Source organism: Eleginops maclovinus, chromosome 17 (genome assembly GCF_036324505.1).
Source record: "Eleginops maclovinus isolate JMC-PN-2008 ecotype Puerto Natales chromosome 17, JC_Emac_rtc_rv5, whole genome shotgun sequence".
Classification (NCBI taxonomy): Eukaryota; Metazoa; Chordata; class Actinopteri; order Perciformes; family Eleginopidae; genus Eleginops; species Eleginops maclovinus.
Genome location: NC_086365.1, coordinates 15,251,308 through 15,321,926, shown reverse-complemented (window position 1 = coordinate 15,321,926; position 70,619 = coordinate 15,251,308). Strand labels below are relative to the sequence as shown.

Sequence of the window (70,619 nt, the reverse complement as noted above, 5' to 3'; positions counted from 1 at the left end):
TACCTCGACCAAACACAACTAGTTTTTGATCTGCTGTTATGTTAATGCAACCATTTCAACGTCCTTGTGTGACTACAGTATAAGAATAGCCCAGATGACAGTTTGAACTTTAATTACATTGCTGATGACACGATAAAGAAGGGCTTTTTGTGTTTTGTTGAAGGGCTTGAGAGAGACACTCATACTAGTGCTGGGCGGTGTAGCGCTTCATACTGAATACCGTGAACTTTATACCATATGATACAAAGTTTTCATGTACTGTAAAACCGTTGAAAAAGTGGCGAAGGGTGCTTGATCAGTGCGGCAGTGAAAGGAGTCCCCTATTCAATCATAAAGGAAGTATTTAAATAAAGTTTTGGGGACGCTGGGATTTGTTTGAGTTTTCAAACAGTGCTTTTGTTGTTCGTTGTTATGTGGTACAATAGAACGGTTTATATTTTGCAGTTGTTTCGTGCATTCTGACTCATGAGGCCCACCAATGATCAGGTGTTTTTTGTGGGGCTAAAACGTGTAAATAAATCATTGAAAAATAAATAAAGACCGTTATAATTTGTAAAACGTCCTTTACATTCTCAGGATTTAATACGTGAAACGGTTCACTTAAAACTGTTCAATTGTAGGAACTATGGCAGCTGTGTCTCTAAATATTCACATTTTTCCTGCTCTGTTAATCGTGTGTGCTACTCGAGTGAATCTGAACTATTTTAACTTATTATTTTACACATTTTTCAGCTTGCATGGCCCAAAAATGTTGTGAGTTTGCAGTAAATCTCCTTTTTTCTATTGAATTCTGCCATGTGAGTTATTGTGCTCATCAGAACCTGATATAACGTCTTCCTCTTGGCCAAAAAAAAGCCCATTTTATTCCCTAAAAATATTGAAAACACATGAGCCCCCTACTTTATCAGCATGATCACAGCAGTTTATTTTGACTCAAATACACACCGTCCTGCTGCTCGAAACACTCAGTAATTCTGTGTATTGATCCGTCCTGTCAGCATCACAGGAAAACAACCAGGGTTTGTTTTATCTTTCTGTCTCTGACTGAACGATCAGCAGCAGCATGTGTTCCCAGTATGAAACATGTGGAAAGCAGGCGTCCACACACACACACACACACCACCAACACTGCGCCACACACTACAGGAAGCAGAGGCAGCGACACTTCCAAACATGTGTGTGTTGTGCAAATGATTAATAGCCATATGATATAAAAAATGCAAGCTCTGGGGGGTAACAGATTAAGTGTAACGAGATAAAGTATATTGTTTTAAACGTGTCTCTGCAGTGCTGACTGTTTTAATGAGCTCCTCCCAAATGGAAAACTCCCGACTGTGTGAGGACGAAGGCTCCCTCTGACTCACAGATCAGTCATGCAGCGCTGCTTTGATCACTCAGGAAGTATGAAGGCCTGCAGTTACTTTTATCGCCCTCACCCCCTCCCCATTCATTTCTTATCGGACACACAAAAAAATCCCCAGTTTTTTCCCGTACAGGCGATGACTTGCGAGGATGTGGTCCCCGCTGTCCTCGTGTGGCAAATTCCTGTGGAGAGTTTTGAAGGGAAACTTTGAGAGGGTGAGTCAGGGGCGAGGACTTGCTGTCCACCACCTGGACGGCCGTCTCACGGCTCTTATTTCTGTGGTTGTTGGAGGAGGAATCGTGAGGAGTCTTGAGGGGGGAGACACCAAAGCAGGCTTCGAGCCGACGTCAATTACTCTGTCCCCTTTGAAATATGACATCAATGCAACATGTGTGCTTTAACCACAACCCGTTGAGTTACGTTTAAAACTGCAACCTCCAGCTTGTGAATTCAAATCAATCAATTAATTAATCATTCATTCAATTAATCAACCAACCAATCAAGACTTGGATGCAATTTCCACTAACATTTATTCGTATTTCTTTATAGTTTTTAATATTCTAGCTCCTGCTCCTTTATCCTACTCCTACACACTTTCAACATCTTCCTTTTTACTTTGTTGTTTTTGTATATTTATTCATCTTCATCCTTTATATATCGAAGTCTACTCTCTCTCCTTTTGCTTTTTATCTTGCACCGCACCTCTGCTGCTGTGACACCGTAAATCTCCCCGCTGCAGGACGAATAGTTTTTGGAAACTTAATATTTTTGTGAGACCAGGCTTGTGTCTCGCAGATCCCGAAGTTATCTGTTATCTGTGTGTCAGGAAACATCACCAAGCAGTGACACACAGAGCGGTGGAAGAGTTTGAACAGAAGGTTTTGTGTTTCTAATATACCAAATGAGTCCGAGACAACATGCTATACATGTGTTAGTGAGACTGAAAGAATATTCAAGTACAGTATTACTTCAAACTTCTACTCTATGTTGTATTAGGATACTTGAGACCGACTGTTGCATTAAGCACACGCATTTAAAAGCATGTACTGTATGTGCGTGCAATACACACGTCAACCCCCAAAGGAGCTTAGTCCTCTAAAAAGAAAAATGCTAACCTCTAAATAAATGTGACTATTTTCAATGCTTTCAATGACGTCATATCGCTCCTTCAACATCTTCCCTTTAAAGTCTATTTATTCCATTTGCTTTTCTCTCATGCCCTGCCAGCCTTCAATTTTGCTGTCATATTTTGGTGTGTGTGTGTGTGTGATGTTGCTCTCAGCAAAAAAGCAGGAAACAAAGAGCCGTCATTGTGTGTCTTGCTCTCCCAGAATTCAGTGCAGCAGCTGCTCTTCTGTTTCCAGTTTTTCAGACCCTCTCTACTTTGTGAGCAGTTTCCCAGGTGGTCGCTCTGTGGGGTTCGTACAGTTGTTTCTCACTTTGGACATAAGAAGTGATGCATGGAGGTGGATATGATACGCTAGGGGGGTAACGCTTATTCCTCCCTAATTGCAAATAATATGAAATCAATAACTTCCAGGTCACCGCTGTTTGACCTGCCATGTTTGTTTGATTTTAGCCAGAGACTTTAATCTGTTTCTCATCACAGATTATGTTCTTATCATCCTGTCAACTGAGAGGATTGTTACTCATCCTCCAATCTGGCAGCGTAAGACATCTTTCCCTCCAGTGACGAAGGGAATCGTTCCTTATTTTAGAGAATTTCAAGACGATTGTTGATGGTAATATATCAGCTTTTTGCTCATAGTCAAAGTCAATTTCAGAGCGCTTATGGTTACTCACTCGCTCACTCACTCACTCACTCACTCACTCACTCACTCACTCACTCACTCTATTTCATAGCGATTATGAGGCTCAATATTGACAGAGCTTATTAATCAATGAATTATTTGGAAGTTGCGCTGATTTCTGATTAAACTGTGTCATTATCACATCATTCAATCTGGTGGTGGATTCAGATAACCCAACGCTTCCACCCACTCTCCGTCTCCCTCCTACTCACATATGCAGCCAACAAAGAGGAAGAAGAAGACTGAAATACCCGTGGTGCATTGGAGACACTCAAAGGAAAAATGGAGCTAAGGTGATTTAAATCATTCTATATCTTCTATATCTACAAAGCGACATATTTGGAACCGAGAGGCTCAGCTCGGGATTTGGGGACAAAGTCCTGCTAGATATCCCGCATGATTATCCACTCCCAATTCATCCTCTGAGCTTTTTTTTAAATAAACTGGGACGCTGCCTCATCCAAAAAAAGGCCCCTAAAAAAAAGTCCATCCGTCTCCTCCGGGGCGTCGCTGATGCGCTATCGTGCATCTCTGATTGGCTGCGGGGACGGAGCTGTCCGGGGACCACCCATTTGTTTCACTGTTGTTTACGATCAATGCCATCCCACACACACACACACACACACACACACACACACACACACACACACACACACACACACACACAGCTTCAGGCACACTACACTGTGGATGTAATGTGTGTGTGTTCAGCCCACGTGTAATTATAATCCATTTGTCTGCATGGGGTTTTGCTCCAAATTGAAGAGGATGTTGTCAAGAGGAAGTGGATTTTTTTGTCAATATTGTTTGTAAACACAGATAGGCAAGTGTGTGTAGGTGTGTGTGCAAATGTAGCTCCTTTTTTGTGTGCTAGAGTCCATATATTTGCAGGCGTAGGTTTTCACCATATGGAGATGTGAAGGGTCTGTGTGTGTATCCGTGACACGTATTCATATTGATTTGCTGTGTGTGTGTGTGTGTGTGTGTGTGTGTGTGTGTGTGTGTCTCAGAGGACTGAGGGGAGAGCCAGGAGTGAATTTAAATGCGGGTCATTGTGCAGCTTGGAGATTGTCTGCCGCTCTGCGCTCAGGATAGAAATCCCTCCAACACGCCACGCATACTGAGCGATAAAACCAATAGCCTCCTCCCTCTCACTGCCATCGAAGGCCGACAGACCTGAGGAGGGGAGGGGAAGTGGGGGGGGGGTGGGGGCGGTGCTGGCAATGGCGGACATTGCAGGTGATCTGCAAAGCGCCATTCCCCACTCTTTGATGTGTTTCCCAGGCAGAGGACCGGGGACAAACCTGACAAGGACACTGGGATGATTAGATTGATGCAGGAATGTGTGTGTGTGTCCGCTTCTTATTTAATTCCTCTGACTCACTCATTAGACTGGGAAGCAGGTCTTTAATTATCTTTCATCACGGGCTAATTAAAGATGGAAGTGTGAAGGAATAGGTGCTTCTTGGCGTCGTTCATTTTCCATTTCAAAAAGAACATATTTTAATTGCGAAGTAGAAACGAGAGGTGATATTATTCATGATTTTTGGGTTTGTTTTCTTGTGGGCCTAAAGGATCCCAATGCCAATTTGGTTTTCTACTCAAGCCCCAAGCGTTGTGATAACAGATTCCCCCAAAAACGGGAGATCAGTTGAGAAAATAGGGATTTATTTACCGAAATCATAACCAATTTTCAGGATTGAAGTGATAAAAACAACAAGGATGAAGAAGAAGTTATTTATATATAATCCAAACAAAGTCCTCAGTTGAATTCTGGAGAGAAGACTCCGTACTGAAAGAATTGTTACCTTGCGAACACCCCCCTGATTTCCCGCTAATGGTACAGTCCAATTATCTTGTCACATCCACTTAACAGGTGTCATTCAGCCACTCAGCCTTTAGCCAGGAAGAGGTGAGCTAAAAGACACCAAAGGAGTTGGAAAAGAATAGTTCGTTCATGTCTTAAAGCTCATAAAAACTCAATAATGTTTTTATGTGTAGTCTTTGGTTGAGTGTAGTTCCTCCTCATGTTTCCCGGTGAGTTGTGATCTCAGGTTTTGAGAAATCTCCTTTTCTTACCAACACAAAGTCACCCAGCTGCAGACGTCCTGCCCTTTTCTCCCACAGCGCATTAATCCCCCGCCGCCTCACACTCTCTAATCCCCTTTGATGTGATATTCACATCTGCTAAGAGTAATCCTCCAAAGAGTATCTTCTCCACAGCTCTGCCTTAATCCAATTGGCTGTTTATACCAAAAACCTCTGCATCGAACCCCCCATTAGGCGGCTTAGCTGGGCGAACAAATTACCAGCCATGCTTTAAATGGATTTTAATTTATGACTGCAACCATTAAGGAGATTTCACCGGTGTAGGAGCTTAATGATCGAGATTTGCTGCATTAAAATGATAAATAACGAAGGTTTTTATCAAACAGTTTGTATTCCTTCGCTCTGTCAATCTATTGTGCGGTGTCTTTATGATCCAGCAGTCAGCTTAGTCAGACATTATGTATAAACGCTTTGTAAAAACAAAGGTAATGTAGTATAAGCGGTACTGTAAATACTATAGTTACAAGCATATATATCTTATTTCTACTCTAGCTCAAGTAAAACCACAACAGCATTAGGAACATATGATAACATATGTGTATAAATACTGAATAAAATGCAAAAAAAAAGAAATGTGGTTTAGTTTTTAAGATTTACATACAAATATAAAGATTGTGTTTTATTTCCCAGGTTCAATTATGGAAAATGTGTCCCAGTGATATTGGTTTAATGTCCCATACCAGCATCCTGTGTAGACATCATGCCATGAGGGAATCACAGGCCAAAAGAAGCACATTATATCTACTGATGAGAACTGTCCAATTAGCTAGTCATCACTCTGAAGAGCTGCACTAATTCCTGTGCTTTTTGGAAACGCTCAGAGGTGGGATAAAGGTCACATGATGGAAATCAGTTCCCCCTCCGGCAGACACACTGTCCTCTAGTGATGCTCTCCAAACCAGCGGGGGAATTTCTGCTGATACCTCCTCTATCTGGCGCTGTGACGTCACACTGATCCGGTGCGACCCCTGGGATAAACACCTAGCCTGAAGGTAGCCGGGATAAAGGACCCCCCCCCCACCTTCAAAACACTGAGCAAAACTCACCTTTTCAGAGCAGTTTGAACGTGATAAATGGGGTTTTATTGCTCGACAGGCGGCTTTCAAGTCCAGATCTAATTCATTAGGGCTGTTAACGGTTTAATAAAAGTAGCATTCGGCCAAAGAGGTAAACACGTTTGATTGAATTGAATAAATATAACCATTCATCTCATCCTGACTTCCTCATGCTCTTTGCTTCATTGCTTTCCCCTTAAGTTTCAGGCTGATTAAACGGGGTGTCTTTAGATCAAATTAGATATACTTTATTCATCAAAACATTTGGGTTTTCTTTTGCCACAGCAGCAGAAAGATATCAGCTATTACACGTAAGGTAAATGTGTGTGTGTGGGTGTGTGTGTGGGTGTTAAGTGAGCAGTGAGGACAGAATCTACGAGACCCATTTTAAGCATCCTTTCCCCCGTGTAGTGCACTCTGTGAATAATCTTATTTTGTATTTATATTTATGTTATACAGGAGGTGCATGTTATATGTTTCTGCAGATTTGGGAGCAGAAGTCGGCATTGGGGGTGATCTGTAGATGTTTTTCCCATTTATTTGAAGGGATGGACATTGTTAAGTCTGCAGTAGAAATTAGTTTATATATTTTATACCTTTTTTATATTTAAAATAAACATACTTAAAGTACCAAAAGTACTCGTAGTACTCATAAATATGCTGGTAAACGTGGCGCTTTTTAATCTGTGTATTGCTGCTGGATGACTTCAACCTTAATTGTTTAGTTTTTTAATAATTGATTTATGTTTTATATCATCTAATCGTCTGAATCTAAAAAGTAACCACTGATTAAAGCCTTCAAATAAATAGCAGTGGAGTAAAAGGTACAGTATTTGCTTCCAAATTGTACTGGAGAGAAGGTATAAAGTACAAGTACCTTCAAATTGTACTTAGTAAATGTACTTTGTAACTTTGCACCACTGGTTTTACATCAAAACCATCATCCTCTACTAAACCTAACCAGTAGTTTACAGCTTTAACTACGTGTACCTTTCCAATTCAACACTCAATATGCCTCCTCATATACATCTTAGTTTAAGCACATCAAACAACAGAGGAGCCACTTTCATACTTTAAATATAAAGGAGCAAAACCCAGCCTGCTAATTTTACTGAGAGCAAATTGTTCCTCCCTATTGTGCGTAATATTTAATCCCCTGCTTATTAAAAGACTTCAGCGCCGCTCAATTATGGGACTGTGTCCTCTTCCCACAGACTGACAGCGCTGACAGCTTGTTGATTGAGCCTCCGAGACGTCTCTTGAGGACGAGGCTTAATTATAACTCCTTTTGATCCGCAAACTCTGGCAGAGTCTGGTTTTACTTTCAAGCCTCTGGGATGGTTTTTTCAATGGGAAACAGTGAAGGTTCTGGACGCTGTTTCTGCAGTACGTTAGTTTATTAAACGGATTAAAACGCTTTTCATGAACGATCTCCTTGATTCTGATTGGTCAGTTCAGACATTCTGCAGTCTGTTATTGCACAACAAGTCCCTGTAATTTATCGCTCATTTATTCATTTACACAACAGGGATAAGTGACAGCTGAACTATCCCCCAGTAAAGACAACAAAAAGAGTGTTAAAAGCGAGATGAAATACAGATAATATAGGAATATATATTTGGATTTAGGACAAACCGTACAAGAGTTCCCCTTTCTCAGCAATTCAAACACCAACTTTGACAGGTTTGGTGATAAAAACTAACCCTTTGTGTTAGCAACCTGTGAGTCTCATCAAAGCAATGGAAACTAACGGCTAAACCTTTGCCGTTTGCTTTTGCATGATGAATTAGTTCCAGTGAAACTGAGGGGTTTTCAGTGCTGTGATGGAGAGTGTGCTGCAGAGACTTCTCTCTCCTCTCACTCTCTGGTTTGCTCTCAGAGTTTGAGGCCCTTAGCTTCTCGCCCCGCCATCTCCCGTGAACACGAGCAGCACCGGTGCGTGAAATTGTAAAACTCGCTAATGACATTTCCCCTTGCATAATGGCACCCCCTTAAAAGGATGCTTACAGCTGCCTGTGCTCTGACTGTGTAGCAGTGTGTGTGTGTGTGTGTGTTGTGTGTGTGTGTGTGTGTGTGTGTGTGTGTGTGTGTGTGTGTGTGTGTGTGTGTGTGTGTGTGTGTGTGTGTGTGTGTGTGTGTGTGTGTGTGTGTGTGTGTGTGTGTGTGTGTGTGTGTGTGTGTGTGTGTGTGTGTGTGTGTTCCCCATATTTCAATTGCAACCCTGATGTGCTTAATGCAGGTTATAGATGTAATTGATTTATTACTGTGGCCTTATTTAACTCCACCTTTCGCTGTGTGCCCTTGGATTTTTCCTACACTGCGCTCAAAACGTGTGTGAGTGTGCGTGTGTGTGTGTGTGTGTGTGTGTGCTGATATTTTACTTACGACCTAGCACAGACTCCACAATACTCCCTCGTATTCCAGATTCATTCAGTCGTGCGTTTGGACATTTTCAACAAAACTTTTTGTCCTTTTTGGACTACAGAACCCTCGTCACGATCTGTTTATTGTCTCTTCGTCTCGTTGGGTTCTCCTCCCCTCCCCAGCAGTGTCTTGTCTTGTGAGTACCCTTGTGTGTATTTACTCTTGCTCTCCTTGTATTCTTTCTGAGTTCTTCGTCATTTCCCCCCCATGGTTTGTCATGTATCCGATTTTCCTCGTCCTCCTGGATTGTTTTAGATTTGTTTGTTACTTTTCCTTTTGTCCAACCTCGCCCGTTGTTGAGTTGTATTAGCTTTTAATTTAATAAAAGCTTGCCTTTTGTTTATATTCCCATACCTGCCTCCCCTATTAAGACCGCCCTCTTTAAAATGTGCATTATTCCTTTAGTGTAGAGCGAGTATTTCTGCTGCCGATTGCTTATACTTTACACTTACAGTCTTTTTCATCATTTTGTTTTCACGATTTTATCTTTTTTCTTGAAACATTAAGTGTCACCCGACAAATAAGAATAATAAGTAAGAATAAGAATGACTTTATTAGTCCCTCACAGGGAAATGTTTGTGTTGCTGCAGCATAAAACAACACAAGGCAAAGAAATAAATAAAAAGAAGGAATAACTCAAAATAAACGGGCATTAGAGAAAAGATATATACAGTAGACTATGAAGGTAAATAACCTATAAGCTGTATTGAAACTAACAAAATATAAAGCATGAGATGAAAACACTTGACACGGCTCCTTGTGTTCTTTCATTATCGAAGTTTCTGTGTTGAGGAACTTTGAGGCGATTATCAGAAGTGTTTAAAGATGTGAATTAACTGAAAAAAAGTCCACCATTGTTACTCGATCGAAGATGAAACCGAGCCGGCCAGAAGACAAACGACATGTATAAATTGAGAAGACATCGGCGCATAATTACACGATGCACAGTGTGTGTGCCTCCCGTCTCACACACTGTGTTCATTGTAGGCTAAACTGTGTTTTGCGTCGTGTTCGGGAACAAAGAGCAGCGCAGTCAACACCATAAAAAGACACTGGACTATAAAAGTTTCTTTCACTGACATGATTAAACGCTGCTATTTCAGTCCCAGTGTGTGTGTGTGTGTCACGTGTGTGTGTCACGTGTGCTTAAGTGTTGAAGTGTGTGTGTGTGTTGCTGCTTTTGTGTCTTAAGAATATTGGAGTGGTGTTTACGTGAGAAGCCATAACCCGTTGTATTCCAGCTTTTGAATTTAATTAAAATAATCCATCAGGCAGGAGTGTGTGTGTGTGTGTGTGTGTGTGTGTGTGTGTGTGTGTGTGTGTGTGTGTGTGTGTCGAGCATGGAGAATAGCTCTGTTGTTTTTCAGTGTTTTTCGAGGGTCAGTCTTGGCCTTGCCTCGGGCCATGTCAGCCATCGCTACCAGACTCAAAGAGGAGCCTCTCTTCACACGAATAATAATTAGCATACTCACAAAGAGACGCACCATCTGGGTCGGAGCTGTCCAGCCCCACACACTCCCTGCTGCCCAGTGTGTGTGTGTCTGATGATGTGCCGCTGTGTATGGCCATGTGGCAGAGTTTTTATAAACAGAGGAGCTCGCGTTCAGTGGTGGAAGTACTGTGCTTCAGTTCATTTTGAGATATTTGTACTTGACTTGAGTATTTCCATTTCATGCTTTGGAGGATCGTATTATTAACACAATGATGAAATATGACGTACTATTAAGGATTAGGACACCATCCAAACATCAGTCCATCTTCTACTGCTTCTCTTCGTCGGGTCACGGAGGTAGCAGTTCCAGTAGAGGGCCCTGAAAGTCCCTTTCCCTGTCAACATCAACCAGCTCCATTTTCCAGACTTTTTATCTTGTATTTTTGATCATATTTCAAGCTTCTCACTCTGACCCTCGTTTCTCTTGGTTGTTGAAAAAGACGATGAAATCTGGCATGAATGCTTTTATTGTGAAGCAGCAGCAATAGAAGAAACCCAATAAAACTCTGACACAGTGGAAAGGCTTTTAGGGCTATTAATGGCCCTATTAACCCTCCTTACTGTTTTATTGTGTTTATGGATGGGCATCGCTAGTATCTTCCCGATACCGATACTGCTTATTGATACTTCTCTCCATCATTTGGTGGAAAAACTGAAGGAATGATGTGACAAGATGTGAAATTATTCAATGAAAGTTATTTCGCTGTTACTTGTTTTGCAGAAACTAGTATTGTTGAGGTTTTCAGAAGCTAAAGAAAATATGACGGGAGGAGGCTGCACTACCGAGGTGCAGCGCTAACGTTAGCAGCCGCTTTGCTATAGCAGAAAAACACACAGCACTGCTAAACATACAAAGCATGTTGGATGTGTCCGCCTTCACACAAACTGCTCGTTTCTCACCAATCATAATGCAATGTACCGATAGAAGCATCGGTACTAACCAATCTAGTACTGGTACTAATTTAGTACCAGTTGTTGATACCCATCCCTTATTCAGTGAAGCTGTTTCTGGAGAAGGCTTTTCCAACACACTGCATGTTGAACCTGATGTATCGCACTGCATCCCCCCCGATAGATGAAGCTCGATGTGGATTTACTTATTTAAATCATCCTCTCGGTGTGAAGACCTTCAGAGGGTAATCTCAGACTGAGAGAATGAGAATGAGATGCATCACTGAGATGATGCCACGCAGTCAGAGTGGATAAGACATACTGCTCTGGACTGCAGGGAATAAATAGAGATGATCTCAACAGCCTTTTTATTGCCCTACCAGCACCTAGTAGATATTTTACTTCCTGTCTGTCTTCTTCTGCTGTTCCCTTTAGTGTTTACTTCCTGTCTGTCTTCTTCTGCTGTTCCCTTTAGTGTTTACTTCCTGTCTGTCTTCTTCCGCTGTTCCCTTTAGTGTTTACTTCCTGTCTGTCTTCTTCTGCTGTTCCCTTTAGTGTTTACTTCCTGTCTGTCTTCTTCTGCTGTTCCCTTTAGTGTTTACTTCCTGTCTGTCTTCTTCCGCTGTTCCCTTTAGTGTTTACTTCCTGTCTGTCTTCTTCCGCTGTTCCCTTTAGTGTTTACTTCCTGTCTGTCTTCTTCTGCTGTTCCCTTTAGTGTTTACTTCCTGTCTGTCTTCTTCTGCTGTTCCCTTTAGTGTTTACTTCCTGTCTGTCTTCTTCTGCTGTTCCCTTTAGTGTTTACTTCCCGTCTGTCTTCTTCCGCTGTTCCCTTTAGTGTTTACTTCCTGTCTGTCTTCTTCTGCTGTTCCCTTTAGTGTTTACTTCCTGTCTGTCTTCTTCTGCTGTTCCCTTTAGTCTTTACTTCCTGTCTGTCTTCTTCTGATGATTTATCTGACGTCCAATGCTCTGTCTTTTAGCCTCTTTCCTTCCCTCCCTTCATCTTCCTTAGCAATGGTCATTATTATCCTTAATGGTCTCTTATCGAGTATAATTAACCTCTGAAGTGTCCAAATTGACCAATCAGAATCAAGTATTCAACTAAGCTGTGTAGTAAATGAAGGTAATGAGCAGGTTTGAAACGGGGTTGAATCCCTGCAGCAGGCGTAAAAAAGGGAAGATGCTCTCTGTTGAAATGCTTGTTGACGGCTAAACTGAAACTGCACCAGTCTGTGTGCAGCTCCCAGCAAGGCTGAGAAAAGAGCATACATAATCAGTGAGCCTTCAGTGGATACATGCATATTAGAAAAATTCTCTTTGACCATCTGCCGCCTAGAGCAGCAGTCTCTTATCTTGGAAAATGGAAAGTGAAAACCCTTTGAATGTGTCTGTGGTCGTGACCTCGTCTCTGATTGATAGAGGCTGCTGCTGCTGCCCAGGCCAGGTCCAGCAGTGGATAAAACCAGATCAATGTGACAGTGATGGTGTTTTATGGTGCCAATAAGATGCTTCCTCCGTCTGCAATAAACTTAGAAACTCAGACACTGGTTGATAGACTGCTCTGGTACTTGTAAAGCCAGAAAGCTTCACATGTGTGAGAATGGATCTCACATGCTAACATAAAAATACAGCCCTTCTTTTAGACGTTATAAATAATGGATCGCATTTGTATCGCGCTTGAATTCCAACCCCCCCCCTAGTGTGTGTGTGAAGTGTTTTTCTCCTATGTGCACGCAGTTTAAAAAGCCATGCAAATTACCTTGTACTTCCATCCTCTGAAGCACGAGTACATTAGCAAACCCTTGGTGATGCGGGCCATCGAACTTCAGGCTTCCTTTTTGGATGAGAGGTGTTATTTGCATTAATTTACCCATCCGTGCAGGAAACATACAGCCTCTTCTTTTGAACATGATGTCCTGTACCTCCTCAAAACCCTTCACAGACGCACTTTATCCTCCGGTAACCTGGACTCAGCAGTAACCTATTCCAGGATCCTTTTTGTGGACCTCAGCTTTTCCTTCATTGCATGATGCAGGACTATCTTTCTTAGCTGCACGTGCCCGGATAACAGATTTTCTGCTTCAAACATGCTTCAAACTCCCAGACCAAAGGCACTGGTTCCCCCCCAAGGGTGCTTTATTTCGCTTTTCATTTCCCCTAAAACTAGTACTCATACTTTCCGGATATCTCAAGAAAGACTAGAGACTGGAGCGTTCAATTAGTGTTTACTTGCAAGAAAACCACAGCAGTCTTCCAATACAGTGTCTTTTAAAGTCACGGATATGATATTATGTTAGGCATGTTTTTGCAGCTCTTGAAAATCCTGCAGGGGTTTCATGGAAACAACCGTCCATGTGCTAAAGTTAAGTCCATCGAGAGGACACTTCATGCAGACCCAGTTTACCTATGTAACACCAATCAATACAAGGTATACGGTCTACGTTCATATACTATACAAGCTGCTGGAGTCTACACAACACCAGCCTCATTGGAGTTATCTTTCTTTGTTTGTGTCAACAGATGGGAGATCAACTAACTGATGGTTCAATACAGGAAACGGCTAATTTGGTCTTTTCTTTTCTGCTGACGTGCTTACACTAACTCTGACCCTTCTTAACTTCTGCATCTTGAGGATCCGTTGGGTCATTTCTGAAGACGTGCTCCACTAACGCTTCAAACACAAGCTGGATACCTGAGGAATCCATCGGGTGTACGTACTTAGAGTAAAGTATATTTCCTGCTTTGAGCAAACTTCTACCTGCACTCAATCGTGTCCCTGAACCCGCTGACACTAATGCTGTCCTGCTAACAAGCTGCTCATGCTATCAACAAATTAGCCGGATTCATAATCTATTATCGGTCTCCCAGGTAGCTCAGCTTGTCACATGTCCTTTTTGCTGAAACACAGGGTTGATATTTTCCCTTTAGGAGCACTTTATCCCCCTGTCTCTCTATCCACTAATAGCATAATTATCTAAACATGCGGCACGCTATTCACACTGATAGTCTGCTGTAAGTAATCCATTTTATTCGCCGTGTGAAGGGAGATCTCTCTCTGTTCAACCACCGATACACCAGAGCAAGGAGAGGAAACTCAAACTGACAATGGCAGGATCGTTTCTCCTGCTTTTGGAGAAAGCTCGTTATCTCAGAGCAGCCGAGGAGGACTATTCCCCCGCTACCAGCTGACTGTCTTTGGAAATCAAATATTCTCTTTGTGTGAAAGAAAGAACTTCAATCATAGCTTCCCAGACAGTTTTTCAGGCAGCGTTTGTGATTAAAGATCCCAAAAAAGAAATGGCAGACACACAAGCTTTCATTCGCTCTAATGAACCTGGTCCTTCGCTTCACATTTCCCTTACACACACACACACACACGTCATCCCTCCGAGGTTGTAGGTCAGCAGAGCATCTCCATGTCAGGAGGTATCGGTGTTGTCAAAAGACCTCCAGTCACAGAGCTGCAGAGAACAGTGAGAGCGCCTCGGGGGAAATAACACACATCATCTACAAATCCCACGTGATGTCAATGACTCCAAACCACTACTCTCATTGAAGCTGTGAAGCAAGCACACGTCAAAACATCCCGTCAAGGTAATGGAAGTACTCAGCATGCTAACTTTCTCGGCAATAATTAGACACTTAACTGATGGAGGGGATTAGCAGGCACTCAGGGTATGTAACCGGCCTACTGGCGGCCATATTGGAAGTCAATGGCTATGCTGCTGTATTGTGCTACAATCTACGGGCAGATGTGGGTGACAGATGTCTGATCTGCTGGTTTTTTAGCAATATACTTCCCTATTTTGACATTGAAGCTGCCATTACATGTTGTATGTGGGTAATAAATGGGATCTGAAGAAGCAAAAGTAACATTTTCCCACTTCTCAAGTCATATTAAGCCATGTTGACATATTAGTCTCTGAGATTTCCGAGGTGCAGAGGTAAAAGCAGCATGAAGAAATGACATTTTAGGAATTATGGGATAAAAGACCTTGATTTGGGGTTTAATCTTCAATATTGAAGCCATTTTGTCTTCATGAGCCACTGAGGATCTTTCATAGGAATGAATCCTCCAACGCTGTATCCGAAATCAATTGGATTGGAAACGTAATGGCTGTGAACAAATGCATCTTCTTCACGTCCTTAAGCTAGGCAAATGTATTCGTTTATTGGATCAATGGATCATTACAACAGCAATTTGACAAGAAACCCAGATCAATATGTTGATGCATCCAGAAGCTTTTGTAATCGTTTCATAATCACATCGTACCTCTTTCATCTGACAGGAGATTGGAGATTCACTCACCTAGAAGAGTTTCGAAACAGCCAGGGAAACACATGGAGTCAAAAAATGGAGTCAATTGGGAATATGGACAGGTTTAAGGGCGGAAAACCATTCAAACCAGCTGCTCGTACCTGCAGAGGAGGCCTTGGTGCAGTTTGTAGAGAAACTCTTGGGTGGAAACCAGCCATCGATGTTTGCTTCTGCCTGCCTCTCTCTGTGGAGTGCAAAGACTAAACAGACTAAACAGGATCCTAAAAACCTTATAACGGAAGTGAAATTACACTTTGAAATAAATCAGATGTGCGCTGTTTGTAAAGTGGCTTTAACTGATGATAGCGATGTCTTCTATAGACTTCTCCCAGAGAGTCTTCCCAGCACAAAGAGAGACCCCACCCGTGGCACATTACTTTATATTATTTCCTCAAAGAGAACACAGATCAGTGCGTCTTGCACGGGGTAAGCCATCGTTGTTAGGTAAGCTTTCAGTGCAGCGTCTAATTCATGCATTATCTGTCCTCCTCTAATTCTGTCCTTGGGTCCTGAATCGTCCCCGCTGGGTAACGAGAAGTAAAACACGGGTTAGATGTTTCTTAATTCTGCGGATTGTGCTTTTATTGTATTTGATAATCTCAATCAAACCCATGCTTACATTGGAGCTGCTCTTATAAACAGTGCAACACATTTTTTAGACTATAACCGTTTACAACTGGGATATTTCTATTTGGTAGTGTGCACATAACAACCACGGCCCCTGGTAGACCCCCCACACAATGCAGACTGTGAGATAGTGTGCAATACATCTATAATGTGCAATATATAGGCCTTTTTCTGGGCGATTCCACCAGGTTCTTCTAGATAAATGTAGAGGGAGGACGTCCCTTCCTGTCTAAATTAAGCCACGCCCACTTTCCGATGTAAATACTGCATTTAAATAACAGTGTCTTCATGTCTTAAAGCTGCTGAGTCATATATCGCACCTCAACAACAAATAAATCCAGAGCTCCGGTTTCTTTACTTCCTCTCCAGAAAAAAGGAGAGTAAAATAAAGGATCAGAAATCTCAGTCTCAGTGTCAGCCTGCTGCCTGCCACTCGTCCCCCGCAGACCCACCGGACATCATCCCCTATTTATTCTCGTAAGCTGTCTCTGCCGTCTGACCAGACATCTGACCCCATCTCCATATCTCTGGACTCAGTAAACCCTTTCTGACCAACAGAGAGATTGTTTTCTGGCATCACTGCAACATTTCACGGGGAAATCTGCATTTTGGTTTGACGGGGGACGCCGACATTAAATAAAGACTAACCTCTAATAGCCTTTTATGTCTTTTATGAAATGAATTCTCAGCTCTGAACGCTAAGCTAAGGATATATAATTAAGTCTCTTTTTGCTTTGCTCACATGCCCAAGTTTCTCTTTGAAATTCCTCTCATCCTCCGCCGTTGAAATATTAAATCGTTGTTTTTCTTTTTTTTTTCTACGCGTGCCCTCCTCAGCTCCACTTCAGCTTGACCCTCGATGAAATCTGGGCCGCGTTCGGAAACCTTATGGCCACCGTACGTGTGGTTGCCATGGAAATCGCATTACTCTCAAAGGTTGCAGAGGAAGCCTTTTGTTTTATTAAATGGCTGCAGGGAATGACAAAATGCACGTGGGCGTCTGGGCACGAAAGACGCTTCGATCAGGTCTTTGATTTATTCACTCCGCCTCCTGTTGAGGTTTCTGTAATAGATAAATTGTTCAAAGTTGTTCTGAGTCCTTTTCCGAGACTCTGCTGGGCTTTCATCACCATGCTTAGATGGAGAGGCAGATGGCATGCTCTCCAGTCTGCACATTAAAGAGTAAAACCCGGACGTTTGTCTCTGCCTGTCAGTAACTCTTTGTCTCCCTCGCTGAAAATAAAAAAAGAGAGCCTTTTTCTTTTTGTTCAGCAGCTATGCTTTTGTCTTCCCCCTTATCTGCTCTGTGGCAGAGAAAGACTTTCTGAAGAATATTCCCGGGGAGAAAAGGAGCAGCCAGTTACAAGGTCTCTTTGATAATTGGTATTGATGTTGAATGGTGTCTCCTCCACGGCAGACTCCTTAGCTCTCAGACACAGAGAGGAGAACACTGTGAACACAAAGGGAGTGGAGGTAACAGCTACTGTCTTCTGTTGGATAAAAGGTCTCTTTATGTAAATCTGATCGGTGTTCATAGGCGATACGTTGCAGGAAATCTGTCTATAATGCAAGAAAAGCTATCTCATGTCGCTAAGAAAATACAATCAATGCAAATCCACTCATTAAAACACAACTGGGGGTCGAAAAATCCTCAGGGTACGTTCCATTTACACACTGATATCCATCCATTATTTAAACACACCGACCCTGTGGAGGCTCATGGGATATTTAAAAATCCATATTATTGAGCATGGGTGACTTCATGTAGGTCTAAGGTTAAATCAGTGGTCTGTTTTAATCAGAAACAATAAGGAATACACAGGATTTAAAGGGGGCCCGATTGGCCTTTCCTGTAGGTTTTAGTGCATGTAAATGGTCTGCAAAGGCTTAAATCCCCAAGGCATTTGCACACACAACCACCCAGATGTTTTGCACCCTTAATTGTGCAGAAATGCCTTGATTTTGATGGCGATTTGCTCCGTACGCTCTGACTGTTCTCACAGTGGAGTGATCCAGACAGTTAAGTGAACAATGAGGTTAACCATGCATGTAAAAATCACTGAAGTGCATCGAACAGATAATATGTCTTGATCAATACAAGGATCAATGTCCTCCTCCCATTCCATGCAGATTTTACTTGCTGTACCCAGAGGACGATGCTCAAATGAATAAGTAAACCTTCCCAATGTTTCATTTTTTTAATGACAATTTCGTTTTGGAAAGTGTAATTAAAGATTGGTTTCTGGGTCACAGTTCTTCTTCCTCTCTTCAAAAGGTCACAAACATCCATGTGTGTTTTACGATAGTCGCACAGTGGGAGGATGTTGGGAATGAATGCAGTGTCTGGGCATGGAATAGAGGTGAAAATATGGCAGAGAGGAAAGTTAACAGCCCATTGAAACCCCTCATGCGGTAGACTTTAGCTAAAGGCCGGAGCAGAGGTGACACACATTGCTATGCAAACAGCGGCCCGTTGGTTTTTAATTAAGTGAAACTGCATCCGAGCGCGCCGTGCATTCAAGCCCCCCTCTATCATCGTAGCAAGAATGATGCAATCCGTGCAATTTTATGATCCACTGAATGCAGTTACTGGACCTGTCAGTGCGGCTGTCTGTGATGTACGCACTGTGCAGACTCAGCCCATAAAGGACTGTTTACACACTCTGTCGCTGCGCCACACACTCAGACACACAGTGAAGCATGCACTGCAGGTGATTAGGCGTGAATACAAGCGATGCAGCTGAGATGAGTGGGACGGCACACAGCTTCTGTTTGGTGTTTTCTGTTAGTGGTGATGGTGCTGGTTTGTAGAGCTGGAAACACCTTTTATTTGGAACCACTGAATGATTTTATGAAGGTTCTGTAGGCTGATACTCTAAGTGTGAATCTATACGCTACTGCCTGAATCTGCTTTATTAACTGCTGCTATTTTTTGGTTTTTAAAGATTTGTTTGGGGCAGTGTCTTCAATATAGCGCAGTTGAGAAGTAGGGAGACCGGTGGGGAGATGCGCGGCAAAGGGACCCGGGCCGGATTCGAACCTGGGTCCAACTATTTCTTCAAATTCTGACATTTTCCCCAAAAATCTGAATTTTCAACAAAAAAATCCAACTTAAAAATGTCTGGTTTTTTTCAACATTTTTCCTAAAAATTCGGACTTTTTTTTTTTCTAATTTCCGACTTTAAAATGTCCCACTATTTTCTCATTATTCTAACTCCTTCTTCATGTGGCCCTAATCATCTTCTTTTTTTAAATTCACACTTTTTGTTTCCCAATTTTTTATTCGTTTTTAAAATTACATTCAAATTGCTGAGTATGCAAATTAGGCGATGACATCATTTAGCGACTTCTAGCAACTTCTTCTTCTTCTAGGAGAGCCAAAAGCTACTGTCCTTACTATACAGTTGGCAACAGTGAGTGTAAAGAGTGAATGAAACTGTGTGAGAGCTGCAGAGGGTTTAGGCTCCTTCAACAACATCAAAAATCCTGATGTCAGTCAGCATGACACACATCGGCCGGTCCTCATCCTAAAAGGGCCTTTTTCTCTTGATACATTGGAACTGAAATGTGTAAAATACCCCAAAAATTCAGACCCTAAACGTTCGTTCATCAGTCTTTCTTATTGCCTGTCAGTCTTCCAATAGGCCTCCGTCAAACCTCCAGCAGTGTTCATTAAAGCCAGCCAGCGGTGGACGGAGAAACAGAGCTCCTCTGAGCCTCGACATCCCCCAACCTGCTGAACGGTTCACAGATGTTGCTATGGAAACTGTTTGATCGGCGGGAGCATTTTAGACCTCTCTAACACACACACACACACACACACACACACAGCACGCCACTCAAGCCCAGGAGGGGAGCGACAAGATCAAATGTGGGAGCAAACTTTCAGAGCTTTATCCAGAAACTGCAGGCAGAGCAGAGGGAGGGAGGGAGGGAGGGATGGAGGGGGGGGGAGGTTTCTTTTCTCACCTTCGGAGGTGTGAATGCACTTGGAAACAGAGCGGCTGCTCAGGGCGCTCGACAGTTATAAAGACACCTCTCTTTAACTCTCTTTGGGAGAGAAACAGGTGAGAGGTAAAAATGGTGTAACGAGCAGGGGTGGGAGGGGATGTTTTGGTATCCTGATTACATAATCCCTCAGGGGTCGATGCGGTGGACATGTTGGGTATATTTATCGTCCATCTGTGGGTCTGGGAATGCTTTACGACGGCCGAGACAGTTCAAGGTGCATCTCCTTAGGCCAGACACAGTCCCATTGCCCAGGGGGGGTTTATGGTCCCTGATATAAAGTACGCTTATGTGAGATAATGGTGTCAGTAAGCACTCAGAGCAGCAGAAGGATTTTAATACGTTGTCTCGACTCTCGACAGCTCGTTGAGGTTGAATGAAAATGACATTCAAATTCTCCTTTCTGTCAGAAAGCATCAGCTTATCATCCTGATTCTTACCATTCCTTCCAGGCCAGAGGAGTGAACTGCAGTGGGAGTAAACCACTGGTGGTCAGGTTTTACTGTAGGTGGATCGCTTACGTGTTCACGCTTTGATAGGGCCCACATATGTCAAGTAGTCCCAAGAAACCCCAAAATAAACCAAGGAAAACTTCCAAAGAAACCTTACAATGAACCGAGAAACACTCCCAAGAAGCTTTTCAGTTAACGAGGGAAAAACTCCCAAAGAAATCCCACAATTAACTGGGAAAAATGTGATAAACCTCGAGGAGAGCAACCGAGGAGGATCTCTCTCCCAAGACAGACGGACTCACATGACAGAGAGCCAAGCAGACATCTTCTCCCCTAAAACTAGCCAACTAACTCAGTGTTTGCAGTGTTACACACACACACACACACACACACACACACACACACACACACACACACACACACACACACACACACACACACACACACTCACTGCTTGCCTTTACTTCCTGTTTGGCCCTGAGCGTCTATCAGAACACATTACCCTCTCCTGTCTCCAGAAGTCTGAAGCTCCGGCGTGAGTGAGTGTGTGTTTCCTCGGGGTGAGTCCGAGTTTGTTCATACTCTTGAGCAGCGGCTGCAACCAGCAGACCTCGAGGGCTGTCGACATCACACACTCACACACACACACGGTTTATACTACTGGACTGGCACACATTTTAAGGAGGATGGTCCGTCAGCATCCATCTCCCTTTCCATAATCCTCCACTGAGCAAACATGACAGAGCTGACAGGCAGAAGCATGTTATTCGGGTCCATCTCTTACGCACACACACCACACACACACACACACACACACACACACACACTGGACTGTCCACACAGACAGCAGTAACAGAGAGGCAGTGGAACAGGGCGTTGCTTTGAGCCTAAACTCAGTCAAGTTCAATAAAGATGAAACCACAGCAGCAGATAAAGTATAAAGTTCCCTCGCCTTTCATCTCAACAATAGTCTCTCCTTTCTCCGTGTCCTGAATCCCTGCCCCCCCCCCCCACCCCGAGGGTAACTGCAGGCTGCACTTCTTCACATCCCTGCCACCTGATCGCCTCTTAATGTAAAGCTCTTCACTGTAACTCAGACCCTTTCTTCGCTCACACAAATGAACACCAACACAGTGCTTCACTCTCATTTATCCCACAAAACTGGTGCATTTCTCAAGCTCTAAATCACGTCTTAGCCACAGCAGCCATGTAGCTATTTCTTTACTAAGATATATACAGTAAACATCACACACACACACACACACACACACACACACACACACACACACACACACACACACACACACACACACACACACACAAACCAGTAAGCCTGCATTAGAGTACAACGGATGCAACGGATGCAAAGTGGCATCACCATGAGAGTTATATAAACAGTGACATTTTAACCACCAGTAGCGAAAAAGCAACCAGTAATAACAGTATTAAACCCCAGGCTGGTGGTGGGAAAGTCACTGGAAGTTCACCAGTTCAAGTCCCGGAAGTGGTACCGAGGTGTCCCTGAGCAAGTCACCATTCCCTACACTGCTTCTGTGCGTACACACGGTGACCGGGCGGATTTAAAGGCTGTACGCGAGGGAAATCTCCAGTGCTATCGTCGGTGTTTGACTCAGCACAATCAGCTGTTAATGTTCCAGTATCTCTACTGACTTCCACACTTTCCTCCCAACATAAACCTGGGCTTGAATTCCTGCAATTCCTTTTTGATTTATGAGCAATTTGGGCTTTGGTTTTCCGTCTGACTTCCCGCTGAAAGCTCCCGCTCCTCGGTGAATCTCCAGGGATCGAGTCTGAGGTGAGGAGAGTCAGCAGAAACACAGATCTCCTAAAAGCAGCAATTTATATGCACACTGGTTTTTCTGTATCATAAAGGAATAAAACAGCTGATTAAGTGATTTTTGGCTTTTAATTAACACTCGAATCTGCCCAGAAGGAAGGAACTTACCATGCACTGTACTCTAGACCATATGGAGGGGCTAAGAGGGGAGAGTTATGGGCAAACTGTGGATAGAAGAATCAATATGTCACTATTATTGGAGATAAATTATACAATACCAACGTTTTATTTCCCTTTAGCTGCAAATCATGGGGCAAACATCAACCAAACGATTGAAACTGGAAGGCAAATAACAAGGTTTTGCTGAAAAACGAGCAAAAAAAAGTCCTGTTTTGAGGAATTTCCACCGGGTTTGAAGAGTAAAATGCAATCAATTACTCCACAGATTTTACCGTTATCTTCTATTAAATGTGCTGCCTGTGCTAATTCCAATAAATTGACTGCAAAACTGGACTGTTAACGTCCATCCTGAAAAGAAATCAACATTAACATTGAAGTTAGTTTTTAGCAGACCTGGTAAACCCTCCTGGCTTCCTACAACCCAAAGCATCCACTTCAAAATCTTCCTGTTGGAGCGATACATGTATTCATTTATATTATGAATCATTTATTGACCTGCTGTTAATGTTTATAGTTAATTCATTGTTATTAATAAGTCTTGGTATTGAAGTGAGTTTCTATGCTTTTATTTTGAAAGCACCTGGTGTCATTGTGTATATTGGAGACAGGTGGTGGTGGGAGTTTGTTTTGTTGCTAATTATTAAGTGTTAATTGCTTTTGTGACTTCCAATACGTACATACAAATGAACTAAACTTCCCCTTAAAGCCTCGGGGTGTTAAAAGGCTGCTTCCTTCATACAAGTAAAGAGATTTCCGGCTAAATTGGTGCAGAAAATGAACTGTTTGATCCTCAGACCAAACCAATATTATAAACCTTATATTGAAGGATAATTCTCTTGTGTTATTTATTGTTGTTTCTGTTAACGTTAGCACAAACATTCACGCTGTAGCTTTGGGTATTTTTTATTTGACAGACACGTTGGACAGAGTGACTAACAGACGTCGAAAACTGGGCCTGAACACCAATGAGATCTTTTGATAGACTTATCGGAACACTGTCACAAAGTTCAAGCACAAAGTACAGCTGATCACTAACAGCTTTTATCACAGCATTCATTAGATGTTCTGCCCACAGTTTGATTTAACTACAACAAGTGCAGGATCTTTTCCAGGCATACAAATCAAGGTTGCGCTCACATCTGGTTCTTTTTGTGAAGCCTGGACCTGACTCCGGGTCCACTACTTTCTGCAAAATGTTCTATTGACAGAGATATTGTTCTCAAAACTGAGGCTCCGTTCTCCTTGCCTCCATACTTTCAGGAAAGGCACGTATACATTTACAACCTTCAAACCTATCTTTACCCTGATGGACCCCCCACAGAGTGGCGCAGGGATGACGTATTTGTGTAGGCCGACCCGGAAGTAAGCTGCATGGGTTCCGTCGGGAAAAAAACGATGCGATGTCTCCAGAGGATTTTGGAATATTGTAAAAAATAAGATCTGTGGAAAACGAACCTGCAGCCGGATAATCTCCACGTCTACCTACTTTGATCCTTTTCGGTCATAAATGTAATCTCCAGAAGCAAAATGCTAACTTTATGCTATAAACCAGGGGTGTCCAAACTACGGCCCGGGGGCCAAATACGGCGCGCAGGCCATTTTGAATCGGCCCCCTGCCATTTCTAAAAGTATAATGGAACATGGCCCACAAATGAAACAAATGAGCTCGTCTTATTTTGTACTTCTCAAATATATATGTTCAGATATATCAATGAGCCCAATTTTCAAATAAAATCAGTCATTTCAAATGTTAAACATTTTCTAACACATCTGAGTTGATAATAAAAATCCCAATAACTTATTTCTATAACAAACTTGAAATTGAACCTCCATATTTACTCTTATTATCAGCAATCTGGGGCTTCTGTTTTAAGGAATGAGCTGCCAACAGAATAAATGAAGCCCTAAAGACAGAACGCTTTTTTCTGAAAGCGTTTTCAAGTATTGCGCATTATTCACCTACATTTGATTTGTTTTGCTAACTTATAACTTAAGTTTTGAGACAATATTCACCTCTATAAGTGGCCCAGCTGTCCGTATATTTTTCTGTATGTGGCCCTCTGTGAAAAAAGTTTGGACACCCCTGCTCTATACGAATTACAGACGAGTACAGCGGGGTCGCACGACTTCAACGTCACGCCAATTTAAGATCCTTTCAACTGACTTTCAGAAATACAGATTCAGGATTGTACATGTTGAAGCATTTGTTTTAAGAGTTTGCAAGAGCGCAGGTACTTGCTTTCAATCAGAACAGGGCAACCAAACTTAGTGTTTGCGTGTTAACTTCTGTAGTCCTATTCAGCCACTTGTGAACAACCGTCGTTTTTCAGACACGTACACTCTTCACCAGAATCGTGGAACAAAACGTGACCCGTCTCTTGAATTTGTGTCAGCCACAGACCTCGTTTTTAAGCTAATTTCCAAAATCCTACGGAGAAATCCCACTGACTGAGACGAGGGAACCGGAAGGGGTCAAATGCTAACTCACTCCCGGGTTTTAGGACTCGTTCCTGCACCGCTCTATAAAAGCACACGTGTGTAAAGTAGAAAGGGTTAGACTTTAGAGAGAAATGCATTCCTTCTGGTGACCTAAAGAAACTTCGCTAATAGATGCCCAGATGGTCCCAGAAGTCACAGATATGATTCCTGGTTCCCACTTGTGCATGTGAGCGCACCGTTAGGTTCATGACCAGCCAGCTGCTGGTGTCGGAGTACCGCGGCCAAACGGGCAGACGCTGCTCCCTGCAGAAGGCCGTCTGATGAGCCCGAGAGGAGGGGTCGCCGACGTGAGCGAAAGCCCCCCAGTAGCACAGCATGCGATTGGACAGCAGCTTCTCCGGTATGGAGAGAGTAAGTTGGCGACCGAGGCGGAGTCGAAGAGGAAGGGCAGCTCGGCGCCGTGGCAGGCGTGATCGTAGCAGAAGGTCAGACCCGACCACACTCGATGGTCCGAGGCCACGTGGTCGAACACGTACATCCAGACCGCGCTACCCGCCGCAGCACCGGCTCGTGCTGACCGCCGGGACGGACACAGGAACACGTAGTCTGTGACGATCTGAGGAGGGAAGACGGACAGCTGATCAGACACAAGAGGCCAAATCTGCATTTACGGCTATCAAGTAGTGATATGCTTCCATCTGAGCTGAAAACCTGCACAGACTTTCACTGTGTTTGTGCAGAAATACTGATATGGAGCAACCAGTGGTGCCAACAAATTGGTTTGACAGTTACTCATGGTCCCCAGAGGACAAATCCTACAGATTTTGGGAACCTCTGACCTCTGATTTTACAACTAGCAGCTTCAGCAGGTCCAACACTTTGGGAAATGACGGGAAAGAAAGACAGACAGCTGCTCAGACAAAAGATTAGCAAGCCTAACATTGAATAAATCATGGTCCCCGGATGACAAATCCTAATGATGGGATCCTCTAGGATTGGTTTTGCACCATGAAAGCTGGTAAGTAGGGAATAAACGAGCTGCTTTGGAGAGTCTTGTTTAAGGGTTACGTCTTCTAGTGTTTACAATGTTTTCGTAGAGAGGAAAATGAATAAGACAAATTAAAGTGACATCATCTCACACAGAAAATTGTCTGGGACCCGAGCATTATCAGAAGCTATTGTTCCCTCTCAGCTAAAGAAAACAAAAAGAGGAAGAAGGCAGACCGTAGTCTTATTCTTCTGCCTGTTACCTGGAAACCAGAGGGTCCTTTCGGCAGCATACACACACGCAAACACACACACACACACACACACACACACACACACACACACACACACACACACACACACACACACACACACACACACACACACACACACACACACTGATGTTCATGGCTCAGACACACCCTTCTCTCCACTTTTTTATTTCCTCTGCCTCCTGTTTTAACAAGTGAAAGAAAACCTCATCTCTAATCAGCTTGATCAATCACAACAGAGCCGGCCAGCTAACCAATCAGAGCAGACTGGGCTCTGGTTTCAGACAGAGGGTGAAAAGAGGAGCTGCAGCACAGGCAGTATGAGAAAAATAAAGAGCTTTTTGAACATTATAGCATGGAGACCTCCTCTCTGTGACATCTGTTGACCCTCCAGTCCTCTAGAGAAGTGCCCTTTATGGAGACATGCAGGAGGTGTGTGTGTGTGTCTCCACTGACTCCTCACTGCACTGTGATTGAATACTAAATAAGTCCAGCTGTGTCACCTCCTGACCCCCCGCGGCTCCCCCAGGCCAAGCCTCAGAGAAAACTGCTGGAGGTGTTTCCATCTATGTCTTCGTGACACACCTTTCATTGAATTTAAATTGATTATATTGAGATGTTATTATTGTAAAGGAGGGTCTGAGTCCAGCGCTGAATGTAGAACAGAATTAACAAATCGATCTAATCTGAAGGAGCAGCTTGGATTTAATGCAACATGTTCAGATTTTAGTCAGAGAGACTTCAGATCTTTGAATGCGTAACCCTAAATCTTTGAGCCTGCATTTACTAAGTCTGCCTACAAACCCAGCAGATTAGGAGATTAGGAATTATATTTCTGACAACAGCTCTTGTTTACCTGTCGTTCGGTCAACACAAACTTTAGAGGTTAATGTGTGACTTAAATGCCAAATGCTACACCGATCCAGTCCACAGGCTTCTCTCTTTATGGTGAAATGAAGTGTTTTGGAGTTATGGTGCCCTCTGTAGGAGAATCACGAGAAGTGTTTTGTGTGTTATATCTATTTATCTTATTATTTTATAGGAAAAACATCAACTTAGGGTTGTTTCCGTTAGCAAAGAGCAGGAAAAAGTAGTAAACTAACCGACAGATTGACATTCAACCCATTAGAACATTACCATCTGTGAGCATGGCTAAAAACAATCTGTAGAGGTCAAATATCTGGTCCAATGTGCATCAAAGGATTCTTTTTTAGGTGTTATTTACGTGGCATTAACGTGTGTCAATGATTGATTGATTGATTGATTGCAACTTCAGAAACTGCAGAGTTGAGATGATCCTTTGTCCTTGAGCTCTTCTTACTTTTAAGATCTGTTTTGTCATCCCTTCTCACCTGAGCCAGCATGTCCCTGCGGTCGGCAGTCCGGTACAGCGGCAGGTATTTGTGCAGGATGCGCAGGGCGTGCTGTTTGAAGATGGCCGTGACGTAAACGGTGCTCTCCAACGCAGACACCGGCTTGTTGAAGACACCGTAGGCGAAGATCACGCCTTCCTCTGAGGTCGTTCCTGCAGGAGACACATCGGCTCTGCATGTCAAATCTCAATCGAGTATTCAGTGTGTGTGTGTGTGTGTGTGTGTGTGTGTGTGTGTGTGTGTGTGTGTGTGTGTGTGTGTGTGTGTGTGTGTGTGTGTGTGTGTGTGTGTGTGTGTGTGTGTGTGTGTGTGTGTGTGTGTGTGTGTGTGTGTGTGTGTGTGTGTGTGTGCGTTACCCAGTAGAACGGGCTTCTCTTTCTGCCAGTGGCCCTTCAGGAAGGCGGTGACAGCCTGCTCTTTTATCAACTCCCCATCGATGTACGGACCCCACGTCTCAAACACCTCGAGGAACCTGAACGGGTTCACGATCTTGGAGCCTGGGATCACAAACACGTCGGTAAGATACGACATACATTTAGTTTTTACCCTTTCCTTTGCCCAATATCCGAGGATGAAAAATGTGTATTAGTCTTATATTCAGGTTTATCAGGTACTTATGAACTTCTACTACATTTTAGAAATTAAAGTAAATGTTGTACTTTTTACAGATTAATTTGCTTTCTACTTTTAGATTTTGACCCACAAGATTTGGGTCAAATATGAGTATTTGGTAGACATTAATAAGCCATCCAACTGTCCTGATGTTCTCTGAGTGACTTCCTGTGATGGCCTTTTATCAACACCAACTGAAATGAGTCACCCAGTGGATTCACTCAGTTATAATGTGGTAGTCAAGTATAATTTATTTAATTATTTGGTACATATTTCTTAATTCAAGCTCTAATATATATGAATATTTTAGGTATGTTTAAGGTATATTTTTAATTGACAAGTAAGAGTCAGCGCTTTTATTTTGAAGGCGGTTCAGATAGCTCGTGCATTTAGTTTTTATCATTTCGTTTGCCCTATATCCCAGGATAGAGAATCCAGTCTCTTGCATAAAGACAGACTGTATCCGGCCTCCTTATGTAAGTGTGTATGTGGGCTGCGCTTGGATCTAAATGTGTGGAGCGTAGGATGTAGTCTGCGGCGCCCTACTTGTCTTCATCTGGGCGGCGAGGACGGCCTGTGGACTGAGAGACAGCAGGCAGATGACGTCGCTCACAGAGCAGTTTGTCTGTTTGGCAAAGTCCTTCCCCAGCTTCAGGGCGTCATGTCTGAGGGGAGAGAAGATGCAGCTTGATGTTCACACTGATTTTATGTTAGAAAAACCCCATCCTGCTTCCTCACCTGGTCTTCAGAGGGATGGAGAAGGGCAGGCTCTGCAGGACGGCCTGTTTGAACAGAGTCCTGCTGCTCTGGATCATCAGGTGGAGGCTGACGGACTGAGCTCCGGCACTCTCCCCGAACACCGTCACCTGACAGAAACACCACGCAGACGCTCGGGATTAAAACTCCCTTCCCTTCAGTGTGTTATAGGTTTTAGTGCATGTAAATGGTCTCCAAAGGCTGAAATCCCGGCTATATTTTAAGATGATTAGACGTTGTGTGTGTGCACGCTTCCCTGCCTTGCTGGAATCCCCTCCAAACACTGCGATGTTGCGTTGGACCCAGAGTAAAGCCGCCTGCTGGTCCAGTATCCCATAATTCCCTGCTGCTGCAGAGTGAGGGTTTTTGCCGGAAACGAGGAACCCGAAAGCACCTTAAAGACAAGCAGAAATTCACATAATTGACACCAGCAGGAGATTAATTACCTCTGAGCTCCACATATATATATATATATATATATATATGTATCTGCTCCTTCACAGGACAGCAGAGTCATTACACACTGGGTTATTTAATACGTCTCACACACAGAAGCTAATTATTTACACCTATGTTTACCACGAGTTGCTGTTAGAAAGATAGCCCTACCTTTTCCCGGCATATACAGTAGAAACGAGCCATTTGAGGACAGAATAGTTGCTAAAACACCAAGATTATTGTCTATTGTGCACATTTCTTTTTAATTATATTATATTCTGTACTGATTAAGCATCCAACCAGAAGTGCAAAGAAGCAGTAAAGTGCTTTTTTCATTAGTATAATATAAGAAAATGCATGTGTCAGATATAAAGAAGCTTAAGTATATACAGTTTGAACAGTAAAAAAGGGTAAAAGCAGCATAAACTGGGATTTAGAAGCACTGCTCAATACGTTAGGGTGTATAGTACATGAAGGTATATTCATTTATGAATGAATATGAAGTAAACATACTGTATATCTGTCTATTTAAGGTTTTGCAAAATGTCTTAATCCTGGTTTTTAGATCTCAGAAGCTCTTCATGTCTCTTAAAGTTATCCAGAATTGAACGAACAGAACAGGTGTTAAAAATAAAAAGGAAACAGCACGTCACGTCCGTACCCAGCCGGTAGTCCAGGCTCACCACCACCGTGTGCGTGAAGTTGCTGATGAAGCGGCCGTCGTACAACGGCTTGGAGGCCGAGCCGGCGATGAAATCCCCCCCGTGGATCCACACCAGGATGGGCAGGGGGACCTCCAGAGGGGAGAGGAAGTCCACATCCAGGGGGACGAAGATGTTCAGGTGCAGACAGTCCTCGCTCACCTTTCGTGGAGCAAAAGTTTATTCAGTTTTTCTTCCAAATGCAATATTTTTTCACTACAATTCGTAGGAAAATTCACACAAAGGGAGTTTATTCCATTGCTAGTCTTATAGTCAGACCATTTTAATTGTAGATGAGCTTAAACCAGATACAAACAGAGGACAATGTAGTCTTTACACAGCTGGACATTTTCTCACACAGCCGCTTATAATTAAATGCTATCATGACATGACTGCGGCTTCACTGTGTTCCTGTCCTAGTGTTCATCTGCAGCTCTGCACCATTGAGAAGATACTCAATAAACATGGCAAAGACTAAATACAAGATTCAGTATTTCCTGCACAATAAACCTCACTGCAATCATAGAGAAGCGTCTGGTGTTTTAAGGAGACTTGACCTACTTTAATTGGACACTAGTATGGATCAGAGGTTTGCCTCCACATGATCATTGTCTTTGGGAAAAGTACATCTGTTTTCCGGCCCTTTTTCTGTCCACACTTTTACGACAAGATGTGAGAAGTTGTGTCGCTCCTTTGACATAATTAGGTCCGGACACACACAAATGGTGACTGTCTTTCCTTACAGTTACATAAGAAATAGATCACTGTTGCATTTCTAAAACCTTTGTGAAGTAGCAAAAGACGAAGAGGCGTTCTGGGTTCAATCTAGCCGTAGCTCAGGCCCTTTTCTGTCAAATTTGAAGACAGGATGTGTGTCGTTTCTTACTTTCCTCGGACACTCCTCAGTGATGGGTCCGCTGCAGGCCTGCATGCATGCATCCCTGGGGAATGAGGCATCATAAACCCCCAGCCAGGGACTCGCAGGTCTGGGTGGCTTCCAGCGGTACGCCCCAACAGGGGGGTCTGCGTACGGGACCCCATAGAAAATATGCGCCTTGTCCACCGTAATCCCCTTGATCTGGCCATCTTTTGTCTTCACCACGGGTCCAGGAGCCCCGTTAACCCCCCGACTGACCTCTCTGACCTTGTGTTGGACCTCAGGGCGTCCCAGATCTTTCAGGGAGTTTATCTCAAGGTTGATTGACTCGTCTCTCACAAGCAGCCTGGGGTAGAGACTCCTCAGAAAGCTGACACGGTCGATGTCATCATTGTTTTCGGTGGCCTCCACAGTGGTTAAACTCAGCAGCAGCAGCAAACAGTGCCAGCTCTCCATGATGCGATGCAATACTCTTATACTTCCCTGCTGCTCATTTGACTTGAATAGAAGAGGTAGAAGGAAGTTGCATCCCCCCCAAACCCTGCACAGATTCTTCCATATACTTGTGACTCCAATTTATTAGTTTTATCAGACAAAAGCTGCTCTGTCTGAGTGCTGAGTGGAGTCCGGTGGAGAGGATGATGAAGGAACGCTAATAGAGGACGAGTCGTCTTCCCTTTGCTTAATAAAATAATCAAACACAGGAGGTAAATGAGGATGCTGCAGAAAAATGTGTATAAATCAGTCTTACATTCAGGTTTATCAGGTTCTATTTATGAACTTCAACTACATTTTGAAAGCCAGTTTTGTACTTTTTACTCCACTACTTTATACATTTAGATTTTGCCCCACACAATCATTGGGTAAACCTTTTGTTTGTTTGTTCATAAATATTTCACAGTTCCAGCTTCGTAAATGTGAAGATGTGCTGCTTTTGTTTTAAAATATTAAAAATATTTAGAGTATTTAAAGCAATGAGTACTATATGAGTAGTACTAGAAGTGGAATGAGTCTTTGATTATGGCCAGATTTATATTTATTCGTATCTAAAAAGAGAGGGGCGATAGCTCATAGGGATTTCAAAGGTCTTTTATTTTGAAATAACATCTCATATATGAGGGATTTCAAAGGTATTTTATTTTGAAATAACATCTCATATATGAGGGATTTCTAAGGTATTTTATTTTTGAAATAATATCTCATATATGAGGGATTTCAAAGGTCTCTTATTTTGAAATAACATCTCATATATGAGGGATTTCAAAGGTCTCTTATTTTGAAATAACATCTCATATATGAGGGATTTCAAAGGTCTTTTATTTTGAAATAACATCTCATATATGAGGGATTTCAAAGGTCTCTTATTTTGAAATAACATCTCATATATGATGGATTTCAAAGGTCTTTTATTTTGAAACTGTACATCAGAATGTCCTGATGTTCTCTGAGTGACTTCCTGTGATGGCCTTTTATCAACACCAATTTAAATGAGTCACCCAGTGGAAATGGAAAGTTCAATTTTATGATCAGATATGTCTTCATATATGTCTCGTTACGTTGAATAGTAACAGTGACAACAGTCTGTAATTGCATTAAACACCCAAATGTACGACACACGAGCAGGTGCGTGAACGCAGCGCACACCTGTCACTTATTAGGAGTCCAGCCGGGACCCAGGTCTGATAAACACAACATGCTCTCCTTTGCTGGAATAACACAGAAAAAGTAAGGAAATATTCGTTGATTTTCAGTATTATCTGACTCAGAATCAGAGGATTAATCCGCTTTTGTATTTCCAGGAACTCTTTAGAGTTTTCCTTCATCTTTTTCATTCTGGTGCCTCACACCATTTCGCTCGGTGAGTAGCACACATGTTACAGAGTGGAAAATAGTACAGGAATTGTTGCATTTTGGAGACAGTTTGAGTGGTTTTCCCGCAGGACGATGCGATGATATTTCCTTCTCCATCTGCTGGATGAACAACAACCATGTCCTGGAAAGGTGAGCGCGAGAAGCTAGTATTTTTTTTGTCGCGTGCACGTGCAGTCTTCGTTACAGATGAAGCAGAATGGATGCTAATCGACAAATCTGCATATATAGTTCAACCCTAAGAGATCTGATTATATATTCCTGCTTAATTCGGTATGCATAACTGCTGAAGTTGAGTAAATGGTACTTTATACTTCTACTCCACTTTTCAGTTTTGTACATAAAAACCAGAGGTGGAAGAAGTAGTTGATTATATTTCAGATCTTTAATCCAAATCTGCCTAGCAACTAAAGGTATTAAATAAGTGAAGTGGAGTAAAAGTACACCATTTACCTCTGAATTGTAGTGGAGTGGAAGTACAACGTAGTTTAAAATGGAAATACTCAAGTCAAGTACAAGTACCTCAAAATTGTACTTACGAAGTTACTTTACAACACTGCTGAAAGTAAAGTACTCGCTCTGCACAATCACACATTTCAGAATAATATAAGTACAGAAGTATAAATATACTTCAAGTATCCAAAATAAAAGTACTTATGCTAAATGGATACTTTCACAGTATTATTGTTATCATCCTGTTTTTACACACAAGAGCATTTGAGTATTGTTTGTCAATGTGGAATCAAATTTAGATATGAGAAATAGTAATAATGTCTCTTTATATGTTTAAAGTAGATGTAATGGAGTAAAAAGCACGATATTTGCCTCTGGAATGTAGTTCAGTGGATGTGTAAAGAAGCTTTAAATGGAAATACTCCGTTACAGTACAGAAGTGTCCAAAAACAGAACAAAACAACTGTCTTTTTTCCATCTTTTCAGGCAGGAAGTGAGCATATGGCTGAACGACACCGCACTGGGAAACCTCAGGAAGGGGGGGAAAGTCACCTCCCTGACGGTGTCCCCAGGTGTTGAAAACAAGCTCACCCTTCAGTATGGACTCGATGTTGAGGCGTGGACTTTTAGAATCAACCCTCGTAAGTATGTTTTTAAATATCCTTACCGTGTGAAAATCAAAAGCACTTAAATGTGTTTTAACTTTAGGGACAAAGTTCATGAAGATCAGAGGCCGGCAGAAACCCCAAGAGCGACCGACAAGTGGCACCAAGGTCCTCTTTTGTATGTCATATATCAAACTACTACATGTTAGATTCAGTCCATCTCACCCTTGCTTACTGGTTCTGTGTCCAGGGGGTCTTGGAGTTGCTGGGCACCACTGAGGTGTTTGCCTGTGAGAACGGCACGTTGTTCTTACACCAGGACGACAACTTCTTCATTGCAATTGGTGAGATATGTTTGTTTATTCAGTTATTAGTCATCCTTACCTCAGTTTGTTTTCCCTATTCTGCTCATTTTCAGATCTATATTAGTATTTCTGTGACTTGATTAGCCTTTTATAGACCATTTACATGCACAAAAACCTATATAACACACTACAGAAAAAGGGAAAGACCCCCAAAAGCATAATAGGGCCTCTTTGAAGGGGACTATTTGGTTGGGGTTCAGGTTTTTGGATAATGACTTTGGTTGTCTTAATCCTACTGTTTCTAGCTTTTATGCTAAGCTAACCAAACATCAGCAAACACAAGATATGTAAACATATGTTGAATGAAATATGGGTTTTTGTGTCCAAATCCTAATGTTTTAGAGACCTTTAAACTTGGCTCATTGTGAGTCGTCCCCATAAGCAGTCCGTACTACTATGTCTCTATTCGTCTTAAATCCTGCTCATCCCCAGGCCACACAATGCGTCTCCCCGTCAAGCTGGAGTCCAGGAGTCCCTCCATGTTGCTGGTCTCCTGGGTGGAGAACCGTCCATCATCAACCAGCAGCACCAGTCACACTGTGAACCTGTTCCACAGTGAGCTGGGCTCCTACAGCACTCTGAGCATGGACACCACCTCCGACTACCACTACCGCTTCACAGCTCTGGAGTCCTGCACCAGCTACGTGGCCTGTGTGGAGACTGCAGGCGCTCACACCCTCACCTGCCTGTCTACTCTTACTGGTATGCACTGGGGGAAGTACTTTAGTACAAGTATCAGAGTGTATGAATACTCTGTTTCAAGTAAAAGTACAAAAGTATTGGCATCAAAACATACTTGAAGTACCATTCAAAGTACTTATTGCACATATTTGCATAATTAGCATTAACGCTAATTAGCATTATAGCATATGCTGACAATGCAGTTCCAAAATGTCTTTTCCATGATGACAATTTTGTAGTAGTTTTGGGGGTGATTGAGGATGCTGAATCCATTTTCAGGATCAAAAATGGGAGTATTAACCAGAAAATGGCAATATTTGGAGTGATTTTGTTGAATTTTGGGTCGATTTTGAAGTTTTAAAGGACGCTGGATGACTTGTAATGGACGGATATCTTATATTTTTGGAATAATATCTGTTCAGACCCAGGCACGCCCAAAGACTTTGAGGTGACGTCGTTCAACAGCAGCAGCATGTCGTTGGCCTGGGACTGCCCGGAAAACAACAAGTACTCCTTCTACCTCCTCACCACCTTCCACCTGGACGGTAGGAACCACGTCACGGAGGAGGTGCTATCGCTGCACAATGGGAACGACTTTGTGTTCGCGTTGTCCGACCTGGAGCCGTGCGGGAGGGTCCGGTTCGGCCTGCAGACTGTTTGCCAGGCGGGGATCGAGTCGCGCTACAGCAAGATGGTCCTGAACGAGGGGAACTCTGGTGAGACCCTCTCTCTGGTAGGTCCTGTTTCAGAAAGACCATAATGCTCAACGTAACCCCGCCTCTGCTCCTCAGCTCACTCCAGCATCGTGGCGCTCCGTCAGACGGCGTTCGGCCCCGACAACTACACCCTGAGGTGGGAGGTGAGGAACATGTCGTCCGTCGCCTCCTTCAGAGTGTACCACCAGGGGGCGCTGCAGGGCACCACGCTGCTCACCAGCCACACGGTGGGGGGGCTCCTGCCGTGCCAGCTGTATGAAGCCAGCGTTGAGGCGCTGTGTGGGGACGGGGTTCTCCTGAGCACCAAGACCATCACAGCACACACAGGTACTGAAGAGGAGAAAACACACACACACACACACACGCTACTGTTAATACACACTTCCTCTAGCCAGTTTTAGTCCTTTAATAACCGTGTAATAATGGTGGTGTAACATCGGTTTATAGTGGATCAAAATGGGCGTAATAATGGTGAAGCATAGGTGTAATTACAGTTTCATACTGGTGTAAAATGGGGCTAAATACTGTGTAATATGGGTGTAAAACAGGTGTTACTGTGATGTATCATGGGTGTAATAATGGTGATTTAATATGGATTAAAATAGGTGTAATAATGGTGTAGTGGGGGTGTATTACAGTGTAATATGGGTGGGATGATTGTAGAAAAAAGCAATCAATTAATTTCCCCAAATATTTATCTGTGATTAAAGTTCAAACGATAGTGATATTTTCACTTCCTGGCTTCTCAATGCAAGTTTTCCCTTCTCACTGTGTCTTATGCAGCATCTATCCTTGTTTGTCTCCAGGACCTCACGGCGTTACCGAGCTCACGTATCGCTCCAACGACTCCACGGCCCAATGGACCCCGAGCGGCGGCCACCGTCCAGCCGTGGCCTTCTTGTACGAGCTGTCTCTGGAGAACGGTACCGCCATCCAGAGCAGCAGCGTTGCCGACCCTGAGCTGAGCCTCCTTGGGCTGGAGGAGGGGAAGACCTACTTGCTGGACGTGTGGGAGGAGTGTGGCCTTCAGTGGCAGTCGGAGCGTTCCCGTTTGTTTTTTGAGGGAAGCAATGCGTCCTTCGAGATCCTCGGGAGGGCGGCTGCTCCGTCGTCTCTGGACCACGGTCAGCCTGAGGTCCCATCAGCTTCTTTAATTTGATTTAGTAATCATGTTTATTTTCCTCAACGTCCCGCTGTGTTTCCCCCCTGTAGAGCTGATGTTGGATTTCTCCATCACGGTGCTCAAATTGGTCTTACCCTGGTCGCTGCCTGAGGATCTCCAGGATTACGAATCAGAGCCGAGGGCGAAAATGGGAAACATCTTGAAAGATAAGGTGGGAGGATAACTCCAGTCTGCAGATCCAGAAGAAAATACATTTCAAACTGAGCATATCTTCCTCTCAATAGCAACAGCATTAGCGACATAAGCCCACTTCCCTCCTCCTCTCCCTCCTATTCCCCCCACTTCTTCCTCCCTCCTCCTCTTTCGTTAACTCATCATCCTCCTCTTTTCCACTTCCTCACACCTCCTCTTCATTGCCCTTCATCACCTTTTGTCTCCTTTTCTTATTTCTCCTCTTTTTTTCCCTCACTTCCTCTTTCCTCCTCTTCCTTTTCTGCTTCCTCTTCCCTTGGTCATTTCTTCTTCTTCTTCTCTCCATCTGTCCTTCAGCTGGAGGAGCTGTTGAGCGGCTTGGATCCGCCGGCCCGTGTCGAGGTGGCCACCTTTGACCCTGCGGACGACCCGGACAAAACAGAGGTTCTCTTCATGTCTTTTGATGCATCCACAACTGACAAAGACATCCCCCTGCCTGTGGAGGATCAGCTGGACTACATCCGCTCTCTGAACAGAAGTGACTGGACGGTTACAGACGGCGTCCTCCACTGGGACGGTGTGTGTGGAAACCACTCATAGAATTCAAACTCTTAACCTTCTGCTTCATCTTCTGGGCTTTGACTTGCTTTTCAGGTCCGGATCTGTGTGCTTCCTTCCAGGGATACGTGTGTCCTTCTGGTTCGCTGTGCATCAACACGTTCGGCTCGTACACCTGTGTGTGCAAACATGGCCACTACGACGTGAGCTCCGTGTCCGAGCCACTCGCCGCTTCACATCCAGTCTGCACGGGTAAAAGTTTTACAGTCACTTCCTGTCAGAGGGTTTCGAAGTGAAATTGTTCTCAATCTAAAGTCCCTTTCTCTAATGTAACTGTAAGGGCAATAGAGGAACAAGTACTTGGATGCTCTACTAATGCCACATTTAAAGTATGAGGCACTAACGTGACTTCCTGTCAAAATTAAGCCCCGCCCACTCTCCGGTGAAAATCCTTTATCAGAGCGAAGCTGACAATAACAGTGTCTTCATGTCTTAAAGCTGCTGAGTCATATATTGCACCTCAAAACAACAAATAGATCCAGAGGTTCTTTACTTCCTCTCCAGAAAAAAGGAGAGTAAAAGAAAGGATCAGAAATCTCAGTCTCAGTGTCAGCCTGCTGCCTGCCACTCGTCCCCCGCAGACCCACTGAACATCCATCCCCTATTTATTCTCTGTAAGCTGTCTCTGCCGTCTGACCAGACATCTGACCCCATCTCCATATCTCTGGACTCATTAAACCCTTTCTGACCCACAGAGAGATTGTTTTCTGGCATCTCTTTAACATGGGCATTTTGGTTTGAGGGCAGTAAGAGGGAGCAGAGACCCTGTACTCTGTTACAAGTTAAAAAGTCCAAAATGCTGCTCAAGTCAAAAGACAGAAGTATTATCAGCCACACCTACTTAAATATAAACACTCATTCTGCAGAATGGCTCTTTAAAAGGGTTTTATTATTATAAAAAAGTATATTTTCTAACCTCTTTATCATCACAAAATACATGTACGTTTGTCAATATGGAGCCCATTTTAGATAGTACTGAGGAAATGAGTAGTACATACTAGGTTGTTAGTTATAAGACCTTAAAATACAAAATAATAACAATAAATAATCCTTCATTTCTGATCTGTCATTCTTTTTTCTGTATGATTCGTCTGCAACAAATACTCTGACCCTTGTTCCGAAACAGAGAAGGGCCTTTTCAGCCAGTGTCTGGATAGATTGGTGATTGGCGCGATAGCAAAACCCTACCTGAGGTCCTCCATCGGGGGGAAGGTAGACGTGAGGCTGAACGACGGCCGCTGCGACGTGAAAGAGAATGAAATGTTCTACTACTTCCGCTTCTCACGCAGCGCCTGTGGAACCGAGAGGAGGGTGAGCGAGTGATTGGACGGGATTGCATAACCGTTAAAAAATGTTGCTTTCGTTAAGCGTGTGTTTGTGATCCTTTTCAGGTGAACAAATCCCACATCGAAATAAAAAACACTCTGTATGTGACTTTGACCAAAGAGGAGACCATCAGCAGGCGAGATCTGAGGGTCGTGTGGACGTGCCTCTACCCCCGACACTATGTTCGCAACGCTCAAGTCAGGGTGGACAAGGAGTGGTGAGAAGAACATCTTTTTATTTTGCCTCTTTGGCTTATTTAGAAGAGAAGGCATTGCTAAAGAGGCTGTGATTGCACAGCTTAGAGAGCACAAGTGCTACAAAGTGATGTAAACAAAGGGGTCCAATGGAGGCGTTTACATGCACAAAATCCTATACAACACAACAGGGCCTCTTTTAAAAAATGCAGGAAACGTTTTCAAACATTACCTCTTCTGTTTTAGGGTCTCCTCTGTCTCCCTGGTGGAGTTCAACTCCTCCCTGCAGCTGGGTCTGACCATGACCCTGTTCACCGACGAGTCCTACACCTCCAGACACAGCGACGCAGTCACCATTGGTCCGGAAGAGAGCCTGTTCCTCCAGGTGGCGCTGCAGACCAACAACTCCTTTGCTGCAGACGTGCTCCTGCAGGTGGAGTCGTGCTGGGCCACCGAGAGCACCGACCCTCAGGAAATTGTGCAGGGGGTTCTCCTGCAGGACGGGTGGGTTTTATGTTGTGGTGCAGTGGCATGAGAGATATATAAGTGTTTGTTGCTTTGTAGACTTTTAACTGAGCTTTCAGTCAGTTACTTGTGGTGAAATGTACCTGAAAGCCCACAGGACGAGCACCAGCTGTTGAAGCGTATTGTCCTAGTGGCCAAATGGTGTTACTACAACTATCATATCAGTCTGTGATGTCATTTGGCCTGAAAAATAGACAGCGTACACGCTTTTTAAGTTAAATAAACTGGTAAAAAGCTGAATGCGGAGTTATACTGTATCGTTGTCCTCTGTGGTCCCCAGCTGTGCTGTAGACGACACGTTCCACTGGCTGTCTGTCAACGGCCTGGCACAGAGAAGCAGATTCTCCATCCAGATGTTCACCATGCCTAGAGGACTGCCGCTCTACATCCACTGCCTGGCCAACATATGTGGACACCATGAAGAGTGTGCGAAGGTAATCGCTACCCAGAAAGTTCCACCACTACTGTAGTGTGTGTATAAGTGTGTGAGGAAGACTCTCTCATTGAACATCACCAGCTGAGCCAGAGGTGCAGCGGCCAGCAGCGGCCCAAGAGGTCAGCGAGTCAGGTGGGCAGAGCCAAGAATCGAGCCGCCGTCGTGTCTGCCGGTCCTCTGATGGTCAACCAGAAGGGGACGTCAGGAGTCCCGCCGTCCTACTGTGAGTCTAGAGCATGCAGCCGAGCAGAGGATCTGTCACAAATACTTTTACACCCTGATCAGTGGACGCATAGACTGAAGCGTTAGCGTACTTTGTCATCTTTTTGTGATTTCTCTGCGCCGTTTTTCCTTTCTTTACACAGATTAGCCGTCATAAATCCAAAGTGTTGTGCTCTCCACAAATATGAGTTGTTAGCGGCGGTCTGTCCTCGTTAGCGGCGGTCTGTGCTCGTTAGCAGCGGTCTGTTAGCGAAAAATAGCAGACCTCTGCAATGCCCAAATCGACCAATCAGAATCTAGCACTCAACTAAGCCATGTAAAACATTTTGACACAATATTTTAAAATGTGTAATCCTTGTATTTTCATCATTTTTTCAGTACATTTTAATGATTGAATGAATGTATACTGATGGATTGGATCATGATACGACTTCATCTCTCTGCAGGGGCCGACCACATGACGATGATCACCATCGTTGCCGGATCAATCGGCTTTTTGGGAGTTACTGTCCTCACAGTGAGCGCAAGCAAAGCAGTCATGAGCTACTTTGAGCGACTACGGAGGCAATAAAGTGTTTGTAAAAGCGTCTGTGAGTGTGTTAATCATGAAGACTGAGAACTGTACTGATGCAGGACAGCATGACAGGGGGATTCCCTTTCCTGTAGTATAGGTGTTAATGCATTTAAATGATCTGCAAAGGCTCAAATCCCTGTGTACCCTCCAGAGGGAGTCCTGAAACGCCTCCATTGGACTCCTTTGTTTACTTCTGTAACACAGTGACATCACTTTGAAACACCTGTGCTTCCATTGGCTATTGCTCCAACACATTGTACGTGATAGGCTGGGGCGGGACATCTCTGAGCACAGGCAGTGAGGGGAAAATAAAGACCTTTTTTAAACATTAAACACAAATTACAAAAACAGCACACCTCAAGCACACAGAGGAATTCCTCAGAATAAGGTTAGCATTAGCATTAGCATTTTTAATGGGAATTTGTCATACAGGCAGGATATTGTCTACGAAATGTTGCATTTTCCACTTCGATTGCATTATTGGTGATTTCCTACCATAAGGTTACTTCCCAGGTATGGATGCAAGGAAATTGGAAGATACCATGAAGTAAAGCAGAGGTGAAAACTCAAAAAGCAGTTTATATTTCCACAGATTTATATCAAGCAGACATTAGAATAGGTTGTATTTACTCCAGAGAATAGTGCACACACTGTAATAAATCAGAAACAGTCAAACATGAATCTGTGATGAAGAAAGAAGGGAATTATGGTCATGATGGATGGATTTATAAAACAAAACATATATTGAGTATTTGTAATTAAAAAAAAACTGAATAACATTAAAACTTAACAGTTTGTTTCCTTTTTTAAAATTAATGTAATCTACTTGTGTATTTTGTAAGTATTCGGCCACTTACTGCTCCACACACAACACAAGTGGCCATAATGCCTTCAGTCGTGGCGGTCAACTGCCACCAAAGAAGAAGAAACTGGAACCTAGTGGATTTTATTAGGAAATACATCAGAAGAAGAAGTATACTATTTTTACTCCATTTTGTAAAAGATACCAGATTAAAAATCTAATTTACCTTGTTTTAATATACATTTTTCTTTCTTTACCTTATAGTCCAATTGTTGACTTTGATCTGGTTCATCAGAATATTTCTAACAAAAAACACTCAAATTGGAGCAATATTGACCACTATTAAAAATCATTATAAATAAGAACGCAATCAGAAGTATTTTACTAATATATCATTGAAATATAACCGTATTTATTTAAACGATTACAAGTGTGTAATCATTTTGATTAATTTCGTTTTATTTTGTATTACTCCACACTCCGGGCCAATAGGTGGCGATGACGCGCCGACCAATAACCACCAACGAAGAAGACGCTGGCTCCTCCTCCAACAACAATGGCGTCCTCCACGATAGGAGACGGCGTGAGCGAAAAAGGAAAAAAATCAAAAAAGACTAAAGACCAAAGTAAGTAATTCATGTTTCTGAGTTTAACGCTTTCATTTAACAACTCATGAGCCGTTTATTACTAATTAGAGCCGAGTATTGTCGTGTATTTGTACCTTGTTTACATGTGTTTTCCAAGGCACGCATGTATTAGCTTTCACATGAGGTGGAAAAATAGTCAGATCTTGAGTAAAAGTAGAAGTACTCAGATATTGTACTTGAGTAAAAGTAGAAGTACTCAGATATTGTACTTGAGTAAAAGTAGAAGTACTCAGATCTTGTACTTGAGTAAAAGTAGAAGTACTCAGGTCTTGTACTTGAGTAAAAGTAGAAGTAATCAGGTCTTGTATTTGAGTAAAAGTAGAAGTACTCAGATCTTGTTCTTGAGTAAAGTAGAAGTACTCAGATCTCGTACTTGAGTAAAGTAGAAGTACTCAGGTCTTGTACTTGAGTAAAAGTAGAAGTACTCAGTTCTTGTACTTGAGTAAAAGTAGAAGTACTCAGATCTTGTACTTGAGTAAAGTAGAAGTACTCAGATCTTGTACTTGAGTGAAAGTAGAAGTACTCAGGTCTTGTACTTGAGTAAAGTAGAAGTACTCAGGTCTTGTACTTGAGTAAAGTAGAAGTACTCAGGTCTTTACTTGAGTAAAGTAGAAGTACTCAGATCTTGTACTTGAGTGAAAGTAGAAGTACTCAGGTCTTGTACTTGAGTAAAGTAGAAGTACTCAGATCTTGTAATTGAGTAAAGTAGAAGTACTCAGGTCTTGTACTTGAGTAAAGTAGAAGTACTCAGGTCTTGTACTTGAGTAAAGTAGAAGTACTCAGCTCTTGTACTTGAGTAAAGTAGAAGTACTCAGGTCTTGTACTTGAGTAAAGTAGAAGTACTCAGCTCTTGTACTTGAGTAAAGTAGAAGTACTCAGGTCTTGTACTTGAGTAAAGTAGAAGTACTCAGGTCTTGTACTTGAGTAAAGTAGAAGTACTCAGCTCTTGTACTTGAGTAAAGTAGAAGTACTCAGATCTTGTACTTGAGTAAAGTAGAAGTACTCAGATCTTGTACTTGAGTAAAGTAGAAGTACTCAGGTCTTGTACTTGAGTAAAGTAGAAGTACCAGAGTGTAGGAATACTCTGTCACAGTAAAAGTATTCTAAATGTTCCTCCAGTGAAAGTAGAAAGTACTCTCCTCTAAATGTACTTAAAGTAGCGACAGTAAAAGTAGTCATTGTCTGATTGGTCCATTTCAGAATAATATCTCTGATATGTTTTATAATGATTGATCATTAAAGTGTTCTCAGAGCTGGTAAAGGTGCAGCTAGTTTGAATGGCTTTGTATACTGCAGGGTAGCTGCTGGATTTACTGCAGGTGAACTACAGTCTGATTTAAGGGAGATTATATTTACCATCAGTAATCCAGATCTGCCTAGCAACTGAAGGTGTTAAATAAATGTAGTGGAGTAAAAGTACACGATTTACCTCTGAATTGTAGTGGAGTAGAAGTGGGGAACTTGTACAGGAGGCAAAACATGTCATGGTCCTGATGTCTGTGTCCTGCAGTGGATGAATCTGAACTCCTGACGGTTCCTGAAGGATGGAAAGAGGCGCCTTTCACCAAGGACGACAACCCCCGCGGTCTGATGGAGGAGAGCAGCTTTGCCACCCTCTTCCCAAAATACAGAGAAGCCTACCTGAAGGAGTGCTGGCCTCTGGTGGAGAAGGCCTTAGGAGACGTAGTAAGTTATTAAAGCCTGTTTGATTGTAACGGATGCCTGTGAATGCATGAGGAATTCAATAACCTTTGTCAACTATATGCCAGAGTAAACATTATCAAACTGGCTTGTTACCATGTTTGGCCACAAGGTGTCGCTCTTTACTCAGCCATGACCTGAAGTGCAAAATGCAGATTTCCCCCGCAAAATGCTAAAGTGTTGCCAGGAAACAATACATCTGTTGGTCAGAAAGGGTTAACTGAGTCCAGAGATATGGAGATGGGGTCAGATGTCTGGTCAGCCGGCAGAGACAGCTTACGGAGAATAAAGAGGGGATGGATGTCCGGTGGGTCTGCTGGGGGACGAGTGGCAGGCAGCAGGCTGACACTGAGACTGAGATTCCTGATCCTTTCTTTACTCTCCTTTTTTCTGGAGAGGAAGTAAAGAAACCGGAGCTCTGGATCTATTTGTTGTTTGAGGTGCGATATATGTCCTTTTTAATGAAATCCCATGTGATGTTCTAATCTAATGTGTATTATGAATCTTCCCAGCACATCAAAGCCACTCTGGACCTGATCGAAGGAAGCATTTCAGTTTGCACCTCTAAGAAAACATACGACCCGTACGCCATCGTGAGAGCCAGAGACCTCATCAAGCTGCTGGCCCGGAGCGTCCCGTTCGAACAGGTGACCGTCACTGGATGTCCCGGAGGGTTTACTGTTGCTGTTTCGCATTTAAAAACGCATGCCACATGGTAGATTGTGTTCCTTGAATCAACCCTGGAATGCATTTAGAGTTGTACGCTCTTTTTGAGAAATTTGGTGAATTATCCGAGGAAACGCACACTGCATGTTGTAATGCCTCTGCTCATAGTACCTGGACAAGCTTTAATGCTGTATTTATCCTCTCTGAACCATGCTCTGCTTCCAGGCTGTGCGGATATTACAGGACGATATGGCGTGTGACATCATCAAAATCGGCACCCTGGTGAGGAACAGAGAGCGGTTTGTGAAGCGTCGACAGCGGCTGATTGGCCCCAAGGGCTCCACGCTTAAAGTGAGTCCCAGAACAACACGTAGTTCCTCTCAGAGTCGGTGATTGTTTTTAAAATGTTCGACCGCTACCTCGAGAACTCTGTCATGAGACGATGTAGAATAATCAATATCACTTTTTCCTCATCTGAATTTTTCCCTCAGTTTCACTAAAAAAAATGTACTCCATGTGTCACTGGGTGGCAGCATTGCATCGTGTCCCATGAGTTAAGAGCTTTCCCTTTTTCTTCTCCAGGCTTTAGAGTTGTTGACCAACTGCTATGTGATGGTGCAGGGGAACACGGTGTCGGCTCTGGGGCCCTTCAACGGTCTGAAGGAGGTAAGAGCTCTACAACGCCTATAAAGGGTGGCGAAACTGAACCCCACCAGGGGGTCCTGAGGGGAAAACCACCCGTGTTGCCCTAATTAGCATCTGCAGACAATAGCTAAACAAATTGCTTGGCAGATTTGGACAATTTTGGAGGTTATTGAGGATGTTGAATCCCAAGTTTAGGATCCAAAACGCTGTGTTGAGTCCACTTTAACCTTAAAATTGGCCCAAAATGCATCAAAATCAGCCCACCCGGAGCTCTAATATGACCACTCTCTGGTTAAAACTGCCATATTTGATCCTGAAAGTATGAGAAATTGCATTTAGTTTTGCCTGGTGTTGAAATGCCTTGCCTTTAATTATCACACAGAGAGCAGAGGACACCTAAATAATGTTTGTCTCCATCTCAGGTACGCAAAGTGGTGATGGACACGATGAAGAACATTCACCCGATCTACAACATCAAGGTGAGTCTGGCAGAAACCCAGGTATATTCAGATATGTGCAGTCATGCCCGATGATGATGCTTTCCATCCTTGTTCTGGATCTCCTGACTGACACACAAGTCTCTCTGGGTTTGATCGACCTGGAGCTGAGGGCATGAATCAGCACTCAATCTGATCTTAGATTACATTTGAAATACATCGTTATCCAACAAAACCCCGGAGCAGCCATTGTGTGTGTGACGGCTCGAGGACACGGCATGTCACACAGTAAAAGTGATCCCTCTTACTCCTGCTTAACAAGCGCCCCAGGATTTTCCCTATTCCCCTTGCCTTACCGCTCAAGCTGTTGTTACTGTAACGCAGGCAGGAGGTCAACTCAACGTGCTTTACAAAAATGAAAGACATTAACGGCACATGAAATAAATTATACATCACACTTTTCTTTACCTTTACCACCCCCCATTTCCAACCTTCCCTGGGAACCGCCAGACGCTGATGATCAAGCGGGAGCTGTCCAAAGACGCCGACCTGCGCTCCCAGAGCTGGGAACGCTTCCTGCCCAAGTTCCGCCACAAGAACCTGGCCAAACGGCGGGAACCCAAGAAGAAGAGCGTGAAGAAGGAGTACACGCCGTTCCCTCCGGCGCAGCCCGACAACGCGGTGAGGAGGCCCCGCTCAAATCTCATGTGTTATACATTTCAGGGGAAACTGTACATTTATTTTATAATATATATTATCACACGTACGCTCACTAATAAGATTACCACATCATTATTATGATTATTTAAAAGGACGTATTATAAAAAGCCGGTATTTGACTGATCTTCTGGATCTTACTTTATATAAACGGACGTAAAAAGAGGACTGTTTGAACCGTGTTATTGAGACTCTTTATTTTGACATTGATTTGGGTTTTCTGTAGGTTGATAAGGAGCTGGCCACCGGAGAGTTCTTCCTGCGTGAGAGTGTGAAGAAGAGGAAGAAGATGGAAGAGGTCAAGGTGAGTGGATTCCTCTCCTGCTGCTCCAGCTTAACGAGCCTGATGTCTTTAAACTATCCCGTGTCTAACGCTGTAGAGACTCACCTGTCTTTGTTTCTCTCAGGTGAAACAAGCCGAGGCGCTGACCAAGAAGCAGGAAGAGCGTAACAAGGCGTTCATTCCTCCGAAAGAGAAGCCCTTAATGAAGAAAACAGCTAAAGGTATGATCTTCACCTGAGAACCACCACCCTGTTTCTGAGGGTTTCCTGAAGTGCTGATTCTGTGTCTGTAGCTTTAAATGCTAATGAGCTGCTGCTGGCCACGCCCCCTCTGAGAGGTGATTGGTTTAAAAAAACACAATGGTGCTCTAGGAGGAGATTCAGGTGATCAGGTGGGCGGGGCTTACCTTGGTTAGTTATTGGCTAATGGTTGCACAACCCCCCAAAAAAGGGGGACTCACGTTTATGTATAAATATCCCCCCCCCCTGTTTTTGTCCCAGTTTCTACAGAAAGCAAACTGGACATCGAGGCCCTGAAGGAGAAAGTGAAAAAAGCCAAAACCAAGAAACTGGGGGCTCCACCAGTGATCCCAGCGCCCCCCACCATTGGCAACCTAAACAAAAAGCAAAAGAGCAAAACAAAAAACAAAAGATAACTGTGTGTGTGTGTGTGTGTGTGTGTGTGTGTGTGTGTGTGTGTGTGTGTGTGTGTGTGTGTGTGTGTGTGTGTTGAGCTACTTTGTGAGATGAGGATTTCCTGTTGGTGTCACCGATCCAATCCTCCGTCGGTGACACGTCTCCCTTTCTCCTCATACGTTTCCTGGTTTTGTATAGGTGTGAAAAGGCACCGCTCTGCTTCAAACGGATGCAAATGTAAAATTAAAGGAAGGTTTTATAATCAGAATCCGGTTTATGGTTCACTTTTTACGGTAGGGGGGTGTGTTCTCCATTATGTTTCTCCAGGTTTGTGATTGGTCAAATGATGCTGACCCCGGCTTGGGGAGGGGAGGTGAAAATGAAATAAGGTGGAGTGCTTGGAAGAGGTATTGACGGGCCATGATTGGGGCGCAAGCTAAAATATTGCCTAGGGCGGCACATTGGTCAGGGCCGGGCCTGCATCTATATCATACATATCTAATTACGGGGGAGGGGGGGGGGTTAACAGAAACACACCCTATCCAGGCGGTACAGAGTCAACATACACACACATGCAGCTTCACCGTCTGAAACATCAAGAAAGGATCCATTCTAAGCTTTGTACGATGTTTCAGTGCCGGGACTTTAATGTTGATTCCTTCACATTTGGCACAAACATCCACACATTATTAGTTGAAGTGACTTCACAAAGCACCTTTTTAGCCCTGAGACCAGAATTCACTCCATCATAATGACCTACGATTATTAAGGACAGTGTCGTGATGCTGGGAACACAACCCCGAGCGCTGATTCCCTGTAACACATTTGAGATGCCTTTTTATCTATTCCTCCAGACAAAGAGCAGTTCATTGGCTTTTATTTTGAAGTCTGTTTTGTGTTTACCGATGTTCAGTATTGTCTTAGCAGCTGGACAGTTGATAACTCCGTGTTTAATGTAGATTTCATTCCAAACATGCTCTTTTCCGACTCCTGTCTGACGGCTGAAATATGTGGCAAGCAGCGTCCCTTTTAAAGAGGTAAGCAGGTCAAATGAACAGCAATTATATCTCCTAAAAACTGTGGAGATTAGCGTAAGTTAGCTGCCTCTTCATCTGAGCTCCGGCTAAAGGAGACCGGGAACAGCACAGTGGTTCACTCATAGCAGAAGACATTGGGATAGAAGTAGTGCACAGCCAATGCCACGATGAAGGTGAAGACGAGTGCAAGGGGCCGGACTATAACGGGCACATAGTCACTGTTCGCCGGGTCCCAGTCTGGGCTCCATGTGTAACCTGAAAGATGAGACAGATGATGTGAAATGTTCCTTCTTATCTTAAAGCTCCTGAGTCATATATCGCACCTCCAATAACAAATAAATCCAGAGCTCCGGTTCCTTTACTTCCTCTCCAGAAAAAAGGAGAGTAAAAGAAAGGATCAGAAATCTCAGTCTCAGTGTCAGCCTGCTGCCTGCCACTCGTCCCCCGCAGACCCACCGGACATCCATCCCCTCTTTATTCTCCGTAAGCTGTCTCTGCCGTCTGACCAGCCATCTGACCCCATCTCCATATCTGTGGACTCATTAAACCCTTTCTGACCCACAGAGGTATTGTTTCCTGGCATCACTTTAACATTTTACCGGGGAGAATCTGCATTTTGGTTTGAGGGAGAGAGTGGAGTAAACTTCCACAACTTTGTAGCAAATGGATTCTGTACCTCTTGTTGTATAAAGGCTTAGCTTTTTAATGGTCTATAAATCTAAATGATGTAGGATCTGTTGGCAAATATTTAACCAACAGACAGTTTTAAATCAACAGGGACTCTTGACTCACGATGCGTCATTGCTCATATATCTTATCTCTGATCTGAACAGAGATCTTATCTCGTACGTTATACGAGATAAGATATACAATACACAAAGGACTCTACTGTAACTCAAAAGCAATGCCACAGACACTTGTGCACTCTTTTAGGGTCCACTTTTTAAGAAATCCTTTTTTTAAATTGGATTGTCTTTGCTGTGTTTTTTGTATGTTTGGCTCATCTGCAAACACGGATTTTGGGGTTTTATAAATGAAATTTGACACAGCAAATACGGCGTTTAGTGTTGGCATTCTGTCTCATTTGTCCCAAACTCATCTTTGCATCGGGGTTTCAACACTGTCCAGTCCATCCTCCATGCCCAGGAGAAAGAGCTCTACGTGCTGATGTGCTATTGATGTGCTATATGATGTTTTCCTGCCGTGACTTTAGTGTTAATGTAATATTGAGGCGAATTTCACAACTTTATAGCAGATTTAATCGCTGACGTATTTCTAAAAACCAACAACGTTTTTCCATCTTTCGGCCATCACTTACTTTTCTGTGAGTCTCGATCAGGGCTACCTGCAAAGACATTAAGAAAGAAATACTTAATAAAGACTTGTGCAGAAACATTGTTAGGGTTTATTTAGATCCGTCCAAAAGTTTAGGCAATTTTTGAAAAATGTGGGATTTTATTTTCTGAGATTAAAACTTTTTCACAGATTTTTTAAAACATTTTAAATATTAAAACATTTTTAAAGTAAAATCAGATTTTTTTTATCTCAGAACTCCCCAAATAAAATGAAAAAAATTACCTTTTAGATCTTGCAATAATTGAATAGTGACAATCTTACAGAAAGCCAAGAAATACAACGTGGCCTAGGTAAACATTTTTGGGTGATCTGTAACGCAAAAACCAAATTCAAAATGTGGATATACTCACGGCAGAGATTGTCCACGCAGGTGCCTTCACACCCCAAGCAGCCGGACCCTCTCTTATAGGGTTGTCTTCCTCTTACATTACCCCTGCACAATGAACCATTGTTTATATAAGTAAAAAAACTACAACTAATAAATCATAATGGAGACATGTGAAATGGGACAACCCAGTAAGCTTTACAACACACCAGAATAGGAGACCCTAAACGTTACATTAAATATTATTAATATGTCGAGAGAATGTTCCCATGAAACTTCCAAAACCATCGTCCGTACTTGGCTCTCAGTCTCGAGCCCACTGGTTCATCCTTAAACCTTTAAAAGTGATCAACAAATGAGACACTGTTGAAGATGACTAGTCACTGCTTCACAACAGCATGTGGGATTAATGGAACAATACTCTGCTGTGTGTTAGCTCCCAGGTGGCTAATTGTTAATATGTTTGGGACGCTGGAGTTTTAGATAGACTCACACTACTTGTTAGCACAGTCCTGGTTGGTCTTGATACTGTAGGTGAACGTCAAAACAACCTTGCTATGTGGTTGCATTAAAAAGCACCTTCCTTTTTGAACAGGAAACCAGCACTGAAACCTTCTGCCTAACCACAGGAAATATCCGTTTTCAAATGTTGAAAAAACAGGTGACAATGAGGAAACATCCTGCTGGCGTTCAGCTTCATATCAATGTGTAGAGTCAGTACTTTAAAGAGTCCTCTCCTGCTGATGTTCAGGTGTATATCAGTATGTAGAGTCAGTACTTTAAAGAGTCCTCTCCTGCTGATGTTCAGGTGTATATCAGTATGTAGTGAATCTGCTTTAAAGAGTCCTCTCCTGCTGATGTTCAGGTGTATATCAGTATGTAGAGTCTCTACTTTAAAGAGTCCTCTCCTGCTGATGTTCAGGTGTATATCAGTATGTAGAGTCTCTACTTTAAAGAGTCCTCTCCTGCTGATGTTCAGGTGTATATCAGTATGTAGAGTCAGTACTTTAAAGAGTCCTCTCCTGCTGATGTTCAGGTGTATATCAGTATGTAGAGTCTCTACTTTAAAGAGTCCTCTCCTGCTGATGTTCAGGTGTATATCAGTATGTAGAGTCTCTACTTTAAAGAGTCCTCTCCTGCTGATGTTCAGGTGTATATCAGTATGTAGAGTCTCTACTTTAAAGAGTCCTCTCCTGCTGATGTTCAGGTGTATATCAGTATGTAGAGTCTCTACTTTAAAGAGTCCTCTCCTGCTGATGTTCAGGTGTATATCAGTATGTAGCGTCTCTACTTTAAAGAGTCCTCTCCTGCTGATGTTCAGGTGTGTATCAGTATGTAGAGTCAGTACTTTAAAGAGTCCTCTCCTGCTGATGTTCAGGTGTATATCAGTATGTAGAGTCTCTACTTTAAAGAGTCCTCTCCTGCTGATGTTCAGGTGTATATCAGTATGTAGAGTCTCTACTTTAAAGAGTCCTCTCCTGCTGATGTTCAGGTGTATATCAGTATGTAGAGTCAGTACTTTAAAGAGTCCTCTCCTGCTGATGTTCAGGTGTATATCAGTATGTAGTGTCTCTACTTTAAAGAGTCCTCTCCTGCTGATGTTCAGGTGTATATCAGTATGTAGAGTCTCTACTTTAAAGAGTCCTCTCCTGCTGATGTTCAGGTGTATATCAGTATGTAGAGTCTCTACTTTAAAGAGTCCTCTCCTGCTGATGTTCAGGTGTATATCAGTATGTAGAGTCTCTACTTTAAAGAGTCCTCTCCTGCTGATGTTCAGGTGTATATCAGTATGTAGCGTCTCTACTTTAAAGAGTCCTCTCCTGCTGATGTTCAGGTGTGTATCAGTATGTAGAGTCAGTACTTTAAAGAGTCCTCTCCTGCTGATGTTCAGGTGTATATCAGTATGTAGTGTCTCTACTTTAAAGAGTCCTCTCCTGCTGATGTTCAGGTGTATATCAGTATGTAGTGTCTCTCCTGGGACATGTCTCCATGCTTTAATGTTCAAAAAGCTCTTTATGTTTCTCATACTGTCTGTGCTGCAGCTCCTCTTTTCACCCTCTGTCTGAAACCAGAGCCCAGTCTGCTCTGATAGGTTAGCTGGCCGGCTCTGATGTGATTTTTCAACTGGCTTAGAGATGTCCCGCCCCTTTAGCCTATCACAAACAATGTGTTGGAGCGTGAGGGTTCTGTAGTGATGTCACTGTGTTCGGGAACTTTGGGATTTTGGCCTTTGCAGACCGTTTACAAGCACTAAAAATAAATAAATGAATATTTTTTTTGAGATAAATATTGCTTTAAGAGTGATTTTAACTCTGTTAAACTTACGCTGTAGCATAGTTGCACACAAAGATAGCCCCCTCTTTAGAAGAGAAGCTTGTTTTTTTGACACCGCCTGGGCACAGCTGCACGGCACAGCCGACCTTGTAGCTGCTCGCCCAGACAACCTGGAGGATGTTAAAGCAAAGGGTTGAAATCGTGCAGACCAAACATACAGTATAACTTCACAGTCGCTTCCTCTTCCATTGTTGCCTCATGACATCTCTTGGAAACCCTCCCCCACAAACAGTAACAGGAACCATCTCTGTCACTACAGAATACCGTTACTGGTCACACAGAGGTCCAAAGAGGCATGCATAGAATATTAGGGATAGAATTGACCTAGGTACACGTCCAGGTGGACAACAGTAAGTACAGTAACAGTGTTTTTACATTATAGAATAAGTGTAGCATGCAGAAGTAGTGTGAATGTATCCACCTGTGGCAATGGGACTGAATGAAACACCTGAATTCAAAGTTTACGAGAAGTGTCCCAATACTTTTGTCTGTATAGTGTATGCATATACCTGTGTGTAGTGGCCACAGACACCTGAGCAAGTGTTTTGGTCGTAGTTGTAGACTTGTTTTTCATTCACCCAACTTTGGATCGCTCTCACCACGTTGAAATGTGACGGTGGGTAGCCGACCCAGATGTTTTCTCCCACTGAGGAGAAGGTGGGATGCACACGGCGGACTTCTTCGAGGTGTGTGTTGTGTTCAAACAAACAGTTCCTCGCCCACGCTGCTGCAGTGATGGCAAGACCCTCGTCCCATGTCTAATGAACAGAGAATATAAAGCGAGGGACTTCACTTGAGTATTTCCACTTTATGTTACTGTGTACTTTTACTCCACTATGTGATGGAAACTTCTGGAGCAATGGAGACGAAACTCAGAGAGAAACTATGCCATAGCAATACAGACCGAGGAAGGAGAAGATGATGAACTAGGTCAAAGGTTAAACACCTAAGCAAAATATTCCCTAACACACTATATTTACATAATGGCATCTGCACAATGACTACTTTTACTGTCGCTACTTTAAGTACATTTAGAGGAGAGTACTTTCTACTTTCACTGGAGGAACATTTAGAATACTTTTACTGTGACAGAGTATTCCTACACTCTGGTACTTCTACTTTACTCAAGTACAAGATCTGAGTACTTCTACTTTACTCAAGTACAAGACCTGAGTACTTCTACTTTACTCAAGAACAAGACCTGAGTACTTCTACTTTACTCAAGTACAAGACCTGAGTACTTCTACTTTACTCAAGTACAAGAGCTGAGTACTTCTACTTTACTCAAGTACAAGAGCTGAGTACTTCTACTTTACTCAAGTACAAGATATGAGTACTTCTACTTTACTCAAGAACAAGATCTGAGTACTTCTACTTTACTCAAGTACAAGACCTGAGTACTTCTACTTTACTCAAGTACAAGACCTGAGTACTTCTACTTTACTCAAGTACAAGATATGAGTACTTCTACTTTACTCAAGTACAAGACCTGAGTACTTCTACTTTACTCAAGTACAAGAGCTGAGTACTTCTACTTTACTCAAGTACAAGATCTGAGTACTTCTACTTTTACTCAAGTACAAGACCTGAGTACTTCTACTTTACTCAAGTACAAGATCTGAGTACTTCTACTTTACTCAAGTACAAGACCTGAGTACTTCTACTTTTACTCAAGTACAAGATCTGAGTACTTCTACTTTTACTCAAGTACAAGACCTGAGTACTTCTACTTTACTCAAGTACAAGACCTGAGTACTTCTACTTTTACTCAAGTACAAGATCTGAGTACTTCTACTTTTACTCAAGTACAAGACCTGAGTACTTCTACTTTTACTCAAGTACAAGATCTGAGTACTTCTACTTTTACTCAAGTACAAGACCTGAGTACTTCTACTTTACTCAAGTACAAGATCTGAGTACTTCTACTTTTACTCAAGTACAAGATCTGAGTACTTCTACTTTTACTCAAGTACAAGATCTGAGTACTTCTACTTTTACTCAAGTACAAGACCTGAGTACTTCTACTTTTACTCAAGTACAAGACCTGAGTACTTCTACTTTACTCAAGTACAATATCTGAGTACTTCTACTTTACTCAAGTACAAGATCTGAGTACTTCTACTTTTACTGAGCTTGACAGACGGTTATAGGCATGTGACAACAAAATGTTTCGTGAGAAATGCATGAAGTATTTATCCTAGTCGTATTCTGTGCGTGATAATAACTTCCTGTCTTGACAGGATGACAGACACACCTATCCTGAAACTCAAACTGAAAAGGAGTGACAGTTTTCTAACAGTAATTAAGAAACAGTATTTAAGTGTAATTAGGGAAATGTTTAAAAGGTCATGGGTTCTGTCAGTTAAATGTAATTATATGGTTTAATCGATACCAAATGATCCTACTCAAAAGTGTTTCCCAGGTAGTGTGTCGAAAGCTGAATTTCTAAATGAAGACATTTAAATCTATTAGTGTAGCGGGGTAGAAGTATAAGGTAGTATAAAATGAAAATACTCAGGTGTAGTACTTCAAATGTGTATTTAAGTACAGTTGAGTTTTTGTACTGCGTTGCTTTCTGACAATGATTTAGAGCTTAAATGTCTACTCTTTTAGAGGTTTAGAGGTGTTTTACCACCGCCCGTGAGAAAGATGATAATTAGAGACCCAAATAACAATCAAGCATACCATGAACAGCATGTCAAGCGCAGGTGGAATGACGGATGACCGCGCCTTGTTGTGTTCCTCCACACATCCAGTAATAAACTTCTCTGTGGTTTCCTTTGGAAGAGAGTCCGAACACACCCATGAGTCTGTAAGCATCCAGGCCCACAGCAAAATATGCACCGCAGTCACCATGCTGACAAGAAGCAAACGCTCCAGGCGCAGAGCGTGTGGTTCTTGAAAGGCAATAAAACAGGAATTGAACACACAAGAGGAACAGGAAGTGTGTTTCTGTGAAGCTGAAACATTTGGCTGCAATAAAGCGTTTGCATGCAGTGGACATTAAGCATTTTGTCTTTGCGGCACCCCCTAACAACTTTATTTGCACAAGGTGTGAGTTCTCCACTCACACCTTGTGCAAGTAAATAAAAGGTGCTTTTGGTTTCTCATTTCATTCTCCTGTTTGTGTTTTTAGAGATGGCAATGTTGCAGGGGTTAGAAATACTGGTTTTCATCTCAAGGTTTGTGCACAAGTGGACCTTTTGCCATGTATTTCATGTTTTTGCAGTTGTCTTTTTATGTTTCATTGCATTGTAGGACATTAGTGCAAAGCCACACACTCACTTTTCCTACTATACACACTTCCTCCATCCAACCACTATCAAATCTATAGTTCCATTTCCTGTTTATTTTGTACTTACCTTGTTTCTCATTGCAGGCCCTGTTACTTTCTGTCTTTGTGTGTTTGCCCGCCATTCTCAGCGTCTGCCCCGCGCCTGATTGTTGTCACCTGTTGCCCTCATGTTTCTGCCTCCCCTCCCCAGCTGTGGCTTGTGTCGTGATTAGTGTCTTTGTATTTAGTCCTGCTTTCCCTTGTGTTCTCTGTCAGTTCGTTGTCGTCTTCATGTGTTCAAGCCAAGTGTTTTTCATGTCCTGGATTTTTCCTAACTTCGTATTTTTGTAAAACAGCTTTTGGAATGAAGCTCGCCTTTCGTTTGTAACCATACCTGCCTCCCTTTGTTGCTGCACTTGGGTCCTATTTCCCCAAACCCTGACATAATGTACAGTTTGTTGTGGGTTTACTGGGTTATTGACCAGCTGCTCAAAGTGCTTCTGACACTCATTTGTTGTCATCTCTTTCTGTCCTAGGATTATTGCCTTAAATAGCTAACACTAGCCACAAATGTCTTTAACTTCTTTCATTCTCGTTTTTCTTTTTTAGGGACAGCTTAGCAAGAATGAATCCAAAGTTTCCTGTGTGGTGTATTAAAGTGGTGTATTACATCTGTTCATACAGTGGGTTACTCTCTGACGTCATAGGGGGTGCAGAGAGGATGTTGTTCATGGAAATGGGGGGTCATAGGATGTTGCTTAACTATAGCTGGAATACGTCAGGAGGCACCTAGGACTGGACACATGTCACTTGAGTGGAGCACACCTTGTTATTGAACAACACACACTTAGGACACGCACACACATTCATTTTCTCCTATAAATGGTATGCACAAAGACAGTTCGGGGGGACTTCCACAATTGGCTCTGGGAACCCCGTATCGCCCGTGTTGGTGTATGATACTATGCTGTTGTAATAAACCTTATTATGTACAAGCTGGTGTCTCCGGAGACTTCTTCATCATCTTCACAAACATCGCCACCAGATATACTTCACCTGCTCAAATTATTATTCAAAATATGTTCCATTGTGTTTAATGATGGAGTGGAATTGAACATTTAGAGCTGACGTTAAATAGGATTAACCGGTTAATGTCCTAGGTAGTCTATTAGCATTATGTAGCTAACTTGCCACCCCTAATACGTCCATGCTAACAGTAACACATCACTAACGCCACAAGAATTCATACCGAAAACATATTTAGGGGGGGGGGGCACTCATGTGATTGGCTTAGAATGGAGGAGACATTTGATTGGCTATAGATAGAACATATTAGGAATCGGTTGACCCTCAGGGGAGTCTCAAAAAACTCACACACAATGCACAGAGAGCTGTTTGTGTATGGTTCAGAGGTTTGACATGGAAAACAAATATGAAAAACCTGTTTCTGTATTTGAATTGTATTTGCATATATGAAATGGAAAACGTGTGTGTGCACTTGTGTATTATCAGACTGATCTGACCCCATATAGGTTTGCTCAATGAGGAACTCCACAAGTGTTTTTATATAATATATATATATATATAATAACATTATCAAACCTTATACTTCATTGAGACCAATGCTCCTCCAACGCCCTGATTATATACAATTACATAAAGACAACATTGCACTAATTACGAATGATTGCATACATGAGTGTTTTTTTTTCTATTTAACCATGAGTCAGACGTTTTTCTAACTCCCTTTTGACATGGTAATTCATCTTCTTCTTCTTGTTCTTGTTCTTCTTAAAACAATCTCCCATTCACATCAATCCACAGGACCCCCCCCGTCCTTGCCTGCTCCAGGAACTGGTCCCATTCTGGCCTGGAAACTGGTAGCTCTGTCTGGAAGTGGTTCCAGAACCTACAGACCGAAAGGACAGATTAACGTTTAAAACATGGACCATAAATTGGCGTGTGTTTCTTATTTTCTAAGACCGGTGTCCTAAGCAGAAGTTATTGCCGGTGTGTTTACTTGTGATGGTAGATATCCGGGTCTCGGCTAATGTGGTTCTGGAAGCCGATGTACAGATCATCCCAGAGGCGGCCGTTCAGCACCACAGATCTCATCACACTGATCCTGTTTTTCAGCTTTTAGGAGAAAACACGACAGACCGTTCAAGGGTTGCAGAGGTGGGAAATATTCACTCAAGTACTGTACTTAAGTCCTCACATTTATGTAATGCTACTTAATACTTTTACTTCCTCACATTTTGGAACATTAACTGTCCTTTTTACTACATTTACTAACAGCTCACCAGCTACTGTTGACATATCAATTTCCTTTAGCTCTCTGGTGCTCTGGCATGTCTCACCTCAATGTAGGAGTGCTCTCTGCCAGGCCTGGCGGTGGGAAAGGACTGATCCAAAAAGTCCACCAAGTAGTCGTAGCCACCAGAAACGGGTTCAAAGTTGTCATCTGTCTCGATCACCTGAAATAATCATGTGAAAACATTTGTTTATTCTTAATTAGCAAATGTTAGCGTGCTCAAATGCTAAGCTAAAGAAAGTATTTATTTGGCCTTATTCATTCTTCTACAAAAGCACAAAGACAGTCTTCTATGTCAAGTTCAAATATTTACCCGCATGACAAGGTTGTAGTCTTGAAATCCTGCCCAGGAGTAATAGAATTGGATCCAGCTTTTATGTCTGAATATCTCAGAGCCAATGGCGCTGTTCAGTTCATTCACATAGAAGTCGAAATCCCATCTGTCCTTGTAGATTTTTGCATCAGCTGGGGGATCAGTGATGGCCTCACTGTGTTGTGTAGTAAAATAAATAGACACAAACAAAGAAGGTGAACTTGTGTTTGGTTTAAATGATCATATTAAAAAGGGCAAGCTTTATATCTTTTGTAGTCTGCTAACAATTCCATTTGTTAATGCTAACTTTGGCTAAGCCCAACAGGCCTTAGTTACCTACTATTGCTTAGTCTGTCAAGTTTTCTGTTCTCAAAAGTCACAAACTTACATTTCACACTCAAAAAGTTATGTGTTTTAATAGTGCATTGCTTTCCGACAAAGGCCTTTTTAAAAGTGACAAATTTACTTTTTTGCGAGTTATAAGAAACAACTGTGGCTGGCAAATTTTGTAAGCCATAGCTAAATAGCCTATTAATGCTAGCCGCTAATGCTAAGTCTAAATGTAACATTGAAAGGACATCGATAGCTAGCTAGCTTATTCATGCTAATGCTAAGTCTAAATGTGCCAATTAAGGACAGCCATAGCTAGCTAGCTTATTAATGCTAACCGCTCATGCTAAGTCTAAATGTGCCAGTTAAGGACAGCCATAGCTAGCTAGCTTATTAACGCTAACTTTGTAGGATTGCTTAAAAGTGCTGTCAGAACCATGTATATGGGCATTGTTTGCAGATTTAATGACAACATACTATTTTGCTAAAAGACAAACCCTAAATGTCTTCAAAAAAGGACAGTCGTAGCTAGATGGTTTGTTAATGCTAACTCTGCTGTCAGACATTCATTTAAAAACAAGAATAATGTAAATGAATTTTGCTTGTAGAATGATGTGTTGAACAATGGCCTACTCTAACACACACACACACACACACACACACACACACACACACACACACACACACACACACACACACACACACACACACACACACACACACACACACACACACACACACACACACACACACACCTGTTAGTGGGGTCTCTCAGAGCGAGGCCGAGGTCCAGCACACTGCCTGGTTTGGGCGTCCATGTCTTGATGTCTGGTGCAACCTTGTTGATGAGTGCGTTGAGGTCATCTGCCCTGTTCTTGGTATTTGTTTCCCTAATGTACCTGTACGCACACACACACACACACACACACACACACACACACACACACACACACACACACACACACACACACACACACACACACACACACACACACACACACACACACACACACACACACACACACACACACACACACACACACACACACACACACACATTAGGGACATACACTAACAGAACAGTTATATAATACAAAGATACTAACATATTGTTCTGAAATAGGCCACTTGAGACATCATTTTGCCGTGGTGCATCGTCATATGCACCGCTCTTCCTTCGGTAAACGATTCACATATATGATTGGTGGTTGCAAATCACAGTTATTGGGACACTTATTTCATGTGCTTCTCTCCAAACTGCACATTAACTAAGTCTGATTTAGAGCTAAACACGCAATCTGCATTTTTCAACTGGGAAAAAGACTTTTCAAGCCTATTCCTATAAGAAATCTGAGCAAGCTCTACCTGTCTGATGGATGAGCCTCCACAAAGTAGCCAGCGAACGGGCAGTAGATCTTGGGCTCCAGGGACTTCACCAGCCCAGATTTGTAATTCAGCAGCTTCTTCCTTTCATTCTTGATAAAACCTCCCTTCCAGGAATCTGGTGACAAACATGAGGGCATCACGGTTATTTCTTCACTGCGGGGCTTATGACACATACAGTTTGTGGGGTGAACAGCACTCATGATACTCCCTTAGTGCTCCATTAGGGTATACCTTTCTCTTTCAGGCAAGAGTAAATTGATATGCTGTACTACCAAAGTTCAAAATAAAGTTTTTGTGTGAATTCATGGTGTAGAACCTTCAAATTTCAACATAGAGTGGTTTGTAATGAAGCAATATTTATGACCACTGAATGGAGTCTCACCAGTGTATTTCCCCCCAAAGAAGGTCATGGGGAATCCAGAGGCTCCTCCAGCAAAGTCACTCATCATTAAGTCCACATTTTTGGGTAACCTGCCTCCATTTGGCCTGGTGCAGTCCACAGAGTTCAGGATCATGTGACCTATAGCAGAAACACATTTAACCCTTAAAATGGTCATTCAATATTTTGGAAAATTATTTGGATTGCTATTTTATACATTACACCGATATTAAACCATTATTACACGTATATTACAGACTTATTTTACCCATGTAACACCAATATTACACCCTTTTAACGCCCTAATTACACTGGTATAACACCCGCTTTACACATGGACACAGCTGTCAAATCTCCCAGGATACAGAAACCATTTAAGGGTTAACAACCCAATCTTATGGAAGCCATACATCTCTTGTACTAACATTTAAAATCAAACAAAAATGCACCTTTATAGTCAACAATGATGCAGGTGTCCATTTCGGGATGCACATTGTCCATCAGGATCATGAATCTTAGGTGTTCGTTTACCTGAAGCAGACCAAGGGGCGGTGTAATGAACAATCAGCAGAGTGTGTCAGTTTATATTCCATTATAGCAGTCTATATTTACACATATTTTATGAAAGCATTTATCGTTGCGTTTACATTTTGCCAGACTCCAAAGGGAACAACATTGATGTTGGTCAGTGGGACTTGGCTTTGCTCCAAATACCTGTTGGACAACAAAAGTTGGCATTAAAACACATTTAAAGAAAAACATCCTTTTAAATAACAGATGCAAAGTGAGCTCAAAGACTCTACGAACCAGAAGACAGGTCTTGACGTGTCCCCAACATAAATGGGTACATCTGGCCTCCTCTTGGCCAAGTCTTTCAATGTTGGGTAACTACAAAAGAAGGGCCGGTTTAAATCACAGATATATGGATACTGTACTGTCTGTCTGTCTGTCTGTCTGTCTGTCTGTCTGTCTGTCTGTCTGTCTGTCTGTCTGTCTGTCTGTCTGTCTGTCTGTCTGTCTGTCTGTCTGTCTGTCTGTCTGTCTGTCTGTCTGTCTGTCTGTCTGTCTGTCCTACCCACCCACCCACCCACCCACCTACCCACCTACCTACCTACCTACCTACCTACCTACCTACCTACCTACCTACCTACCTACCTACCTACCTACCTACCTACCCACCCACCTACCTACCTACCTACTTACCCACCCACCTACCGACCTACCTACCTACCTACCTACCTACCTACCTACCTACCTACCTACCTACCTACCTACCTACCTACCTACCCCCCCCACCTATCCCTACCTACCTCCTACCTACCTACCTACCTACCCTACCTACCTACCCTACCTACCTACCTACCTACCTACCTACCTACCTACCTACCTACCTACCTACCTACCTACCTACCTACCTACCTACCTACCTACCCACCACCCTACCTACCTACCTACACCTACCTCCCTACCTACCTACCTACCTACCTACCTACCTACCTACCTACCTACCTACCTACCTACCTTCCTATGAAAGGGTTTACCTGAGGTGGTCAGAGTGCATGTGGCTGATGTAGATGAGATCTGCCGAGCACAGTCTGTCCATGGCGTCTGCTGGCGGCTCATGGAGGAGCCACCATCCTCGGGCAAAAGCAGGACCCTTTAACCAGGGGTCGAACATGAAGCGCGTCGTCCCTAGCTGCAGCTCCACGCAGGCGTGGGTCATGTACGTCACCTGGGTGGCATACGAAACAATACACAATCAAATTAAGTCAAAGGTCAAACTGCCGATGAGGGCGTTCTGAAGTGCATTCAACACTTTTTCAAGATGTCACAGTCGGGTACATACTTTCACTTCTCCTTCCTGGAGCTCCACGGGCTCTCGAGGGTCCGCCAGCCAGGGGTCTACGGGGCTCAACTCAACCAACTGAAGCCCCCCGTCATCCAAAAACTCCACTTCTGAAAATGACATAATACACATGCTGAGCTGGTGTGCGTCGGGTCCTGTCTGCTTTCCCGTGGCATAGGTCTGGCCTTGGGGTGTGTTTCTCCATTGCTTCAGAAGTGTCCATAACATTTGATGTATAGATTCAAGCATCCAACATTATATTTAAGTAACTGAAACCATGACAGAAAACAAATCGCCATTAAATAACAAGTGAGAAGATGGAAATCACTCACACCAGCTGACAACATTTTTCCTATTCATTATAATTAATTCAATGTATATAAAGCCCCATGTTGGAGTCCCAGCTTATCGGATGTGAATACTTGCACTTAAAGGTTGGGATTTGATGCTTTTGCTTTAAAATATTTGAGCAACGTTTGAGTGTTTACTTTAACTCCTAAGGACATTTTCCAAATTGAACGTTAATTTTTAAGTACTATTCTCAACGCAGAAATTGAGTATTCCTACAGTGTGGTATTAGTATTTAGTTACTCAAGTAAAGAATTTGGATACTTTTTCCACCACAAACATGGCTTTTGATTTCCATAAACACTAGGTGTGTCTCACACTGATGCTAAAAGGTGATCTGTATGAACTGGCAGAGAGCAGTGAGGCTAAAAAAATACAACAAGTAACAAACATGGTCCAAAAACATTTTGACATCACAACTTTAAAAAAAAGAATCCTTTATGTTCTATTCTGTTATGTATTTTATAAAAACAGGGAGTAAAGCATCACAGAAAAGGATTTGGCCAGCTCAGGCATCAATGGTACACTTTCTATTAGATATTTTATTTGTTGCTTTTCAACAGCGCTCAATGGGGGCCAGCACTTTCAAATCAATAGCAATCTAAGTTTAAATAAACAAATTCATAATCTGGGAACATTTAAAACATGTAGATTACGCTAAATTATATATAAAAATGTATTCTTTTCAAAAGATAATAAATGGTACTACTATTGCGCAACCCTGTGTCTGTCTTTCCTAATGATTGATTGAATTATAGGAACAGGGATGCAAATCAATGCTTCTTTTTTTAGCTTTATCATATAGGAATTCATGCTAGCTGCAGAATGTAATGCTTCTTTTAAGGCAGGTAGTTATTTACCTAAAGAAAGATAACTCTGAATTGAATTTGTCTTATCGTAATAATGAGTAACAGGGTTGAGCGGGTAAGAGTGCCACACTTGTTGTAGACTGAAAGAACAAGAAAAATATGAACAATAAAAGAGAGGACAGAGCTTTGGTCTACCCATGGCAGTAGCACATGGCTTGATGATGCTATTTTACCTGTAGACTACATCATTTTATTTCAGTTGTATTGTCCTGTGTGAACCAAACTGTCATTCATTCATTCATTCTGCTTTACATACTGAATTACCCCACAGGGTTAATAAATGTACATCTTATCTGAACTCATCTTATCTCCTGTGTTTCGTTCGATTTACCGTTGTTTCACTTCCTCTGCCAATCAAAAAAGGTTACGGGGTTGCGCGCATTTTGAGGGAATAGGTTGATGATTTAACAAATACAATAGAGATCTATCAACGGAATAATAATTAAAGAAGTTGTGTTTGACATGCACATCGATTACCAAGAAGTTGGGTCAAGAAAACACTGCCGTTATAGGGGGTGGTTTTGATCTGTTTTCTATTTTAAATAATATTTTGGAACCACTTTTTCTGCAACTGTATGTCCATCTTGTCTCAGGACAAGTGTATTTTACACAACAAGTGCATGTTTTAGCATTTTGGGCATGGATTATTTGAATTTTAACACGGGGGCACTTAAAATGTGCTCCAATTCTGGAATGACCATTAAAACGGCCCAAGCACTTTCCAGAAGGCATAATTAGATTAGATAAGATTAGATTCAACTTTATTGTCATTGCACAGAGTACTAGGACAACGAAATGCAGTTTAGTATCCAACCAGAAGTGCAAGTAAAGCAGTAAAAGTGCAGAGAATGTATATACATATGAAGGTAGTGAAATATAAATAATAAAGGATATGAACAGCTCGAATAAGGTATGTGCAGTAGAATGGTAAAAAGTAAACAGAGATGAGTTTAAGGTATGTATGAGTAAACAGCAGCAAGGTAGTGCAAATGGCATAATGTATGTAAAGTGCAGTTGAATTCAAGTGATGGTAGAGGTAGAAATTGCAGAATGAGGTAGGTAATGAGGTGCTGAGGTAGGTACAGTGTATAAACGGAATAAATATAAAGTATGTACAGTAGGGTGCAATGATGATAATGCAATGACATAGAGATCACACAGACCAGTATTTAATGACATCTACAAAGGAGAGGACGTAACTCACCGAGCTCGTCCTGTGTGAAACTGTCAGGTGGATTCACATATTCCATCGTTGACACATTTAGCTTCCAGTTGTGCTTAGTGCATTTAACCGTCCTGTGGAGAAGGAGACCGTCAGTTGCAACAGAAGTCATGCAGACGCTTCATAATCTCAGCTCTGTGATTATGCCACACACAACTCAAGAAGGTCACAGCACGACGCTGAAGTAAGCATCCGATTCAGAGCTTCCGATTCGGAAGTTAAGGGGAAAGTTAAGGGATATTTAATTAACAGCGCGGAGCGACCAATCCTCCACATTATCCCAGAGATCTAAGCATTCTTCAGAACACAGTTCAGATTTGTGAAAGCTTTATTTTGATGTCGCGCGCTGTAATGAATATCCTTAACTTCGCTTACTGCCGAATCGGAAGCTCTGAATCGGATTGGTAATCAGTGGTCGTCAGGGAGAAATGCGTAACTTTTTACATGTTTTGTTTCCTTTTTATTTAAGTTAACAAAATAATGTGTAGGGTTTTTCATTTTGACCCAGATCAAAGCGGCTATCACACAAATTTAAGATGTACACATGCCGTCCGCCATCTCGGAGAGACAATGGCAGTAAATATGATAAACATTCGGTAAATAACAGTATTCATTTTTTCTAGAACGTACGAAGCTGTTCCCAGGATTGGCTTCCCAAGTCTTTTATTATAAAAACATATGTGCTTTCATTCATGAAGTCATCCCGATTAGAAAACGTTATGACACGTCAGTTACTAGTTTACACTTTACAGCATACTAGTTCTTGAAGAAGGTATAATCAGGGTGCGATTAGACAAAAAACAGAGGGGGGGTTGTTTTGAATTTATCAGGACAAGTAAAAAAAGGGAGATTTCGCTGCTTTTTTCACATTCAGACCACATTAGACCAGGTCCTGATCCAAAACCACTATACCTAGACTCATGAAATCTGGACTACACTATCCCTGCGGACAGTTCGGCTGCAGTCTTTCATTTTATTTTGAAAGAACAATCTGAAGAGTGATTTACATTCAGGACCTGGTCCAATGTGGTCTAGATTTTTTTAAAAGTAGTGAAATCTCACTTTTTTGCATTTTCACAGCTAGAATAAGGTTTCACAAATAAGAAACAGTATTATAAAGAATATTTAGACTCTCTGGGATAATCTAGGCTAGATAAATCGGCTATGCAGCGATTCAAGAGGTTCAAAAAAACGGACGATTGGTCGCTCAGCGCTGTAAATGAGATATCCCTTAACTTTCCCCTTAACTGCCGAATCGGAAGCTCTGAATCGGATGCTAACTTCAGTGTCGTCAGGGAGAATAACTTGGCGTATACTCTCTATTCATCCATGTCATTTTCCGTTATCTCTTTTTATATAATAACAAAATAAATGTGTAGGCTGTTTGTCATTTTGACCCCCAGAACAATGCGGGCTATCAGCCACAATTTAAAGTGTACACAGCCGCTCTCCTCTCTCTGTGAGGAAGACAAATGGCAGTAAATATGATCAAATATGTCGGGTAATAATACATGTATTCATTTTCTTCTCAGATTGTACCAGAATGCATAGTTTCCAGGATTGCTTCCAAGTCTGTATTTTTATTTAATACAAAACATATGTGCCTTTTTCATTTCATGAAGTTCAATCCCGATTAGAAAACGTGATGACCACCAGTCAGTGATCACCAGTTTACACTTTTTACAGCATACTTTAGTTCTGTGAAGGGATATAATCAGGGTGCGATTTGACAAAAAAACAGAGGGGGGGATGTTTTTTTAAATTTATTCATAGACAAGAACATTGGACTTTTAACTTGCATAACTAGGGAGAAAAAAACGCAAAAAGTAGACAGGCCCTTTTTTCGGGTCCGTGGATTAGTCCCCATCACAACATGGCAAAACTTTTAATAACCCATACATGGATTTCTATTCAACGTCACAAAAACATGCGTACGCACTAACAGGCAGAAAGCACCATAGAACAGCATCAATGCTCTCCATGAAAAGACCCTCCAATTAACTTAAATCAAACACTCAAAATAATTCACTAAATAGCACAACGTGCTGTCAACACTCAGGGACAGGTCTGGAAAACTAGACAAAGTAAACAGTCGGCTCTGGTGACAAATTTGTGGTGGCTTTTTCGTTTTTCCTATCGGGGCATTGTCTGCAGCATTTCGGCCCTCTTCTATCCACAATTCTGCAAATGGGTCCTGTAAAGTAAGATGATATGCTGCTCTGAACGCGTTTCATGTTTGGTTCAGCGCTGTTTTTCCTGCGAAGTTCCCGCACAAAAATGTTACAATGTTTTTGTGTTCGATGACGTTCAGAAATATGCACCGTCTGCCAGAAGGCTGCTGAATAGCCTACTCTGATGTAAAGACACTGAAGATCGTTAGATTTCAAGAGTTTAAGTAGGCTAGCAGTTAAGTTGCATTCATCGCTATCAAGGGGGGGGAAATCCTTGTCCCCACCGGAGATAAAAATAATTTAGCAGAGGTAGGGATAGGAAAACCAGAGGGGGGGAAATCCTCACCATCCCCCCCTACAAATCGCACCCTGGATATAATCGGCCTTGGATGGCATATATATGATTTTGTCCCAACTTTGGGTCGTGATTGATTGACGAAGGACATAGTGGGTCCTGAGGCTTGACCAGAGCCATTGCATTAAATGATCGTGATGATGATAAAAATCCTTCGTGTGAGCCGGGCTGCATTTCCTCCCATCGGATCTGATACAAAAACGAACCAGTTGTTTTTGTAGTTGTAAACTCACGTGGATTAAACCACATTCATTTGTGTTAAATAAAAACGAAATACGATGTTTTGTTAAATGATTACATTTCACTTATTTAATGCAGAATATGATTATATCCGTGGCAGTGGGAATAAAAACGAGATGCTATCGTAATCAGAGATAAATCCCCCTTTCATCTAAATAAACATGTGTCCCGGGAGATAAATGTAATGCCGTCAGTTTTCAGGTAAAGCCACGACATCAACAGTTACTTCTGTATTCTACGGTGTCGTTATTCTCACCTCCCGTATTGCTTTTAAACCCAACAGTTTTTATGGATAAAATAAGTTGTATAATTAATAACCAGATGCATGTTTTCTCACTATTTTACGCAGAGAGACAACAGGCTGCTGTGTCTGTGACTTGAAATGAGGGGCTACATATGTCATAAAACAATACAACTAATTGAAAACACAATAAAATAGGAGGAAACTTAAATTCATGCTCCTATTTTCTTTAGCAATGGTTGTGTACTTATTTATATTTAATTTTATTCTATTACTAATCCTTTTAAATTATTGCCTTTATTATTATTATTATTATTGTTATTATTATTATTGTTATTATTGTTATTATTATTATTGTTATTTCCCCACTAACTAAGGGATTGTGATTCTGATCTGATAAGTAAATGCTACATACGGAACATTTCATTAGTGGAATACTACACGGACTCACCTGCCGTCCAGGTCCTCGATGTCTTTGATGAACAACCCTCCTTGGTGTTTGCATTGGTTCTTGCATGCTTTAAGAACATCGATACTCTTGTCTTTGTAGATGATGTAACATTTACCATCCGCTGGGTTTTTCTTGAAATTGGCCCCCTCTTTGAGTGAGCCCACCGCTTCAGCGTCCAGCGAGAACAACACCGTGGCACTTGTAGAGGTCATTTTTTCCTGGAAAAATACAAATTACATTTTAAGTAGGGATCAAAATGTTTACAGAGAGACATTTTCTAAGAACTGCTTACAAAGTTTTTTTTTTCCAAAGAGCTACAACCTACCTGTAGCTACCGACCGACTTAGAGTGAAGTGTAGTGAAGTATATCTTGTAGCGATGTTTGTGAAGATGATGAAGAAGTCTCCGGAGACACCAGCTTGTATATAATAAGGTCTATTACAACAGCATAGTATCAGACACCAACACGGGTGATGCCGGGTTCTCAGAGCCAATTGTGTAAGTCCCTCGAACAGTCTTTGTGCATACACTTTATAGGAGAAATGTGGGTGTGTGTGACAAAATGCGATGTTCTATGAGGATGTGTCCCCAAATAAGGTGAGCTATACGTTAGTCTTTGTCTTGCTCATCCCCTGACGTAGTCCAGGTGTTGTTTGTCACTCTTTCCCACCCAACCGTCCTCTGGCCTCAGGGAGTATCTGCCCTGATATATCTCCAGATTTAATACACCACATATTCCCCCCTTCGAGACTACACAGAGTCTCGAAACTAAAATAATAAACCATACATGACTACAATTTTGATATAGGTAACAATTCCTCCACTACATGCTTTCTACAGCATAACTTTAACACTAATATAATTTTATGGAATGTGAGAGCGAAAAACCTGTCCGACAGCCATCTTCCCAAGTTACCCTCAAACAAGCTAGACAGGAAAATTCTCTTACGGCCCCTCTGCCCTAGGCGACCACACAAAGTACTCCAGACCTAACAAAAGGAGGAACTCTAATTATTTACAACAATAGGTGTAGAATGTAACCTAAGCAAATACATATGGAAACCTCAGAAATCAAAATCGAAACGATGTCCAAATTCTGGCTGGTCGACCCATCGCACCTTCCAATGGACCTTTCCCTGCCTACATCCAATTTCCCTAAGCGTTAAAGAAAAAGAAAACACCTGAGGTCCCAATATATCTACTCAATACCAGATAACATCATTCCCCACACATTGATACAGTGACACTATTATGGACGTGTAAGTATAACTCATACAAATATATATATATGCAAGAAAAAGACACAGTAGTGGTTCACACTGCAGCTCCTCTGCAGCAGCGTTGACGACTCTCAGTGTAGGGTCGCTCATATGTCGAATCCGAACACTTTGTCATAACGTCCTTGTTCAGAATCCTCCAGTCCATTTTAATTGTCCAGTTTGAGTGTCTGGATCCCTCCAGTGTACATTCCCCCCTTGTCCTTATGGAAGGAGAGAAAAACAAAAACCAGTATCTTTGCAGAAAACAACAGATGCAAAGTAAAACATCAAACACTGATTATAATGTCAGATTCACGATCTCATATTATTAGAGGTTATGATTTCCATATTCCCCCCTAAACCTAGAATCCCCCAGTATAACTACCACATGACAACACTCTAATAGATATTAAATGTCATGAGCATATCAAAATCGGACGTTCACTATGGATATTTCTCCAGTAACTTCCCTTCTATCCATAGGCCTACTTCTGCCTCGTCGCCATCTTTACTAGCCACCTGTAATAATGGCATCTGAGATGGATCACCAGGCATCACAACACCCACCCATCTCATTATCATCGCCTTTGCGAAGGTCAATAACAGTGTACAGAAACAGAACATCGCACATAATGATATAAGCACTGCCACCATGACTTGAACCAATACTGCTCCTAGCGGTCCGAATTTGTTCTGCAACCAAGCATTTGCAGACCATCCTGCTCCTTGTGATGGGCCAAACTCATCCCTTATATGCTTCAACGCGTCTATCACACTAGTTATGTTGTCCGAACTATCTGGAATTAACGTGTAACAAGCGTCTCCGGTTAAATTCAACGCCACACATAGACCACCTTGTTTGCTTTAACAATGTCAGCCTATGGCTCTTTTGAGTATTGGATAAGAAGACAAATCCCCTTATGGTTTGATTCGCAAACCCCTGCAAGGTATAAGTGATATTATCAATGTGATCCGCCAAAAATGTCACCCCATACCATGGAAATAGCCCTATACCCCATTTTTCTCCTATACTGATCCTCCAATGGTAGGATTCCAAATTATGAAATTGTGCCAACTCGCTTTTCTTTCTACCTTCGGAGAGACTATTAGATTGATTCCTATCATGTATTCCCTCCGTTTGCATAGAAAAGGTCTCA

The 70,619-nt window shown here is 42.4% G+C and overlaps 5 protein-coding genes across 6 annotated transcripts; 2 read left to right on the top strand and 3 right to left on the bottom strand.

Moving 5' to 3' along the window:
- Positions 1-23,412: 23,412 nt before the first annotated feature.
- LOC134879316 (cAMP-regulated D2 protein) lies at positions 23,413-31,436 on the bottom strand. Its single transcript, XM_063905769.1, is given in 9 exon segments — positions 23,413-25,379; positions 25,382-25,580; positions 27,576-27,748; positions 27,953-28,093; positions 28,755-28,873; positions 28,947-29,074; positions 29,225-29,358; positions 30,064-30,265; positions 30,990-31,436. Coding segments are annotated over 9 exon segments (1,794 nt in total). The 3' UTR covers positions 23,413-25,128.
- An 898-nt stretch (positions 31,437-32,334) lies between these two features.
- On the top strand, positions 32,335-40,892 carry LOC134879319 (uncharacterized). Its single transcript, XM_063905771.1, has 19 exons — positions 32,335-32,705; positions 32,780-32,838; positions 32,921-32,981; positions 33,789-33,943; positions 34,011-34,075; positions 34,158-34,251; positions 34,705-34,974; positions 35,376-35,669; positions 35,745-35,996; positions 36,476-36,793; positions 36,882-37,003; positions 37,342-37,561; positions 37,639-37,794; positions 38,729-38,913; positions 38,994-39,145; positions 39,369-39,626; positions 39,928-40,081; positions 40,165-40,306; positions 40,752-40,892. The coding sequence occupies exons 1-19, from the start codon at positions 32,674-32,676 to the stop codon at positions 40,874-40,876; spliced, it is 3,114 nt and encodes a 1,037-aa protein (XP_063761841.1). The 5' UTR covers positions 32,335-32,673; the 3' UTR covers positions 40,877-40,892.
- Positions 40,893-42,172: 1,280 nt separating this feature from the next.
- On the top strand, positions 42,173-47,680 carry krr1 (KRR1 small subunit processome component homolog). The gene is made up of 10 exons (XM_063905704.1): positions 42,173-42,307; positions 43,839-44,014; positions 44,542-44,676; positions 44,921-45,046; positions 45,278-45,361; positions 45,763-45,819; positions 46,288-46,458; positions 46,721-46,798; positions 46,902-46,998; positions 47,278-47,680. Exons 1-10 carry the CDS (start codon positions 42,238-42,240, stop codon positions 47,430-47,432), a joined length of 1,149 nt encoding a protein of 382 aa, XP_063761774.1. The 5' UTR covers positions 42,173-42,237; the 3' UTR covers positions 47,433-47,680.
- Positions 47,681-47,985: 305 nt separating this feature from the next.
- On the bottom strand, positions 47,986-55,936 carry glipr1a (GLI pathogenesis-related 1a). Of its 2 annotated transcripts, XM_063905706.1 has the most exons (7): positions 55,827-55,936; positions 55,150-55,242; positions 52,974-53,222; positions 52,456-52,574; positions 50,156-50,238; positions 49,768-49,794; positions 47,986-48,704 (listed from the first exon to the last, which is right to left on the bottom strand). In XM_063905706.1, the coding sequence occupies exons 1-7, from the start codon at positions 55,836-55,838 to the stop codon at positions 48,565-48,567; spliced, it is 723 nt and encodes a 240-aa protein (XP_063761776.1). In that variant the 5' UTR covers positions 55,839-55,936; the 3' UTR covers positions 47,986-48,564. The 2 variants fall into 2 exon arrangements, with proteins under 2 accessions (XP_063761776.1, XP_063761775.1); XM_063905705.1 differs by lacking the exon at positions 55,827-55,936 and having other exon boundaries at positions 55,150-55,396.
- Positions 55,937-57,284: 1,348 nt separating this feature from the next.
- Positions 57,285-68,691, bottom strand: cmah (cytidine monophospho-N-acetylneuraminic acid hydroxylase). The gene is made up of 15 exons (XM_063905808.1): positions 68,529-68,691; positions 68,204-68,421; positions 64,728-64,819; positions 62,307-62,416; positions 62,002-62,192; positions 61,268-61,348; positions 61,108-61,174; positions 60,910-60,991; positions 60,464-60,601; positions 60,061-60,196; positions 59,451-59,594; positions 58,366-58,540; positions 58,099-58,215; positions 57,759-57,874; positions 57,285-57,647 (listed from the first exon to the last, which is right to left on the bottom strand). Exons 2-15 carry the CDS (start codon positions 68,413-68,415, stop codon positions 57,530-57,532), a joined length of 1,779 nt encoding a protein of 592 aa, XP_063761878.1. The 5' UTR covers positions 68,416-68,421; positions 68,529-68,691; the 3' UTR covers positions 57,285-57,529.
- Between the last annotated feature and the right edge of the window lie 1,928 nt (positions 68,692-70,619).

What these genes read in the sequence shown, in the direction of transcription:
- LOC134879319 (XM_063905771.1), top strand. Translation starts at nt 32,674, where the DNA reads ATGCTCTCCTTTGCTGGAATAACACAGAAAAA. An exon ending in CGGCGTCCTCCACTGGGACG is followed by an intron (nt 37,562 to 37,638) that starts GTGTGTGTGGAA and finishes CTTGCTTTTCAG; the next exon opens with GTCCGGATCTGTGTGCTTCC. An exon ending in CCTGTGGAACCGAGAGGAGG is followed by an intron (nt 38,914 to 38,993) that starts GTGAGCGAGTGA and finishes GATCCTTTTCAG; the next exon opens with GTGAACAAATCCCACATCGA.
- krr1 (XM_063905704.1), top strand. Translation starts at nt 42,238, where the DNA reads ATGGCGTCCTCCACGATAGGAGACGGCGTGAGCGAAAAAGGAAAAAAA. An exon ending in AGAAGGCCTTAGGAGACGTA is followed by an intron (nt 44,015 to 44,541) that starts GTAAGTTATTAA and finishes GAATCTTCCCAG; the next exon opens with CACATCAAAGCCACTCTGGA. An exon ending in AGAAGATGGAAGAGGTCAAG is followed by an intron (nt 46,799 to 46,901) that starts GTGAGTGGATTC and finishes TGTTTCTCTCAG; the next exon opens with GTGAAACAAGCCGAGGCGCT.
- glipr1a (XM_063905705.1), bottom strand. Translation starts at nt 55,320, where the DNA reads ATGGTGACTGCGGTGCATATTTTGCTGTGGGCCTGGATGCTTACAGAC. An exon ending in TCTGTGGCCACTACACACAG is followed by an intron (nt 52,575 to 52,973) that starts GTATATGCATAC and finishes AACATCCTCCAG; the next exon opens with GTTGTCTGGGCGAGCAGCTA. An exon ending in TGATCGAGACTCACAGAAAA is followed by an intron (nt 48,705 to 49,767) that starts GTAAGTGATGGC and finishes CTCATCTTTCAG; the next exon opens with GTTACACATGGAGCCCAGAC.
- cmah (XM_063905808.1), bottom strand. Translation starts at nt 68,415, where the DNA reads ATGACCTCTACAAGTGCCACGGTGTTGTTCTCGCTGGACGCTGAAGCG. An exon ending in ATCGAGGACCTGGACGGCAG is followed by an intron (nt 64,820 to 68,203) that starts GTGAGTCCGTGT and finishes CCTTCTCCACAG; the next exon opens with GACGGTTAAATGCACTAAGC. An exon ending in ATGCACTCTGACCACCTCAG is followed by an intron (nt 61,349 to 62,001) that starts GTAAACCCTTTC and finishes CTTCTTTTGTAG; the next exon opens with TTACCCAACATTGAAAGACT.